A 72,089-nucleotide genomic window follows, 5' to 3' on the forward strand; every position below is an offset into this window, starting at 1 on the left:
CAAAATGGAAAAGATGAACTATTTATGAGACTCAGAACAAAAGTATATTGGATAACTACTAGTAAATAGTGGTAATGTAAAGAGAGTGTAAAATATACGATTACGATGCAGCATGTAAAGAGAGTGTTGGACAAAGTACAAAAGAATTGATGAACCGTTTAAGAATCATGTAAGACTTGCTTGTACTGACTTGTTGAGCATGGCAACAAACAGAAACTACATGTACAAATGTCAATCAAATTAGATGAATCTTGAAAGAGAAAATAGGCATGTGCTGGGACTTACAACTGCTTCCCTAGCCACATCTCTCATACCCTTCTTGCGGCTAGTATGGCAGACCTTGATGGCTTCCACGGCATCAATTTCTTCGTCAACTTCACCAACTTGCTCCTGGGGTTCCTCCTCGTTGAATTCAATGGCATTTATAGAGTTCTCCTTGTTATTGTTATGATGGATGCACCAAAATGGTGGTCAGACAAATAGCAAAACCAGGAATAGCTAATAATAGGACTTGCTTCGAGAGACATCTGAGGTGCATCTGTGTACTCATTTAAGGAACCAGAAGAGTGGAGAGATTACATCACAAGAGTGTTGACACTTACATATGAATGCAACTGAGCAATGTAGCAGCGAGATTTTGTTGCTGCAGGCCACTTGACTCTAGCACGGTTTCACTTGTTCTGGTCTGAAACCCCCTGCAAGAGATGCAAGTGTTGGTATACATCATAAGTATATATTTGAAAGCACACTAAGAGAAAATACCTTGTTCTATGGAGATGACCACATGTGAACAAGTTGACGCCACTGTCCATCATTCATGGTGGGGAGAGGAGAGGTTGCAGGGATCTCATTAGCAGGGACGCCAACAAAGTAATCTTGCTTCAACCTATACCGGTTCTGCCATATGGCTGCCTTGAATACGCTAGCACAAGCATCTACTGTTGCCTTGTCACTCGTGTCCATTGCTATTCTCCCCGGGTGACCAGAAATAAAATCCGAGTTGCACAACTGCCATAGGAGAAAGAGTTGAATGTAAAAGAACTAGTATGTAGGCACTCACAGATAGCCTTCCCATGAAGCCATCAAAATGCTCAGTCTGTTTCATGTATTGATTCCAATGGGTCAAGGTAGGAACTTGAGACCTAACGATAACACTAGCCTCTGATGCAAACTTGGCAGCTTGCACTGGTTCATGCGGCCTTAGGTTCCCCTCAGCAACAGAGATGGGCATCCTTCTCCCCATAGCTTTGGTCATCTTGTCAAGAAAAACTCCCCTAGTTGCCTTCCTCCGGCCACCTCTTTGTGGAGGTACTGCAGTGATTTCATTCAAATTCCCATTATTCATCAAATTAAAAACCAACAGCTCTAAAACACTTGAGTGAAACACAACAACAAACCTTCAGAGCGGGAACCACTCTGCCTAGAGTCGGTGTTCTGTCCAGTCTCTGTTTCATTGATGCCATTAGCACCATCTGGATTGTTCAAGTTCTCATGACAGCTAGTGTTGTCCGCAGCTGTTGCCAATTCTTCCTGCACAACATTTTCACCTCCACTTTTGTTTTCTACACTGGCTGAAAACTGTACAGGCAAAGGGTGTTGACGTGCTGATGATGACCGCAGTACCCGTGTTGAAGCTGTAGGAACGATTGACCTCTTCCTCTTCGATTGCCTACCTCCTGGCGCCATGGCAGCACCACTTGTCCTCCTTCCACAGACCTTACTAGGAATCTGTACACTTCAAAAGCAACAATTCACAAGCATTCGATAAATCAAGAGGGAAATAGTGCGGCTTCTAATAAGCATTGCAAACATATTAGCCGATAAGAATCCACTAATGTCAATATCGTTCATTATTCGTACTTGTATCAGATCCGATGAGAAGGTACTGGCCGACGAGAGTGTAGCAGATTCGGTGCTACAGGATTCGTCAAAGGGGTGGCAGATCCGGTGAGCGGGGCATCGTCGATGTTGTAGCAGATCTGGTGGGACGGGATTCGTCGAAGGGGTAGCAGATCCGGTGCACCACCCGTCATCAACATTGTAGTAGATCCGGTGTGACAAGCATCATTGAAGGAAAAGCAGCTCCGATGCGCTCAGTGTCATCGATGAGGTGGCAGCTTTGGGTTAGTGGCCTTTGGTGGAGATGAGGGGCAGAGAGGAAAGGTGAGAGGTGCACTGGAGGAGAAATGCGCAACTGTTCCAAGCGCTAGAGAAGGGGCCATGGATATGGGGAGCTGGGGGAGATTCTCACAAATACCCTAGAGAGATGGGGTAGCGGGTGCCAGTGGGCCTTTGTAACATCCCGAAAATTTACCAAATCAACTCACGTGCTAAATAATTTCAAAATCTCTTTTCAATCGTTGAGCTCAGTCCATTCAAAATCATTCCCCACCCGATCTCCCGAAAACCTGGTCCCGATATCCAACCGCTCCCGGCTGACCCCACGCGCGCACGCCCCAGCACGCCGAGCCCCTCACCGCCTTGACACGTGCCCGGCCCACGCGTGCGCAAGCGCACCACGTGGCCGCGCCGCCCGCCGCGCCGCCCGCCCCCGAAGACGTTGAGTAGAGGTTCCGTCCTGCACCCAATCTTGCCTGTGGATAGGGTCACCCGCAGGAAGTTCCGTATGGTGCAAGACTCTGATGACCCCCTCTTCGTAGTTAATATTGTTGTGTGGGTGTTAGTTGTTATCCTCGCGATAGTGGCGCTTCACTGCCCACTTCCGCATAGAGTTGTACGGTGATGTACCATCTCATGTAATAAAAGTGTTATCAGCCACCTGGGACTGATATTGTATCACTTTTACGTCTTCTCTCATGAGGGGACGCTTCAGCCTTTTGCCCGAGGGATAGGAAGGACATTTCACGCAATTGCTTTCGGCTTCAGCAGCAGAATTGGCGCCCGGTAAAATTCGAAACCGCGGCGCGGGGTGTCGCACTGACCAATGGACCCAACACATCGGTGATAGTGGAATCCCTTTATGAATGCTGCGACCATTTGTTGGGAACATGACTATTTCTCTTTATTATATCCAATTTGAAATTTGGTTTATCCTTTCTCCCTCGTAAAACCTCAAAATTACTTGATTCTTTTTGTAAACGGCATACAAAATCAAAGTCTTTTACTATGGAAACAGACTTTTTTTTTGAAATTGACATTGTTCTTCTATTCAAGCAAAAGTTGATGCTAAGAATGTGGAAACCCACACCTATCGTTACATTCTACTTCAACAAATAACCAACTCCCATGGCAACAAGGGCTATAGCAAACACACCGCACAAAACCATAGCTTGGGTTAATCTCTCAACCTTTGCTTCCAATTCGTGGCTCTTCACGAAACCGTCACCGAGGGGTCCCATGGCAACAGAGCTCCCAGCAGCATGGATCTGCTCCACGGACTGGACTTTTTGAATCCCGTCTTTATCATCTAAAAGTAGTTGGACCCTCTTTGCTTTAATCAAATCATCTAAGTAAAGCCTCTGCCATTTGAAGTCACCACATGACTGCATGAACAAGAAACCCTTCCCTATCAGAGATCCGAAAGCACAAAACCAAATCAAAGCTCAATTCACTGACCGGGCATTTCATATACACCTGACCGATGTTCAAATTCTACTTCTACGACCGGGCCTCACGCACCCTTGCCCTCGAGCACTTTAGGCAAATCACCATGGGCAACCCAGTTTCCTCTCCATGAAGCTCTGATATCTGCCTCTTTCCAGATGAGGAATCTACAACACGCGACATTATTTTGCGCCAGCGGCAATTGCGGGTGGTGAGCAGGGGCAGATTCCGGTGGCAATGGCTGACAGCAAGCAGAGTAGCGGCAGGGAGGCACATCTAGCTCGGGTCCGGGCTCTCAGGTTGTCCTAAAGGATAAGGTAGTGACAAAAGGGTCCTTTGTCATGGGATGTGGCGAGACGCGTCAACAACCTCATCTTGAACGCATGGTCACGCCTAACCTGAATGGATGGAAATTACTTACATGCCCCTGAGCATCTCCCACTTCTTCCCCTTTTTCCCACACCTCCCTGAATGGATCTGTATCCAACACACGCTCCAGCACCAGCCACCAGCCACCAGCCACCAGCCACCAGCCCGACGAGCGGTATGGTTCTCATCTGACAGCGGCCTTGCAACTGTTGGAGCCGGCCAAGCAGCCCCACGGTCTCGCACCGACGTGGAAGGCTAAGTCGCCATCCTTGGCCTTGCCGGTGGTCAAGCGCCCCCGTGGGCGCCCGCAAAAGGCTGCATCGCCCTCCTCGGTCTCGCAGGCGGACAAGCACTCCCGTGGTCATCCATGGAAGGCTAAGTCGCCATCCTCGGCCTTGCCGGTGGTCAAGCGCCCCCGTGGGCACCCGCGAAAGGCTGCGTCGCCCTCCTCGGCCTCGCTGGCAGACAAGCGCCCCCGTGGGCTCACGTGGAAGGATGCGGCGACCTCCTCGACCTTGGCGCCCTGCACGGCCTCGTCGCCGAAAAAGCGATCTAGCGGAGCTCCGTCGAGGGCCTCGCCGCCGGCTAAACGGACCCGCAGCAGGCCACCGAAGAAGGAGGCATCCGAGGGCTCGAGGCCGGCCTCCTGCGACTACGTCTCCACCTGCGACGATGACTCATCCGACTCCTTCGACGAACTGGAGTTCATGAGGAAGCACATGCATCAAATGGGTGATGAACTGTATGAGAAGAGCAAGATGCTTGCCAAAGCGCAAGCCACGATTGCTGCCCTCGAAGATGAAGTTGAGATTTGGAAATCGAGAGCAAAAAATGGGTGTTGGTGTTAGTGTTTTTTTTGAAATCATTATCGGTGTTGGTGTTAATTTGGTGTCCCTAATGCTAGGGAAGATCGTATGTATGGTGAACATTTCTTAATCCTATGTTTGGTTAATCGTGTGTGTTTGTCCTAATCCGTATGTCTGAATCTATGTTGGACAATTGGAAAGGGGAAAAAAATTGGAGGCAAAAGAGGCAAACATAGGGTTCGAACACAGGTCCACAAGGTTCAGATTAAACATCGCAACCACTGGAACAACAGCTCGGCTTTGAACGTATTGGGCATACAAATTTATACAAATTAATTTTAATGGAGACGTGCCACCCACGCGGTGGGTGGGGCGGGCTTCGCCTGCTAGTCCACGTGGTAGCTCGTGATTGGTTCACATGCATAAGAGGTCGTAAATTGTCCATTTTTTCATTTTAATCCAGACTTAGAACTTGTAACTGGTATTTCTCCCTCATACGAACTCCGATTTTGATGATTCTTTTTCTCGATTCTATCTAAAATCCCTATCTTCTATTTAGCAGTGTTTTTTTTTCAAAATTTCCACACTATTGCATAGATCCTTTACATATCATTTAGTTTTTACACCTTAAAACAATAATTAATAAAAGATTTGCCATAAAATTTGCAAATATAAATTTAGATTATGTAATTGTAAGGTAAATGTTATATTGTGTCCTAATTGGATGTGTATATGAGGTCAAAAGTTTTACTGAGCTATAGAAACTTGATAGCTTGTATTGCATTATAGGAAACTATGCGGGAGATGTATCCATTTGTGAACAATGTATGATCCGACTTTTATAAAACCATTGAAATTTTTTTCACAAACTTATATACCTAACATATGTTTCTGTGTAAGTTTGTACGATTTTCTGACAAACTTATGATTTTATTAATTTTTTTAAAAAACTACCTTAGGCATAGACGTTTGAATTATCCATCTCAAACGGTTGAATTTTGCCTCCATACCTATGACATGGGCTATAACGGTACATATGATTCTGAATATATTTTTTCTCTAATTTTTTGAATCGTTTTGAATGCACACGTAGTTCAATTTGAACATATTTTTCATACCATTTGTAACGATCGATATTATGCTCCGCCCTACATCTCACGGCCTCCTAGCCGTTGATCTGCCAATCGATGACCCACATCCCACGGCAGGTTCTCCCCCGCACGTTCTTGGACGAGCGACGGCGATGCCTTCTCGGGGAAGCCTGTCCGACTATTTATTTAAGGGTTCGTCATTTTCCATCAGGATCCTCGAGAGTTCCACTATCACAATCTTTTCCCCTTTGCAGGCTGTAGCCTCGCAGTCTCGGACGACATGAAGCAATCGGTCTCCCCGTCGTCCCCCGCATCCGCCAGCCGGTCGCGGCGTTTCTCCCCCTCGGCCATGGCGTCCGGCTCCCCGTCGCACTAGGATCGACCCTCCGGCGCCTCTCCTGCACCCTCCCGCATTGATGCCGACGACCTCGGGTGGCCATCATGCTCCGATGCCGGCGAGCTCGACCCGCCGCTCGCGGATTTAGCCCCCAGAGGCACTGGGGGCTCTCTAGCGCCTTCCCAGCCTCCTTCGGCGGTGGCGGCGCCTTCCCATCCTCCTCCGACGGTGGCGGAGCCTTCGTCGTACCCCGCGCCATCGTGGTCGAATCCCCGAAAGTTGAACTTCACGGTCATCCTACCTCTCGGTGCATTCGACCACGACAACGCCGCTGCGTTCGACTCCGACGACTCCTCCGACACCCAGACGGAGATGGACCTGGACGATGACATCTGCCGGCACAACAAGGTTCTAGTCCCCGGCGGCTTCACTCTGCGCGTCTCCCTCCGGGAAGACGGCACCTTCCTGTGCCATGTATGCCCTGGCCTGGCGCACCGGTGGAGGAGGCTGACCAAGGTACGGGATCATGTCGTGGGGCAGGCGAACACTAGCGCCCTTAGGGGCAAGAACAAGAAGAAGTACAGCCGCCACCGTGTCCTGGCTCGGAACATGGGGTGGATGTATGGAGCGACCCACGCCGTGCCCAACCGTTCCTCGCCGGCGCCGACGATCTCATCGTCGTCGTCGGTGCAACTACTGCTCCATGTGTGCTTAGATCACCCAGGAGCTAGCTACTTTCAGTTTCAAGTAGTAGTAGTAGTGTGTCGTCATTGCCGCCGCCATCGCAGTGGGATGCCACTGCTAGCAACAAGGTTGTAAATTAATTTGTGTTTAATTGGAAACTACTATGATGTGTGTATGCTCAAATTAACATACTTGTCGCAATTTGGGGTTCGATTGTTTGTTTTCTGGTGTCAGATTTGGGGATTATTCCCATCCGGAATTTTAACTACAATCCAGGATAGATGCAACTAGATCTTCATTAATCATATATATATATATATATATGTATATACATATATATATATATACACACACACACACACATTGCATCCAATCCTCATGATGAGATGAAGCAAAAGCAACACGCTAAAGGAAGACCTAGTTCATACTAATTCACAAACAACCTAATTTAACATCGCGGCGATCGATCAAGTTCAACACAAGCAACTAGTATCCAAAACGCTTGAAGAGTAGATCGACTTCATGTTGAATCCTACAGTCCTCACTGCAGAACCGCCTCAATCCATCAGGGTCCCACTCACCGATAGGACGGCTACACGGGAAGCTTGCGCAGGGAAGGTCACCGCGCGGCACCGGCGCCGCCGGTTGTGGCACTTGTACCCACCGGTGCCAGTGTGTTCCCATGACACAGGCGAAGGCAAGCTCGCGGCAGTGTAGACAGCCCTCGTTGCTGAACATTGATCCGCCGGCGCTGCCCGCCGCCCCCGTCGCCGCTTCTTCCTCGCCCTCAACTTGGCGCATGTACCGCCTCGCAGCTTGGTCATCGTCAGCGCCGGTATTGGCCTTGAAGAGTAGGATGGCAGCCACATAGGCCGCTACATTGTGCCCGCGTTCGGCGGCGCGGGCGAGCTCGACGATGCATGGCCAGGCCTCCGGCATGCCCTTGGAGAAGACGTTGTTCATCCCGGTCATGTAGCAGGCCTCTGGGTTGCTGATGTCGGTCAGGTGAGCAAGGAGGGCAGCGTAGGCAGTGCGGTCGTTCCATAACATGGCGGCGGCGAACCAACGTACATCGATGCGCTGGCCGACGGCGCGGTAGCTGGTGACACCGCGCAGGAAGCGGCATGTCGCCCGTAGACTGCAAAGGTCATCCATGGGAGAGACCAACATCGCTGCGAGGTGGCCCGCGATCTGAACGGCCACCTCCTTCGGGAGGTCCTGCATCGACGGCGTGTGCCTCCACGCTGCCATGTGATTGCCGGCATGGACGTCTTAGTGTGCGGAAAGAACCCGCTTGTGGATTGTCTCGTTGCTTCAAGTTCAGGCGGTGCCTCGTCTTGGGAAGGAACCGTCTTTGCTCTAGGGACATTTGTGGAACGAGACCTTGTAACATACTCCTAGGCCACTGATGCGTGGGTCCGGCTCAACGAGTCAGTGACTAATGAATCCTATGGGGCAGTATAGTCGTTAGGAACCACTGCCGTGGTGACGTCTGTGCGGCACCCTTTTGTCCATAGGCCGAAGCCCTGCAGACTATGCAGCAGTGCAGCCACACTGTGCAGTGCAGTCAAAGTGGAGGAGGATGAGTTACTCTACACTGCAGCCACACTCCTGCTGGAAGATCTTCCCACAAGATCTTGATTCCTTGAAATACATTGAAATTTCTATCCTTTTTAGGCTTTGGTTGCAAATATTAATGCTAGCGATAAATTACATATATACCCCTATAAAATGTAATCACTACACCGTGGGAGACGAGTATTATAGGTACTCTAGTTTCTTTTATTCATTTATGGTCATTTTTTGTGACAAATTTTAAAGTCTAGGGATCATTTTATATGGAAGACCAACTATCGGGCAACTTCTAACTTTTTCACCAGTTGCGCTTCTTCTCAGTCATTTGTGGGCCCTATCTTGTCGGTCCCATATGCCAGTGCCTTTGGACGAAACAAATGGACCTGCATCTTATGTTGAAACCCAATCGACACACTTGTTCAAAGAGCCGGCGATTCCGTGATTTATTGCAGGCGTCCCGCAGCGGAGACGATTGTGCTTCTTCTCGGCCTCCCTGTAACAAACAAAATCAAGGGCAAGAGGGCCGAGACGGAAGTAAACCATGGACTCGTCATCACGAAGATGAAGTGAACCATGGATCATGCTACTGCTTGAGGATCTGATCATCCTGATCCTATTTCTCGACATTGACCTTCTGCGCCGGATCGGGGCACTACATGGAGTCTGTGGCATGTTCCGATGGATCTTGGACTCCCCCGAGGTGCTCTGCCGCCTGCTGCTCTGGGAGCTTCGCCCCCGCCTGAGCCGGCCCGGGGTCGGGTGGTTGCGCTTCGAGGAGGGCTTGAACTTCGCCGGTAATCGCGAGTCCTTATGCTACACTGGGATAGAGATGTTGATGACGCGGCGGGATCGCGCCGCCGGGCTGGCGCTCGTCGACCAAGCCGCTGTCGCTGGGGACTCCGGCGCGGCATACTTCTTGGTGATGCGGCGGTACCGTTAGAACCCCACGGACCACGAAGCGCTGGCGCTGCTCCATGGAATCAGTGGCGGCTCATCGCTCCATGACGACTGGTGGGAGAACCGCCGCCTGTCGGTCGGTGCAGCGATAATGGGTCCGGCGGGACCTCCACACCATTGCCTACCAGCTCTGGCTTCCGGACCATGACGTCGACCCATTGGGGCTGCTCGTGGAGGATACCTATGTCTACACATGGGCGCAATTCCGGCACTGGGTGGATGCAAGGAGCTACATTGTCCGGTACTACAGCACGGACTGCCGCATTCGTCATGAGTTCAACCACAAGACACGGTACTTCAATGGCCCGGTGAGTTACGCCTTCAGCAAGATGTGAGACGCGCCGCAGCATTGCCGGAGCGTAGAAACAAGAAAGTGATGATGCTTTGTGCAAGTTGTATATATATGTTGTGTGTTTGTGTTTGTTTAATTATATATGATGTTGTGGTGATGTATCGTATATCTAGCTAGCTATCTGGAATGTTCAAATTTGTATTATATTACATACATTGGAAAGTATATATATATATAGCTATATATATATAGCTATCTGGCATGATGAAGCATGCATGCATGGTCCACCGTGCATGTGGTGTCCAGGACCTCATCTCATGTGTGCCTCCTGGTCAGCGCGATGGGCCGTCGCTCCATCATGCGGTGCGGCTGGCTGGCTGGTGCTGATTTCGTGTAAGAGAACAACAATGCTGATTTGATGTGAGTGATGCAACTTGACATAGTGACATATAGTGTGCTCTCTCCGCCTACCACAGCTAATGACGTAGTGACATATACCCCAGTGACGAGAAATGGGATTCTTGAAAATAACCCCAACTTTTTTTAATGGGAAAGGAAGTTCAGGAGGCACCGTGTGTCGGGGGATGGCATCGATCTCGGAGAAAGTTCATGAAGCAAAATGAACAAAATAATTCATGAATCAAAATAACTGAAATTTAAAGCAATATACACACAAAGTACATTAAAACGAGTCATGAAGCAGAAGCAATAATAATACACACACACTACTTTTACTAGCTACTACTATTTCACTACTAATAATATTCCCTTTAGACAAAAATCTCACAGAACATCTCGATTTCACCACGTAGCCGGCAGTCCTCGCTGCAAAAATTGCTTTGTCATCCATGGAACTCGACCAAGGTGGATGTAGGTGCTGCAATTCTCACTTGCGCACGGATGATCATCAGCTCGCGTCGGCAGCACAATCTTCTTCGTGCGCGGCCAATCCCAGTTAATCAATCCCCATATCATTTGTTGGGCTGCATGGCGACAATAAAGATGGTCCAACAACATTGTGTGTCCGCCCCCTTTCGGCGCCGCCACTGAATCTTCCTCGCCCATGGCCGCCTGTCTCATGTACTGCCTAGCAGTTACGTCGATGCCGGTGCCGCCATTGGCCATGTATAGGAGGACGGCGGAAACATAGGTCTAGGGAAGACGGTGTGCATCCCAGTTTCGAAGCATGCTTGCGGATTGCCAATGTTGGTCAGCCTCTGAACTAGGGCCTTGTATGCAATACTGTTCCTCCACCTATTCGTGCTGGACACCCGCCCTAAGTTGATGCGGCGGCCGACTTCGGGGTTCCTGCACATGCAGCGCATGAAGCGGCATGTCCCCCGAAGTGCATGGAGGTCCTCCATTGGAGACCACGAGGTTGTAGCGACGTTGCCCGTGATCTGAACATGCACATCAAAAGGAAGATTCCCCAGCCAGAACCGGCGGCGCCGCTTTGCCTCCATGTGTGATTGCCGGCTCGACGACGAGTCTGAATCAGAAGCAGCGCAAGACGAGGTGTGGATGGAGCTGCGGCGGGAGCGTGAAAGGCGGGGAGGTGGAGTGGTGCAAAAAGCCCTCATTTGGAGCTCCTGAATGCGTCGCCAGGAGGTGCTGTAGTGGGGATGGTGTGCAGCCGCATAGACGTCGGCGAGCCGGAGCCGGTGATCGGAGAGGACACGGTGGATTTTGGTGGGGGGCTGAACTACTCCTGCTCTCCCTTGAAACTAACACGCCGTCGTGGTGGAGAGTTGCCGGTGAGGATGAAGCTTTGTCGTGTGCACGTAGGAGAGCTAGAGATGAGGCGTTCAATTTACTTTAGCTCGAGAGGGGCCTGGCTGAGGGGAGAGTTGTGGATTTCTTGAAAAAAACCACCAGTTATCGACAGGGGAGACGAAGTTCAGCAGGCGCCGCCGACAGCTTTGGCGGGAAGATGCGCGGGAAAAAGACACGACCCCTCTTCTTCGGTTGCCGACATATGAGACCCGTATGTCAATCTCACAAAAGAAAATGGATGGTCCCCTATCCTTAAGTAGTCGGGGGGCCATTCCAAATAGAATGCGAGTATGGTCTTCACATTGGGCCTTTCTTTTTCATGGGCTGGATGGAGTGGATCCTGGTGGGCGGTGGCTCACTCAAACCTCTCTGCCAGCACCATATCAATTTCGTATCGGGCCTGACTTTGAAACAGGCCCAGGCCTTATATCTGTGGGCACTACCTGGCCACAGTGGACGCTGGACAGGCCAAACATGATAGCCATGGCCCATGGGTGACGGGCGATGGCCTGCTGGCCCGCACTCATACAAGTGGACATTGGCTCACTGCTATCCAGTGGAGCCTGTGTTGACATATTTGATCCACAACCCTAACACGTGGACCTTTTGGTTTCAGTCAACACACGTGGCTACTAGCTAGACATACTGGACTAGTTAACCGGGGCCTACAGTTGCACGTGTTACTCCACATCAGCCTGCTCTGCCCGCACCGGTCAAACCCGTCACAACAGACTCGCGTTGATATAGTTGACCAGCAATCGTTCCATGACGAATCACCCCGGTCTGGTTCTATGACGAATTGTCACATGTGGCAGCTGGTCTGGTTCAATGATGAATCGCGTCGATTGCAGGTAAGAGGACTAGATTGCGAATTTTTTTTGTGACGATATGAAATATTGTTTTGTGACGCGCGTTTTACTTTTGTCATAGTTCCACAGGTGCTGAGGGCTGTGCCGATGAACTATGACGGAACCCAATGTGTTCTGTGACGCATGTTTTGCTTTTGTCACGATTGTGTAGTGTCCGAGGGCTGACGACGAAGACCTATACAACCCGTCTCTTTTTGTCGTAGATGTGGTCTGTTCAATGATGAAGCTAAAAACGTCAAGCGGAATAACGTCATGGATGCTACTATTTGTACTAGTGTATTCACAAAGGATGCCCCATTTAACTTTGACGAGAGAAGCCTCGTGGCCTTCTGTACCATCAAGAAGGCACTTGTGACCGCGCCCATCATACAACCTCCCTATTGGAACCTTCCTTTCAAGATCATGTGCGATGCAAGTGACTACATTGTGGGCACAGTGCTGGGTCAGTGCAGAGATAAACAACATTATGCTATATCATATGCTAGTATGATGCTAACCGGACCCCAACTGAACTATGCCACAACGGAGAAGGAACTTCTAGCGGCAGTATTCGCCATGGAAAAATTCAGATCCTACTTGGTTGGTGCTAAGGTGATAGTGTACATTTATCATGTTGCACTAATATATTTAGTTTGTTATTCCTATTCATTTGTTCATCATGCTTAATGTATTCCAATTTTATTTGCATTCTCAGTTGGTATGTAAAAGAATTTACTTTTTTCAGATAGTAATATTTGTTTCATGTCCATGACATAGTTGTTCAAGGAGTATAATTTATTTGTTCGCTTTGTATATTATATTGTTCCGCCATGTTGATTTGTTTGTTCGTGATATTTATTTTTCATTATCTATCCAATACAATCAAATCTTCACGATGTTTACTTTTTGTTCATAGAAAATAATCATCTGTTCATGTTATTAAAATATTTGGAGTCGGCTCTAGTCTTATCTGAACTTGACTTCAACTTTTTCTTCGGTGCCCCTCTACCAGGCACATGCATGGGATCCAGGGCATCTCTAGATTCTTCACAATCAACCTCTGGCGCTTGTGGCAGCACCGGTCCATACATGTTCCCTTCGTTCGCTCCCGCCTTTGGCATGATCACAGCAGCTTCTTGTTCAAGGACACGTTTGATCCGCTCATAACCTTCAGTTGAGCGAGATGCTGTGAAGGATGCAGCGAGACTGAGATTGCATAGCTCACGGTACCTCAGTAGGGTAGGGGAATAGTCATATATAGTGCTCTTCCTTATCGGAGGAAATGCACGCTTCGCACCCATTGTCGACCTTACCAGAACACAGCAGTCTGGAAGCATGCTCTCGTCCCGAATGCCCAATACAAAGAAGATGTGTGAGCAGGGGGTTTCAAGGGATTGCAACTTACGACAAGAACAAGAAATCCCCTTCAGATTGGCCTTTTCAGTTAATTCACATTTCACATAGTTTATCATGTCTCTATCGCTCCTTTCTACAATATACTCAGTTGTATCATCGCCATCTAGAATTTCAACCAGAGAACACTTCTTGGCTGCTTCCACACTGAACTGAACCTTCGTCTTAAAAACATTTGGTGTGAACCTTTTCTTCGCGTTTACTTTGAGAATTAAAGCATCTGGATCTGTGAATGGCTCAGATTGCAGTGCATTAGCATCGTCATTCACCTCAATTCTGCGCACCTTTATAAGGCAGCTCTCATATGTTGTGCCATTTCTAACAAGATCATTTTACCATCCAGTTTCATCTGAAGCCTAGAGTTCATGCTCTCACTCCGTTGGTTGCTCCTCAATCCTAAATAGCGATTACCAGCATGATACGCAGCACACCAGGTTGCTCTCACCTCATACATCTGATATAGCCACGAGTCCTCTATGACATCATACTTTTCGAAAAATGCCTGCCATTTCCTCTTAATCTCTTCTATGGAGCAAAGGTCATACATAAAAATCCTGAACTCAGCCTTCACTGTATCATCGTGAATATTGCGCACAACGTTCTGCTCAATATGCCATCCGCAAAGCCTATACGGTGAATTCGGCCACACCACACTGATTGCTCTCTGCATAGCGAGGTCTCCATCAGTGATCACGGAAATAGGATGATTCTGAACATTAGCTTCAGTAAATGTTTTCAGCATCCACACATATGACTCGATATTCTCGTGAGAAATAATTCCACATCCGAAAATAACTGTGCGGTAATGGTGATTCACTCCAACAAAAGGAACAAGGGGCAGGTTGTCCCGATTTGTTTTCTAGGTGCTATCAAATACAATGACATCACCAAATGCTTCATAATCAAGCAGACATTGAGTATCACACCAGAACAGTCACTGCAGGTGTCCTTCCCCATCAGTCATGTACTTGAAAAAGAAATCAGAATCTCTATTTTGATGTTCCATCAGGTGACTGATTATTGTTTGAGCATCACCAACAGCAATTATCTCCTGCTTATAGAGATGGCGGAAATTATACAAGTCCCTTGATGTATAGCCAACCTTGTCATACCCACCGTACTGCATCTCCATAATTTCAAATATCTAGTGTTTGCGGATCCCAGCAACCACCAACTCGACAATTTCAGCCTTCTGCGCGTCGCTGATTGATCGATGTGAACGCAGCAGACAACCAAGGTCGGCTGGAGCCAGCGGATGGTTGTGTTCATCGATGAAATTCTTCACATATCACTGCCCGCTATTTCGATCTAGTGCAATCACCAATTTTGCAGGGCATCCAACACGAGTTATATCCCGTGGCCTCCGCTTCTTAATCTCCTTCTTCACATACTTCTCTTCACGGTAACCTTGACGACTGCAAACATACCGCCGAAGGGTGGGCTCAGTGTGGTCACTGTTCCACTTAACATAGCTTTTCCTCACACTAAACCCTTTGCCAAGATCGTATGCGTTACAAAACTGATATCCTTCATCTTCGTTAGCGAACATCTTGCTAACGATTTCACTGTACTCCATTAAATTCTCAAGATCCGCCATTTTCTACTGCACCTATCAACAACATTAAACAAATTAAATATACACAAAGTAAATTCGTAGCATTTCTTTCACCTGAGAATGCAAACTACAAACAAACATTTCGCTCCAATCATCTAATACTATCTTGAGCAATTTATCATCTAATCATGAAACAAGGGACCCATCAAGAGGAGGCGGCGTCCAAGTACCTATGGATGGATGCCTAAACACGGGGCAACTGGGAGGGGACGAAGCAGGTGCAGGCGCAGGCGGCAACCTCGCGACTCGAGGGCGTAGGGAACACAACCGGCGGCGTTCAAACCCTACCTAGCGTGCGGAGTAGGGCGATGGCCTATGGCGGTGGGGTCGAGGGCAGGGAGGTCGACACAAAGAGCGAGTGCGGCAGGGAGGTCGACACAAAGAGCGAGTGCGGGGCCGAGTGGAGGGTGTCAGCAGTCATGGTGGAGGGGGCAGAGCAGGGCGGCGCGAAGCCGGCGGCGACTGGGGCAGAGCAAGGCAGCGGCGAACTCGCGGTGATCCAGCGAGGGGCAACCAGGCGAAGGCAGGCGGTAGCACTGTGCGGGCGGATAGTCTAGGAGCATGGGGTTTGGGGGGAGGGAGAGGGAGGGCGAAATTACCACAGTACCCTTCGACACATCAAATTAATTAAATTAATTATTTAGAGGAGGCACGGAGACACCACCAACCATTGTAAAAGACCTCTAAAGCAACTTAATAAAACTTCCATTTTCGAAAACAAAAGAGCGAATGCATCATACCTGTTTGTGCGCCATCGTATTGTTCGCCATTTTTTTTCCAGAACCATTTCAGTTATAGGAAATATTGATTAGAAATCATAAAAATGAGAAAGGGGCGCAGCTTTATTTCGAGATACAGAAGGACGCATGCCGCAAGACGTACATCAATTTTTCGCTATCATAAAATAACCACACAGATCACACTAACATATATTTAACTGTAATTCCAAACGTTTTGTTATTCTTTTGTTAAGTATGCAGATCCTAGACTTCATTTACTAAGGATCTGATTTTGTTTCACAGGAGCTTGTCTTCGGCATAAATGCCAACCTCTATACATTGCTTCAACTGTTGTTTTGCAGATTCCGTTACCCTTAATTGCAGGGATGTTACGAATCATCAAGACATCAAGTACTTTGGTCTAACTTCATTTTTTGCAAGAAGCCGATGGCGGAACTCCCCAAGAGCCCAGATCGGGTAGAGGTTGCCATAATTGAAGTATAGGGAGCTGTTGAAGCACCCAACATGTTCCTGCGATCAAAGGACAGGTACCAGGAAGTAAGTGGAGTTGAACCATCAGGTCTAACTAGAACCTATACGTGTTGAGATGTGTCAGGATGGCATGTGTCAATCACATAAAAAATAAATTATTGGTGTATACATTCTGGGCTCATTATATGCATTCATGCACAAGTCAGTATGGCCCGAACGCAACTCCTTCGTGAATAAACTCACCTATCCATGGTTGTATAGAAAATTGAATATACAACTTGTAAGTATATAGCATACGGATGGTAGAGTGGGATTATTGGTACAATAGTTGGGCAGCTTGCAATTTCAGGCTGCACACAGGCCTTACTGCACTGAGCCTGGATATGTCTTGTTCTGGCCAAACTGGGTTTTGCGCCAGTCTAATTATTGGCTTTGTACCTCAACTTTTGTTACATAGTTACAGTGATGTTCATTAGTTTCACACTACAAAATATGAGCGAACATACAAGGGCTTACCATAGATATGTTTGGAACTGTCTACAACGGATATATCAAAGATTATATATTAGCTTTATCTCTTTAAGTATATAAATAATTTTATAACTTCATTAGAAGATTTTAAAGTACAAAAGGTAATAGTCCAGTTTCTATAGCTTGGAGACCTTATAAAAACAGTAATGATAAAGAAATATTTAGCGGAAAGAGAAAGAAATAACAAAATCATGCATGATGCTAAACTTATAGCTCTTATATAAGCCAAAGATAAATAGAAATTACTTGTTGGGGAAAGTCGCCTGACTCTAGTTGCATGTTGATCAATTCTTTTGCAGCTTGATACAGAGGTGTTGGATCTCGTTCCACCTGTATAGTATGCCCATAATATGAAATAATAAGCTGCCATCATGGCGGTTTTACAAGTAATGTATTTGTGGCGATTGTAATGTGCAAAATATGTACCTGACCACCGTAAATTAAAGCCAACATTGCCCAAGCAGTGTTTACTGCATGAGAACCTCTGGTCCCTACGTATGACTGCCAAATAAATGAGATAAAATTCATTAAGATTTGAAGTAATCAATATTTCCTTCAAACAAAGCATGGCTGAGATATTAGTACAGCTCCGAGCATCAAATTGCATAATGTTATTCTGGACAGTTATTTTTTTTCGAGCAATTCTGGACAGTTATGATGCAGATAAGGAATTATCCAATAAGTTGGTAAATATTAAAGGATTCACAAACCTGACCAATGAATTCTTTCAGATCATCAGTACAAAATATATATAAAAATTAGACATCAACATTTGAATTACTAAGAGTATGTTTAATGCATTATAATACAGGAACTAAAGGTACTTAATGTACACCCATGATGAGGCAACTAAATATGTTAGGAGAACAAGCAGTAATCATCCAGTTGCTTCCATTTTTTTTATCAAAACCAAAACAAGATGCTTGGATCAGAAGTATCTGACAACATGCGTATCATACAGAAGTTGGGATTTCGAAGAAAAAAAAAGCAAAAAAGATAACAAAATAGATGTTCTTTCTCAGTTGCATGGTATCACATATATGCTCATAGAATCTGATATGAATGTATGTTGGTAACGGTTGTATCCAAATGTATGTTGTCCGTTCCGAGAGTCGTGCCCCCGTTCCGAGAGTCGTGTCCAAGGATTATCTGATTCAACATACTTTTGAATACAACCGTTACCAACTTACCACGAGCAGTCAATTGTTATTCAACAGCCAAGATTGAGTCATGGATGTTCTAAATAGTCTGTACTTGAAAGCTGAAGCGGAAGGCCTGCTCCTACCCCTCCACTCTACTGGTCAGCGGTTGTCCTTATACGCAGATGATGTGGCACTCTTTATTAGATCAGAGGAAGAGGATCTTCAGATTACTAAGGAACTCCTGCAAGTATTTGGTGAGGCTTATGGATTGCAGACTAACTTACAGAAAAGCTGCATGATTCCAATTCATTGCGATCGGGAAATCGTGGAGGTCGTGAACAGCACCCTGCAGTGCACAACTAATTTTCCCACCACTTATTTGGGACTACCAATCTCGGACAGAAAGCTGCGACGCAGTGACTTGATGTCTTGGATTGAGAAGATTGCCAACAAACTTCCTGGTTGGAAGGCTTCTCTGATGAGCTTGGCAGGCCGAGCTATTTTAGTGAGATTTGTCCTAACTGCCATTCCTATTTACCTGCTGGTCGCTATCAAAGTCCCTAATGGTTCATCCGAGCAGTAGACAAAATCAGGAGTTTCTTGTGGAAGGGAAGGAAGAAGATCAATGGTGGCAGCTGCTTAGTGGCATGGGAAAAGGTCATGAGACCTATCGATCTTGGGGGGCTAGGAATCCATAACCTGGAAATTATGGCTTGGGCCCTACAAATGCGATGGCTTTGGAAAACCGGACCGTCCATGGGCTGGTTTGGAAATTCTAATATACCCCAACACCGCTGCTATGTTTGCCGTGTCAGTTGTGACTACGGTTGGCAATGGTAGGAACACTTTGTTTTGGACTGATCGTTGGTTACACGGCTGCAGTATTGAGAATCTGGCACCTAATGTCTTCAAGACCGTACCACCAAGATTAAGAAAATCAAGAATTGTGAGTGATGCTATGATTGAGCATTCCTGGGTGTCAGACATAAGAGGAGCTCTCAGTTGGCAGGGCCTTGCTGAATATTTAGAACTTTGGAATGCCCTCGCTGAGTTTGCTGTAAATGACACGGAAGACCTTCATCACTGGAAGTTTGAAGCCTCAGGAACATTCTCTACTAGATCTGCATACAGAGCTTTTTTTGAAGGAGCCATTGGCTTTGAACCTTGGAAGAGGCTCTGGAAATCCTGGGCACTCAGTAAGTGCAAAACCTTTGTTTGGTTGGCCATTCGCAATCGATGTTGGACTGCTGATCGTTTGCAGAAAACAGGACTACCTCACCCTGCTCGCTGCCCGCTGTGTGACCAAGAAGAAGAGACGGTCCAACATCTACTCACTACTTGTGTGTTCGCACGGCAATTTTGGTTCAGCGTTCTCCAGCCACTGAACCTAACTCGTTTGGTGCCTAGTCGCACATCTAGCTCTCTTGCAGATTGGTGGAAGAAATTACAGAAGCAACTATGGAAGGGATTTAATTCTCTTGTAATCCTTGGAGCCTGGATCATCTGGAAGCACAGGAATGTCTGCATATTCGATGGAGCTGCACCAAACTTGCAGGGAGCTCTTCAGGCCTTTAAGGATGAGTTTCACTTATGGCAAATCTCTGGTGCCAAAGGGCTTACTACCCTGAGCCTAGAGGGAGTTGCAGTTCCTAGTTAGAGAAGGTCTAGCTGTGGTCAGGTCCCAAATTCTTCTTTGCATGTAATATTTTGTTTGTCTAAAACAGTTGCATCCCTTACTGTAGTCCAAGGTATGGTGATGTGTTTGTAATTGGATTGTTTCCTCTCTTAATACAAAGATACGCAGCTCTCCTGCGTGTTCGAGAAAAAAAAGAGATATAAGATACTACTCATGCCAAATTACTTTTCAACCACTGATTCAAATTTCTTCAGTCTTCCTAGAGGCAACTAAACACGTTATTACTGGAAACAAAGACTAATGAAAACAAGCACCTTAGAATTGGATCTTATTGGTGGCTGTCACTCATACTCAGAGTAATACATTGCTAAGAGGCAATACCATGCATGTAAAGTTAACAAATATAGAAATATACCATAACCTGACCAAGCCCTCCACATGCTTATAGTTAAATAATGAATAGTTACCTCGGTCTCACTAGAAAGATAAGTTTCACCCCATCCACCTGTGCATAGCTGCTTTGACAACAGAAAGCTGCATGCTTTCCTGATGGAGGAACTATTTTCATAAGTTCTTCCAGCAGCAGCTAATCCTTTTACAGCAAAGAATGATCCGTAAGTGAAACATACACCCCAACTGCCAAACCTGTTAGGTCATAATTAATCTAATTATTTATTTCATAATTTAAAAGTATGAATAAATTAAAGATAACAAACAAGATCCATCTTTTCCTTGTTCCTTCTCAATAAACTTGGATGTGCTTTTAATGCAATTTCCTATTTCTTCTTTGCGGTACCCTGGATCCAGCTCGCTGAACATAATCAGAGCTTGGAGCACTGATGACGTGCATTCAACAGGTCTATCAGTTGGTTAAAGACAATGAATCAAATCCCATGTATAAAAAAATAATTGGAATCAAATGTATTTTTTAAAATTATGCGGATATTTCATTTCTTACGGATAGTCAACAACAATGTTGATAAAGCTCTCTGAAGGGTTGAGAATCTATTGCCAAGAAATTCCAAGTTAGCACAGTCAGGCATGAATTTTTTATTGAGAATAACATTTGGGTAATTACGAAAAAAGTTACAAAAAATGCACACCCATGCACAACCCTGAAAGCCAAACTTCATTTTGCAGTTTATATTTGTCTGCCCTAACAAATAATTTGTATATACAATCAGCTAGGAGTGGGCTGTCTTATTTATGGAAAGATCTAGAAGATATATATGAGGTCTAGAAAGAGAGTAGTAATCTTCCAATTTCAAACGCTTCAGTGAGGTAATTAAGAATGGTTCGAATTCTATATTTGACTCAACTCGAACATGGAGGTTACACAACTTGTTTGTCCAGGAAACAAAAGAGCAGTTTAAAATACTCACCTCTAACAAAGGTGTGGTTCTTTTACGCTCATATGTAGAAAAGGTACCATCATCATTCTTCAATAGACAAAAAAGCATGCTCAATTACTTTAGATGTCAAGTACAACACTAAATTGTTCATAAACTGGGTCCAAGAATTATGCAATGAGAAAACAACAATTTCGTTAAATCTTAGAACATATAAAAAACAAGAAATTGTGTTGTGTAGCAGACAACGCAGTAGCATTTTTCTTTTACTGTATGAGTGATAATGAAATAGCCACACGCTCTTCACGAGAAATCAGTTAATGCAGTATTACTTGTGAGTCAGATGTAAGAATTATCCAAGTACTTATTCCTTGGGTTGTTTCAATATCGAAGAATCATCCATGTACTTATTCCTTGGGATTGTTTCAGTACTGATGTTTTCCATTGTTGGAGATAACCTGTGTTACTTGTCTATTCTTTCTCGTGAGTTTTATCATGTTGAACTAATGAAAGGGGAAGCTTCATAATCAATCAAGCAAGAATGACATGTTAGTCTCCACTCAGGCCGAAAATTATCCCCTGTCATGATACAACACAGTAAGCCTTTCCAATGCTCAAATTACCTTGTGGACAGGCTTAAATCATTGTCTAAGTTATCTCTTTAATACACAAGTTATTAAAATATAACGCTAAATTTAAAAGACGCTGATATTATTCTGACACCGCCACCTTTTAGTCCACAAGATGTTCAGCAGGAAACCAATAATATACATGGAAGAATATGATCCGGTTCGGACGAAAGATTTTAGAACTTCTAAATCAGCACACATCATAACATTCACCATCAAATTCGTGCACCTTTCACAAAATTGCCAAGTTATGTGTAAATTTATCTAGAATGCGCCATAGCTCTCTTTTTTGTTTGTTTTTTATTTTCATTTTTCTTTTCGGATGGCAGGATGATTTTAATCCATGCTCAGGGATCACACCAAGTGGGATCAAGTCCCCGTCCACAGTGGGTTGGTATTTGTGGATGAAATTTTGTCAATTTTAAAAAGTATAAATAGTGATACTGACTCAATTCAAACTGTTTCAACGAGTGCAGACCCCACCCACAGTGTGGTGGCATTTGTGGATGAAATCTTCTCAATTTTAAAATGTAGAAATAGTGATACTGAAACAATTAAAACTGTTTCAACGAGTTCAGATGGGAGAAGAGGTTGCAAATATGGAGCTAGTAGCGAGCCAGACTATGTTGTTCGACAAATAGATTGTCTGTCTTGCGTGTACTGGGCCTGGGCTGTGTCACGCCTAGGCCCATGGGCGGCTCATCCGAGCCTGCTAGATGATAGGGAGGGCAATCTCGTGGGATCCTGTTTCTATAAACCCTAACTGAGATTGCCCTATATATGTACACCCTTGTATACCCTAATCATCAATCAATATACGCAATTATCATTGCCTACATGGTATCAAGAGACCGGGCGCTTCCCGATCTCGCTTCCGCTCCCTAGCGTGCGCCGCCGCCGGCGCCGCGATTCGCATGCGATTCCCTCGCGTTGCGTCCACCAGCCCCATCTTGCACAGGCTTCTTGCCGTCGCTGCCCGATGGTTGGCACCCTCCCTGCTGCGGAGGCCTCCCAGCACGGCGCCAGCGACGCCGCTGCAGAGTAGGCACGCGCCGCCCGCCGTGCGGCCCGCTAGGCAGCGCTCACCCGCGCCCTCGAGGCTGAGCAGGAGGCCACCGCCGCCGCTCAGGAACAGGAGGCCGCAGCCGCCCGCGCGCGCGATGCCCTAGCCCGCGCGGCTGCGGAGCGCAAGGCGGCTGCTCCCTCGAATGATGAAGATGGCGACGATTCCTCCGCCGTCGACTCCGAGCCCCCTGCTGTTCCCGATCCGCTCCTTCTTCATGAAGCTGCGGCCCTCCTGAACCTCCACGCTCAGGCCGTCGCCGTCCAGAGCATCCGGAGCCTCGTCCCCGTCGTCCTCGACGTCAACTCCGGCAGCTACTCCCGTTGGCGTGAACAGTTCCTCCTCACCCTCGGCAAGTACTCCCTCCAGACGCACGTCTTCGACGACCGCCCCGCCGCTCCTTCCGCTGACTAGACCCGCATGGATTGCGTGGTTCGGTCATGGCTCTACGGGACCCTCTCCGGCGACCTCGTCGACATCGTCATCGAGGCCCAATTCTTGGGTAACCGCGAGGCTCGCGCCCTCATCCTCGACGCCAAGTTCCGAACTTTTGTGCAGGGTGATCTCTCCATCACCGATTACTGCAAACAGTTCAAGCGCATGGCCGGCGACCTCGCCGACCTCAGTGAAACCGTTCAAGACCGCACCCTCGTCCTCAACGTCATCCGCGGCCTCAACAAACGGTTTGCATCTATTGGGCGTCACCTTCAGCGTGGCCGTCCGTTCCCCTCCTTCATCGAGGTCTGCGACGAGCTGATCCTTGAGGAGCTCACCATGGCGTCCCCGGCATCCGCTTCTTCCACCGTGCTCTTGGCCGGCTCCACCTCTGGCGCCCCCTCTGGGCGCGCCTCTGGCCAGAGCCCCCCAGCGCACTTCTGGGCGCAACTCCGGCTCTAGGGGTGGCAAGGGCGCTGGTGGCGGGGGCTCCGACGGCGGGAAGGGCGGCCGCGGCAAGCGTCGCGCCAACAACACCAAGGGCGGCTCCAACAACACCGACTCCGCAGGCGGCGGCAAGAACTCGAGCTCTACGGGCGCCACCTCGTCCTCTGCTCCTCGCCAGGGCTCCGGCGCGCCCTGGCCCTCGTTCTTCAACCTGTGGACCGGGATTATCGCCATGTATCCCAGTCCGCGGCCGTCCGTCGCCCCTGCTCCAGCCGCCAGCCCTGCTGGAGCTGCTGCACCCCACGAGCAGGCGCTGGTCGCCCAGCAGCTCGCCATGTAGGCTCAGCAGCAGGCCATGCAGGCGCCCTTCCCCTTGGTCGCACAGCACCCCTACTACGGCGTCGTCCCGCAGCAGTTCTACTACGGGTCGGCCCCTCCACCGCAGGTCCCAGCACCTGGATCGGCCAACCCCACCACCGGCCTTCCATCGTCCTGGGATCAGCAGTCTCTCGCGTCGACTTTTAGCACCATGACGCTGCAGCAGCAACCTCAGACCGATTGGTTCTTCGACTCAGGTGCTACCTCGCATATGACCTCTCACCCCTCCACTCTTTCTCATATTTCATCCATGCGGTAAACTTTTCCTTCATCAATTGTCGTCGGCGACGGTTCCTTACTACTCGTCACTGCTACTGGCTCCACGTCTCTTTCTGGACCTTTGACTCTTAATAATGTTCTTGTTTCTCCTAGACTTATTAAGAATCTTATCTCTGTGCGCCAGTTTACCACCGATAACAATTGTTCTGTTGAATTTGACCCCGCTGGTTGTTCTGTGAAGGACCTGGAGTCTCAGAGGGTGATCATCAGGTGCAATAGCTCCGGTCTGCTCTACCCCTTGCGCCTTCCTGCTGCGCAAGCATTTGCTGCTTCGTCTTCTGCTACTGCACTTTGGCATCGTCGTCTCGGTCACCCTAGTCGTGAGGTCTTAGCCAAAGTAGCGTCGGTCATTCCTTTTTGTAATAAAGGACCCAGCACTATATGTCATGCTTGTCAGCTTGGGCGCCACACGTTTACCTTTTCAGTCATCGTCTTCTCGTGCTACTAGTATTTTTGATCTAGTTCATTGTGACCTATGGACCTCGCCTGTTCCTAGTGTTTCTGGATACAAATACTATTTACTTGTCCTCGATGACTGCTCTCATTATTTGTGGACTTTTCCTTTGCGCCAGAAGTCTGACACTTTCGCCACTTTGGAGAACTTCTTCGTCCATGTCCGTACTCAGTTCGGCGTCGTCATCAAGGCCGTCCAATGCGACAACGGCCGCGAGTTCGACAACCTCAGCATGCGCACGTTTCTCCTCACTCGTGGCGTCCATCTCCGCATGTCGTGCCCCTACACTTCGCCCCAGAACGGTAAAGCCGAGCGTATCATTCGCACCATTAATAATGCTGCCCACTCATTGCTGTTCTAGGCTAGCATGCCTCCCTCCTACTGGGTCGAAGCTCTTCATGTTGCAACGCATTTGCTGAATATTCTCCCTACTAAGACTCTGAAGTCCTCCACGCCACACCTCAGTCTGTTTGGGGTGCAGCCCTCTTATGAGCATCTTCGAGTCTTTGGTTGTGCCTGCTACCCTAATATTTCAGCAACTGCGTCCCATAAACTCGCTCCTCGCTCCACTCTGTGCGTCTTCCTTGGCTATTCTCCTAATCACAAAGGGTACCGCTATCTTGACCTCCAGTCTAATCGTGTCATCATCTCTCGACATGTTGTCTTTGATGAAGACTCCTTTCCTATGTCTCGACAGTCCTCCACGCCTTGTGCCGAGGAGTTTGAGTTCTTTGATCACACTAATTTTGTACCGGCCCCTATTGGTCCCGTACAAGTGCCTACTGATGCAGGTCATGGCGCTCCCGCATAGCCACGTGCGGCCCCCGGCGTTCCCGCACAGCCATGTGCGGCCCTTGGCGTTCCCGCACAGCCACGTGCGGCTCCGTCCTCCTCTCCGGTGCGCCCAGGGACCACGCCCGTGCGTCCCGGGCCTGCGCCTGCTGCAGCTCGGCCGACTCCCAGTCCGGCTGCCGGCCACTCGCCTGCAGGCCGCACTGCCGGTGCGCCCAGCCCTGCTGGTGCTCGGCCTGCGCCCCTGCAGGTCTACTCGCTCCGTCCCCGACCTGCGCGAGTCCTTCCTCCTGGTGTTGTCCCGGTGCCGCCCGTGTCTAACCAACACACCATGGTGACACGCGGGAAGGCTGGTTTTCAACTGCCGGCCATCTAACACGCGGCTCCTCTTTTGCCCGTGCCTCTCATCTATTGTGGGGGTCTTGCTGATCCCAATTGGCACCAGGCAATGCAGGAGGAGTTCGACGCCCTGCTGGCCAATCACACGTGGGACTTGGTTCCACGTCCGTCTCAGGCCAACATTGTCACCGGCAAGTGGGTATTCAAGCACAAATATCAGGCAGATGGTTCTTTGGAGAGGTATAAGGCTCGTTGGGTGCTCTGTGGCTTTACTCAGCGTCCAGGGATCGATTATGATGAGACTTTCAGCCCTGTTGTGAAGCCGGCTACCGTGCGCACAATTCCCTCCTTGGCACTCTCTCGTTCCTGACCGGTTCATCAGTTGGATGTGAAGAACGCATTTCTTCACGGCACTTTGTCTGAGACTGTTTATTGCTCCCAGCCCACAGGTTTTGATGATCCAGCTCACCCTGATTATGTTTGTCGGCTTAATCGCTCTCTTTATGGTCTTAAGCAGGCTCCACATGCTTGGTATAGTCGCTTCGCCTCTTACCTCGTTCAGCTTGGGTTCGTGGAGGCTAAGACGGACACTTCTCTGTTCGTGTACCACCAGGGCGCAGATACTGCTTACCTTATGCTTTATGTCGATGACATTGTCTTGACTGCCTCCTCAACTCCTCTTCTACGCCGCACCATTGCAGCACTGCAGCGAGAGTTCTCTATGAAGGACCTGGGCGCCCTTCATCACTTTCTGGGTATGCATGTGCAGCGTTCTGGCAGTGGTTTTCTTCTGTCTCAGAGGCAGTATATGATGGATATTCTGGCTCGTGCTGGTATGGCTGATTGCAAGTCTTGTTCTACACCGGTTGACACCAACAGGAAGATGTCTGCTGATGATGGTCCCCCCGTGGCTGATCCTACAGATTATCGCAGTCTTGCTGGTGCCCTACAGTACTTGACCTTCACTCGACCTGATATTGCATATGCTGTTCAGCAGGTGTGTCTCTATATGCACGATCCTCCCGAGTCTCATCTTGCCGCTCTGAAGCGCATCCTGCGCTACATACGCAGTACACTGCACTTGGGGCTTCTCATTCGGCCTTCTGTTCAGTCTGATCTTGTTGTCTATTCAGATGCTGATTGGGCAGGCTGTCCTGACACTCGGCGCTCTACTTCTGGCTATGCAGTCTTCTTGGGAGATAACCTGGTTTCCTGGTCTTCCAAACGTCAGAATGTTGTGTCTCGATCTAGTGCAGAAGCTGAATACCGAGCTGTTGCCAATGCGGTGGCTGAGGTGTCCTGGTTGCGCCAACTCCTGGCAGAGTTGCATGCGCCCGTCAGTCGCGCCGCTCTGGTTTATTGTGATAATATCAGCACAGTTTATATGTCTTCCAACCCTGTCCAGCATCAACGCACCAAACATGTGGAAATTGATCTTCACTTCGTTCGGGAGCGTGTTGCCACTAGAGCTGTTCGTGTTACACATGTTCCTACCAGCTCTCAGTACGCCGATATCTTCACCAAGGGCTTGCCATCGTCGGTCTTTGCTGATTTTTGGTCCAGCCTCAACGTCCAGGCTGCCGACGTTTCGACTGCGGGGGGGGGGGGGGGGGGGGGTGTTTAACAAATAGATTGTCTGTCTTGCGTGTACTGGGCCTGGGCTGTGTCACGCCTAGGCCCATGGGCGGCTCATCCGAGCCTGCTAGATGATAGGGAGGGCAATCTCGTGGGATCCTGTTTCTATAAACCCTAACCGAGATTGCCCTATATATGTACACCCTTGTATACCCTAATCATCAATTAATATACGCAATTATCATTGCCTACATATGTCAGTTTTAGACGTGACAGTCAAAATGTTAGAAGGATATTTGGGTCCTGTTCGGTTGGCCCTTTCAGGCATGGTTGACCTGCAGCACCAAGCCTTGTGGCCGTGCGTGGTTTTATAAAAGGGTCTCCACTGATTGGTTCTACTTCATAAACCAAAATCCACAACATCCTTGCATATATATGTGTGTATGCTGCACCCCATAATCAATCTACTATTTTCCCGTGCCATATTCTTGCTTACACAGATTCTATAACAAAATAAATGATCTAAAGCAGAGTCATACCACATAAGAAAGAATGCAATCCACAGCATCGTACAAACTTTCTCCTTTTATGGGATCCCCCACGAGACCTGGAGAGATCTTTGACAACAACAAAAGAGCCTAAAGAAATGAAAAGCTGAGTGTTAATGGAAGAAAATTTAAATGAGTACTGAGTGACATGACACCAATACTTGCACAAGGACACTTAAAAAGATTCCATGTGATCATGAATAATTATAAACCTGCATATGTGTGTGCATCCTTTCCTGGGGAGTGTGTTGTCCCTCAGCGCAAACTTGTGGTGGCGGATTTTCGTTTTCGAGTACGTATCCACCGGGACAAACGTGCCAAGATTGCGAGAACGAAGTGGTGGAAGCTTAGAGGGGAAGCGGCACAAACGTTTAAGGAGAGGATGCTAGGTGAGGGGCCTTGGGAAGAAAGAGAAGATGCAGACGACATGTGGCTAAAGATGGCCACATTTGTTTGGAAGGTGGCCTCAGAGGTGTTTGGCATGAGTAGGGGAGACAAACAGGGAGGGAAAGACACCTTGTAGTGGAATGGAAGGTGGCCTCAGAGGTGTTTGGCATGAGTAAGGGAGACAAACAGGGAGGGAAAGACACCTTGTAGTGGAATGACGAGGTGCAAAGGGCTATTAAGGAGAAGAAGGAATGTTTCAAACGCCTCCACCTTGACAAGAGTATAGCCAACATCGAGGGCTATAAATTAGCGAAGAGGACTGCAAAACGAGCTGTGAGTGTAGCAAAGGGTAAGGCGTATGATGACTTGTATCAACGGCTAGGCACGAAGGAAGGGGAGAAGGACATTTATAGGATGGCTAAAATCCATGAGCGGAAGACAAGGGACATCAACCAAATCAAATGCATCAAAGATGGGACAGATCGACTTCTAGTGAAGGATGAGGAGATCAAAGGCAGATGGCGAGAGTACTTCGACAAGTTGTTTAATGGGGAGAATGAGGGGCCTACCCTTGAGTTAGAGGACTGTTTTGACGATACCAACAGACGCTTTGTGAGGAGAATTCAGGAAGCAGAGATCGGAGAGGTTTTGAAGAGGATGAAGGGAGGTAAAGCGATGGGCCCTGATGGTATCCCCATTGAGGTGTGGAGATGCCTAGGTGACAGAGTGATAGTATGGTTAACTAACCTTTTTAACCTCATTTTTCGGTCAAACAAGATGCCTGAAGAATGGAGAAGTATATTAGTACCGATCTTCAAAAACAAGGGAGATGTTTAGAGTTGTACTAACAACCGTGGAATTAAGCTGATGAGTCATACGATGAAGCTATGGGAGAGGATTATCGAGCACCGCCTAAAAAGAATGACAAGTGTGACCCAAAATCAGTTTGGGTTCATGCCTGGTAGGTCGACCATGGAGGTGATTTTCTTAATACGACAATTGATGGAGAGTTATAGGGAGCAGAAGAAGGACTTGCACATAGTCTTTATTACCTCGAGAAGGCGTATAACAAAGTACCGAGAAATGTCATGTGGTGGGCCTTGGAGAAGCACAAAGTCCCAACTAAGTACATTACCCTCATCAAGGATATGTATAAGGATGCGATGATGTTTGTCCGGACATGTGATGGCGACACCACTGACTTTCCTATTAACATAGGCCTACATCAGAGGTCAGCATTGAGCCCTTATTTATTTGCTTTGGTGGTAGATGAGGTCACAAGGGACATACAAAGTGATATCCCTTGGTGTATACTCTTTGCTAATGATGTAGTGCTAGTTGACGAGAGTAGGGTAGGGGTTAATAGGAAGTTAGAGCTGTGGAGACGTACGTTAGAGTCGAAAGGGTTCAGGTTTAGTAGGACCAAGACCGAGTACATGATGTGCAATTTCAGCGCGACTATGCATGATGGTGGAGATGTTAGTCTCGATGGGCAAGTGGTGGCCCAAAAGGATACTTTTTGGTATTTAGGATCGATGCTACAAAAGGATGGCGACATTGATGAAGATATTAGGCATAGAATCTCAGCTGGCTGGTTGAAATGCTGTCAACCTTCTGGCATCCTCTGTGACAGGAGGGTGCCACAAAAGCTAAAAGGCAAGTTCTATAGGACAGCGATTCGCCCGGCGATGTTATATGGTGCTGAATGATGGACCACAAAAAGGCGACATGTCCAACAACTGAGTGTAGCAGAGATGCGGATGCTACGGTGGTTTTGCGGGTACACAAGAAGGGATAGAGTCCGGAATAAAATTATTCGGGAAAGGGTAGGGGTGGCACCAATTGAGGAGAAACTTACTCAACATCGGTTGAGATGGTTTGGACATATCCAACGGAGGCCTCCTGAGGCGCCGGTGCGTAGTGGGGTTCTAAAGCGTGTCGATAAGGTAAAGAGGGGTAGAGGTAGACCTAGACTGACTTGGGATGAGTCAATTAAGAGAGACCTTAAGAATTGGAATATCTCTAAAGAGATAGCTTTGGATAGGAGCGCTTGGAGACTAGCTATCAGTGTGCCTGAACTGTGACCTTTGTGTCTCTTTGGTTTCATCTCTAGCCTACACCAACTCGCTTGGGACGAAAGGCTATGTTATTGTTGTTGTATATGTGTGTGCATCCGTAAATTTGATTGAAAGAAGCAATTACAGTATATACAGTATGAAGAAGACATGTGTCTTATTTATCCAACAGTAGTTTACTACTACCTCCGTCCAAAAAATATAACAACTTCTAGACTTGGTCAAAGTCAAACATTTTCATCTTTGACCCGTAATATTTCCTAAAATAATTACTTTTAAATAGAAAAGGTTAAATGTTATGATAGTTGGTTTCATTAGGATAAACTAATATCACTTTTATGTTGACAATCTTTATGTTTTTTACCATCTATGGTCAAAATTTAAAAGGTTTGACTAGGAGAAAACCTGAAACTAGCTATATTCTGGGACAGAGGTAGTGCTTTAGAATCACTAGAGTATGTAAACAGTAACAAAACTACTTTTTTCTGATAATGGTTCAAAAAGTACTATATTATTATGTCATAGTAGATACTTTTACCAGGAAAGAATGTAGTCAAAGTTTTTAGCAAATGAGAAATATCATAAGTAACTTGTCTTGACCTTGAGTGCTTCCGCAGTACAATCAGATACACTCCACCCATTATCTGCTGTCGAAAGTGTCCATGAACCTTTCGGTCTATGTCGGTAGTAAGCTTCGTAGTCAGGATGGTTTTCACGGATCTGTATAAAGATATGCACATCAAGATCTCCTTTGCAAACATTGCTTAATTTACAATAATATAAAAGTATTTGATGGACAGATGGAGTAACTTGAACCTGTGAACTTTTAATGAATTCATGAGCTTTACGGAGTGTTGGACCAAACTCATTAACAAGATCTGTCGAGCCATAGGCTTGGACAATGAAAGCGGTCTCCCATGCTGGACAGCCATCGTACACCTATTATAGAGATAAAAAAGTTTGTACAATGAATATTAAGTCTTAAACAGAACATGTTGCTCTGCAGAAATAGAACGAACATGTAAGTGGCCATCGGACATAATCTTTCCTGTAAATCATTGTGATTGGAAATAGCCATGGTAATTTAATGATTTAACAAATTAGACTGCCCAATTAGGATTTTGTGTAAAAAAAAAGTTGACTACTGTCCAAACATTCCATAGACTTGAAGAATTTTGCTGATCAACATTATGAATTCTTAGGTAGTCAATTAGTCAATTAGCTAGGTTTATATTGATAAATTCTTAACCAGAAGGGTATCTAATTTTGGTAACAAAAACTTTTCAATAGTAATTATAAGTGATTGTCAACAATGAGAAAATGGCGAATAGTACAACTGCTGCCCGAAGCATGACAAGGTAGTACCTGTGCCTTCATACCGCCTTAAGGTTGTTAGCCTGAGTGGTGCGAAGCAACCGGCGGCACTCCACAGGTGGTGGGTTCGAACCCCCACCGGGGCGAATTTCCCTGCCTGTGGGAACCCCCCCCCCCCCCTCGCTGTGCTCCTGATAGCTTGGGCTGCGTAGTCAGCCTGGCCCGGCCTGGCGTCACGGTTTCCCGGCCCAGTGGGTAACGGTCCCGGCCTGGGTAACGGTTCTAGGAAATGGCACCAGACCCAAGGTCAGAAAGAGCCGGGGTTCGGGGGGGTTTCTCGGCCTGCGTTAGAAGGCCTCCTTCTTATAAGAATGCTCGGGGGGCGGCTAGCCCCTCGCAGGTCGAGTTTTTTTTTTTTTGCCTTCATACCATCCTCCGCAATCCATAAAAAATCATATATCCTTAGAAAATGCTGCTTAAATGCATCTGAATTTGGATTTTCTGCCCAACAACAAATCATATCTAGTGCCTACAAGCAAAGAGTTGAGAAGTAGCTACAAATTAAAATGAATATTCTTGTTCAAATCATTTCAGTCATGGGCAAGAATTGGTTCTCTTTTGACCATTTAAACTTTGAAAGAAGTCCAGTTGAGCATGTGTAATATTAAGCTAACCAAATTACATTTGGCCATTACAGATATATTTCGTAGAACTCCAAAATTTTAAGAACCAATGCATCATTCTGCTAGCTAGTCAAAGATTATGGTTGATATTATACTATTTACCAAATCTGGCAAATTCAGCATATGTCTAGGTCCAAACAAAAAGTTTTGCATTTGCCAAAATGAAGGTCTTGTCAAATAGTAGCAAAAGGTGCCCCTTTTTTTGTAAGATCAGCCACTCAGAACACTCCAATATTTCATGAATATACCTTGTTTATCGGACATACACAGATGTATTTACTAATTTCATCTTCATAGTGGATATGCTTCATGATTGATGGACTATGGATAAAAGCTCCCACCCCTCCCACTAACACCTGGGTTTTATGGTAGGGTTGGCTAGGTGGGGCGCGCTAACATGGTATCAGAGCCAAAGGTCCCGGGTTCGAACCCGCCTGGCCACGCATTTCCGCTGCGCGATTTCCCCTGCGCCTCTCGTGTGCTGAGACCTGCTGCCGGCTACGCCGGGCACTAGACCTGCTGCAGGCTACGCCAGGCTCGCACACCGTAGGGGGAATGATGGACTATGGATAAAAGCCCCCACCCCTCCCACTATAACACTTGGGTTTTATGGTAGAGTTGGCTAGGTGGGCCTCTATACACATGGGCTCAATATACTCCAACACCCCCCCCCCCCCCCCGCAGTCTGAACTACCGGCGCAGCGGTGTTCAAGACTGGACAACAAGAAAGCTAACACCCCCCGCAGTCTGAACAACCGACGCAGCGGTGTTCAAGACTGGACAAGATGAGAGTACAAATAGAGAACAAAGGGCTAATACCTCCCCGCAGCCACAACTAGCCACCGGCTACTTTGAGGCTGGATCGAAACTCCGAGAAGGTCGAGGAGAGCAGCCCCTTGGTGAAGATGTCAGCAAACTGGGAGGTAGTTGAGGCGGAGTACTGGGCTATCGCTAACGGCGTGGCGGAGGCGTCCTGGCTACGACAGCTCTTGGCGGAGCTCCACAGCCCGCTCGCCAAGAGCACGCTCGTCTACTGCGACAACGTCAGCGCCGTGTATCTCTCCACCAATCCCGTCCAGCATCAGCGGACGAAGCACGTGGAGATCGACCTACACATTTCCGCTGCGTGATTTCCCCTGCGCCTCTCGTATGCTGAGACCTGCTGCGGGCTACGCCGGGCACTAGACCTGCTGTGGGCTACGCTAGGCTCGCACACCGTAGGGGGAATGATGGACTATGGATAAAAGCCCCCACCCCTCCCACTATAACACCTGAGTTTTATAGTAGGGTTGGCTAGGTAGGGCACGCTAACAATGATGTTTTTCAATGCTATATCTCTTAACTTGTTTACTGGCCAGAAATTCAGCATTGGCTCCACAACTTTATTAAGGCAAGTCCATACAAGATTTTGTGCCGTTGTCCGTGGAGAGATAAGGTCCACCTGCATGTACAAAAAGGAAATAACAGAGAATCAGGCAGTTGAAACTGTATGAATCAAAAGTTTTATCGTTAAGCATACTAGACAAGTAGACATGACACTATATATCTAGCATTCTAGCTTCCTATATATAGTCAAGATAAAGAAGCTAAGTCTTGAACATAATCACTCGACAAAAGAAGGATATGAACATAACTTTTTTTTTATCAAAATGATCAACATTTTATGGTGGAATATAGAACTGAAGCTAAGATATAAACATTGTTTTCAAGTGTTGATATGTTGCAGCAAATATCTTCGGATTAACATTTTTGAGTGTTCATATGATCCGAACCAATTAACAACAGCAGCCTACCAAATAAGCTAAACCAAATAGGCTGAAATTTCTAATTTTTACTGCCCCAATGTATTATTTTCTTCAGTACCATATATGAAATTTATTTGAACATATTACTCAAAAAAGTTTCCATACCAACCTATAGCTGAGATTGTGTTTGGAGAAGTTTTGAACCATCTATCAATGATTACTACACTGTTGAACCATTTCCAATAAGATTGCTTTCAGTGATTCAAGATCGAACAGCTTATCCAATATGTTCTGTTTCAATAACTAAAAAGTTGTATGTGGATGTAACAAAAACATAATAAAAACAAACCTTGGCACAAGTATCACGAGCTTTGTTCCAATCAATCTCATTGTATGGTACACTATAGAGCTCATCTCTCAATGCCAATATAGTTGGTGTAATTGGTCCAACAAACTTCTTCCCAAAGAGATAAGCCATAGGCAGATAAACCATACAGGTAAAGACCCAATATCGTCCTGTGGTATCAAAAATTTACTTTTTAATCAGAAAAATAGAGGATTCTTTTTTTCTCGAATGCGCAGGAGAACTGCGCATCAATATATTAAGAAGAAAATGAAGGGGGTAAAGAGCCCCAAAAAACTGTTACAGAAATGGGAGGGCCTGTAACATGCCCACAACACAAAACCTAAGGTGTTTCTTAAGAACAAAAACTAGGTAGGACCAGACCACAAGACTAGGATGTAGAAGCCAGGGCAAGGAGATGAGATACTCCTCTAGCCCCTGCAGCTGCCCAAAGATGTGCTTCCTCTTTAAAGGTTGAGATGACATAGGCCAAGTTAGGACTTCCTCCATCAAAGACACACGAATTCCGGTGCTCCCAAATCAGCCAAGCTCCCAGGATAATGATGGAGTTGAAACCTTTCTTTTCTTGACTAGAGAGTCTGCTGCTTGCTTTCACCCACCAATCCACGAAGGTCAGATCATCTAGCTGTGGAGCAGCGGCTTCTAGCCCAAAAAGTTGCAAGATGCTGAACCATAATTGTATTTATTATTGCTCTTGTGGATTCTGAGAGCAAGAAATAAATAGAGGATCACAATGTCCAAGTTGAGCAAGATTATTTAAAGTGGCACATTTTATTCTGTGAGCAATTAGGTATCTGTTTTCCCGCATTTGCAACAAAAAAAATTTGGTGTTTCCTCCAATGCAATGCAAATAGTTCAAATTCATTTCCCTCCTCACCACTACTTTAAAATAGCTGACAACTGAGACACTAAAAGACATATGTAGACATGTCCACTTTCTTGTTCCTCTTAAATCTCAATGTGTCAAAAATCCCTTCTAGAAGTCAAGTTAAAATCCCAATAGCAGCAGAACACATTGCTTCCAATCATCCTTGAGCTCCAACAAGGTATGCCGAGCAGGATGGAGAGGCCACAACACAGCTCAGGATGGCCTTAAGGTTAGCACGATGCGCCAAAGCACTAGAGACTGCGGCTCTAGCAGTCTAGCTGGCATAGTTTACCCTTCACTCACAGCAAGCTTCAAAGCCACGGCAACCGCACCAGGTCTGCGTGGATAACAGGTGGCCAGCAACATTCAAGAACAAGCATCCTATGTGCTAGGAGGTGCAATCGAGCCAGTGGACGACTTCAGCCCAGCTCATAGTGCACACAGAAAGGCAGCTGCAGTGCAGGAGCTGACAAGCTCCATGAGAGGTGTATTGCAGCACTCAAACAGGGGTGAAGGTGAAAGATAGAATGTTATCATATCAGATCTCTTTATTCGATTAATTTCTGTATTTGGGTTCGCAGTGAAAGATGGACTGAAACCAATAAGAAAGCAATTAACAAATCTCTCTCTTAGAGTGAAAAACAATGTATTTGTTAGAGTATATTTGGTAGTTGTAGATATACGTATCGTAAACTGACAATATGTATCCCGGGGAGCCTTGCCCCCCAAGTCATGTACTCTCATATATACCGGCCGAGGCCTCAATGCAATACATCCACAACATTATACACATCTCCTACTTTCCTACATGGTATCAGAGATTAGGGTTTCAGATCCTGACCTAAACCTTTCCGTTGCCTCTCCTTGCGCCCCTGCCTTCTACACGCCGCCGGTCGTCGCCCACAGCACCCATCAAGGGCGCCCCCTCGACAGCCTCCTAGCGCGCCCCCGGGGAGGTCGCCCATGACCTCCGCCGGGGGCAGCGCCCTCCTCCGCAGTGGACCCATCTAGTCCGCTGCCGTACCGCGTCAAGCAGCAGCAGATCGAGCGTACCTCGCCATCCGCCACGGAACCCATCGATGATGACCCATCTCGCACTGCCGTGGTGGCAATCGCAGCCTGCCCGCGATCTTCCCCGTGCTGCCGTGGTGGTGGCAAGGGCCTTCGCATGGTGCGCCCAATCATCTCCGACGTATTACCTGGCGGCGACGCCACTCCACCCCGTCGCCTCTCCTCCATGGTTGGATCGCCGCCCGGCAACCCACGTCTGCGCAGGGAGGTGCTTTGCCCCTACCGCTCGGCGGGATCCGCTCCGGTGGGATCCGCCGTTCCCGGGAGCCGCGCCGCCTGTCAGGCAGATCGCCTTGCCGCCGCCGGTCCGAGCTCACCCTCGACCCGGTGGGATTCGCGGCTCCGCCCCTTCACCTCCCTCCTCCGAGGCGGGGTCCGCCACTCCGTGCGCCCGGAGTCGGCCTGCTGGGGGTGGGCTCGCACCTCCTGCACCACGCGCCGCAGCCGTACCGGCTGTTCGCACCTACGCTGGCCCGCGCCCCTGCCTCACGCCGTGCCGTCGCCTCCCCATCGACTTCGGCGGAGTGGCGGACCCGTGCTGGAAGCTGCCCTGTTTGGGAGCTGCAGCCCATGCGCCGTCCGCCCGTCCGCATTGCCATCTGCCGGGCTACCTGAGCTCTTGTCTCTTTCTCTCTCGCATAGCTTTACCATGGATAGAGCAGCAAAGAGATAAGGATGAGGGGTTGTGCTACACGCACCCAAAGGTATTACACGAGATGCTGTTGTGTCTCTTTTCTTTTGCCCGATCAGAGATCGGGATTGCGTCGCCCGCTGCCCGTCGACCTCGCGCCTCAACTTCGACGTCGGCGTCGACTTCACCGGCCTCTTCTTCCTCTCCGACCCTGCGGCATGGCAAGATGGTGGCACCCTAGGGGGTGCTCTTTGCGCCGCCGCCTACATCGCCGCCTCGTCCGCACGTTGACCTTCGCCGGCTCGTCATAGCCTTCACCGATCGGGACGCCTTCACCGACTTCGCCCACCGACGTCTCGCCTCACGCTACTCGATCTGATATGCCGATGTGCATGATCCACCCGGCTCCCGTGACGTCCGTCCTCGTCGAGCGCGCCTCTTCACCGAGCATGGAGGGCTGCCGCTGCGTCGCCTCTTCGGGCAGCAGTGGCGTCACCCCGTGGTCTTCTCCGCCGTTGCTTCCTCACCGCCGCCGACCACGTCCACAACCTCATCATCGACTCGTCGCTGCGCGCTTCGCGCATGGTCTTCGACAAGCTGTACGAGTTCTTCGTCGTCCCTTTCGAGTATCGCCGCCGCGTCGCCTAGATCGTCCGGCCTTGCGCTGGAACATCCGGGCTCTCCTCCTCGCTTCGTCCAGCACAACCGTCGCCAACGTCGCCGGCACCTCTACTCCCAGCAACAGGCGTCGGCATCTTCTGCCCCGCCATTCTTCTGCGCATGCGACCGCCATGAAGGCCTTCTCTGCTGGTCCCCCCGGCGACGGCGTCTAGTTGTGCATCCTCCCTTGCACGTCCGGTATTGGCAACACCGGTGCCTGTCCATCGTCCCTGACGCATTCCTGAGCCTGGCAAACCCGGGCATGTGTCGCCCGATGACCTGACTACATCGATTTCGGCATCGCTCTCTCTACGACTGCCTCGACGTGTCGCCATCTTCCTCTCCGCATCTTCTCCATTACGCCACCACCATGGCGCCTTCTCGTGCGCCCGTGGCTTACTGTGCGGCTACCTCGTCTTCGGCAACCTCGACAGCTTTACGTCGACCACGGCTATCCTATGCACGGCATCTTCGACCATGGTTCCTCGCCCTCCAGCTCGGCTACCTCGACATCGGCACAAAGGGCTACCATCCGTATGAGTTACTCGCCGATTTTCTCTCCAGTCACAACATCCGCACCACACCGACGTTATGACTGCGTGGGGATGTTAGTTCGTTAGCTCTTGCTTTCGGCTTCTTCTCCAGTCTCACCGTCTGCGGTGCTCCCGCTGTGACTATGGGGGAGTGTTAGAGTATATTTGGTAGCTGTAGATATACGTATCGTAAACTGCCATATGTATCTCGGGGAGCCTTGCCCCCCAAGTCATGTGCTCTCATATATACCGGACGAGGCCTCAATGCAATACATCCACAACATTATACGCATCTCCTACTTTCCTACAGTATTGACCGATGATATGATTAATTTAGCAAGTAAGTGAAATGCTGCAACAGCCAAATGAAGTTCTGCCTTAAAACTTGACCAATAGTTTCTCAGTACCAAAGCATCATGTTGCAAAAACATAAGAAATACTTCAGGAAGTATAGGACAAAGGAGGAATAAGGTTGTGACCATGGCTACAGATGCAACCAACTCCACAGCCTGAGATGAATTACTCGAGTTCTTTTACTTTTTATTTATTTGGTTGAGAACTTGAGATAGGATTCAGCTGATAGCGGGTTGCTAGCTGCCTAGCTTGAGATTGTTAACCATGTTTATTAGGGCCAGACCTATTTATGCAGACAACGTTCATTTGAGATCAAGCAAAGAATAATCTCTAAACCACATATTTGGCAGCTCATAGCCTCTTTGAGAGGGTAAATTCGCCTTCACCTCTTTTGTACCTTTCCATCTACTAAACCATATCAATTCCAAACTATTAGGCATTGTATAGGCCTGTGTATTTGTATAGGCCCATATTGGGCATGTACATCTTGTACTCCAACACATTGGCGCTATATAATGAAAGGTCAACCCCCCCCCCCCCATTAGGGTGTGCGGTGTTTCCCATCTCTCTCTAACTTTCTACACAAACAGCACATCTAATAACACCATATTGGTGACAGCAGCCACAAGAGCAATAATAAATACAAAAAAAAACAGGCATTCAACATGCATTTTTTAGTTTCTTATGGTCAGTGACCCCTATAAGCCCAGGAGTGGAGTGGAAACTATTGGACCAGGACATAGAGCCTATAGCGAGGGTTCCTGTCAATTAAATTAGATCCATAATTCTTCCTTGCAGGATTCAGTGTTATGCTGGACAATACATATAACAAAGCACCAACAATAGTTATCATGAGACGAGATACGTACCTGGATGTCTTGGAAGAAAATGAGGGACAAGCCATAATTCAGGAATTATAGGATTATTTCCAGACCAATCATACAGACCTATCATCTTCATTAGAAGAAATGAGTACCACGAATTAGTCACTTCTAAGTCAACAAATTATAATTTACATAGAAACATAACTACAGTTGGCATTGCACACACACACACACACACACAAAAAAGGAAGCAGTAAATGGTAAAAGTTTAATGTTTATGATAATTTAAAAAAATATGTGTACTCCAATAATAACTAAATAGCTGTAGAATTCCATTTGTATTAATTCAGAATACCTTAGGTAATACAAAATTTGGGGATCAGGGTGCACAAGCCCCATCATGTCAAAATGGACACATTAAGTTCTAACTCAAGTTACCTTTTTCTACAAAATGGAAGTTTAAAGTACTCTTGCATGATAATTGAAATTGACAGCAATGAGGTAAGTTAATATCCAACATCAATTTAATAAAAACTTTAGGATTGTTTGCTGATATAAATTCACAAGCTATAACACTCATACATCCGTGTATCTTAACGAGCATTTCATAATTTGGATTTTATCTACTATTTCATCAAACCTGTCTGAATTTTTCTTAGAGAAAATAGTGCATGATACATATGGGAAAATTTTATATATGGAACCCAGGCAACATGGAACCCCAGTGGCTTCTACATGCACATATAACAAATATTTCGTTTTAAAAAAAAACTTAGATAGCATACCGAGAGCCATATCTTTCCCCATTGTGGTATTGCAGCTGCGCTTCCATGAGACAAAATCCATTCACGTCCTTTGCTCAACGCATCATGTGTCTTCTCCTCACCAAGAAGTCTTAAAGTAACATAGTTTAAGCACGAGCCAAACATGGTGCTTGGTCCCAGCATTTGTTTACCCCAACCACCATCTTCATTCTACAAGGATCCCATTACATACAAACTTTCTTATAATATGCTACCTTCAGAAAAGTAACTGGCAGCTGAACAGATGATATTACTGGAAAGTAGCTGGAATGCCATCTACATGCCTGTTGGTTATAAATATAGCGACATATCTCACGTCGATGTTCTTCCGATAGGACAGTATTGAGTGATCCAGTGATGTATAGAGCAAATACCTACAAGAATATAGAAAGCTCATAATGCTGTGCGCAGTTCAACTAAAATACTACTGTCACTGTTTATTGAAGCTTGCAAACCATGACACGATCAATAAAAATTTATTTATCAGATTTCATGGTGGCTCTAGATGGCATTTGCCATAAGTTAATCTATAATGCTAAACTGGTAGGCATGCCATAAAACATGAATAATTTGAAACAAATGTTGTCTATGATATATATTACGTTGAGCAAGCAGGTCAACTGATGGTGTCAATTCAAAATAGAATGCATACCAAGAGAGGCATGATGAACAAAATGCCACTGAAATCTACAGGCCAGTGCCCGTCATCTGCTTGCAGACTAGAATGTTGAGCAAGGGCTCGCCTCAATGATGTTAGTATGTTCTCTTCTGTGACTTGTACATTCTCTGCAAGCTTGGCGGGTAGAGGATCCAACTGAAGATGTTTTTGTTTTGCATACTGCAATAGAGTATAGTACAGTGCAAAGAATTTTATGGTAAATTCAAGAAATATTAAAATGAAGTGCACACACTATACAACATAAACATAGGAAAACAAACTAGTATATTTAGAACCTTTAGCGACTATTATGCCACATTGACAATCATTTATATAGTAATGGTGCTTGCTATTTGAAAGGAAGCAGCATTTCCGCCATAAGAATTTCAGTTAAGGATTTCATCTGAAATTCATACGATTCAAAACAATGCTAACTGAGTGAGTTCCTTTAGGCTTTAATTAATCTCTGAACGCAGCAAACTCCTGATATCAGAGCATGATTGAAAGGGTTGCATTGAGAAATTTTCTATCGTTCACAACAGCACCTAATGCTAGTTTCACACTTTCAGTTCGCCTTCCTGCTCCTTGCCCGTGAGAAATCAGGAGTGCCCATTAAACACCAGCACTGATTTCTGCATGTGCACGATTAGCCTCTCCTGACTGATACAGATTACTGCTCAACAAGACGTAGCAGGAATGTACAGGAAACAACAAACCATATCTGAAGATCCGGTATCGAAACTCATGGTAAAATTGAGCACTTATTCGCTCATATTCACTAGTTCATGCCAGGGTCCTAACTTCGCTCACATTAGGAGCGAAAGGGGGTAGGAGAGAGAAGGGGTCCAGGACCAACTCACGGAATCACAGCAAGTGGCGGCGTCTTCTCCGCATCGGAAAGGCGTCGCGTCCAACCTGAATACTCCATGGCGCGGATGGCGACCATGAGGACCCCGCCAGCGCGGGGGCCGGCATTGGAGTGCGCGGCAGGGAACACGAGTGAAATGACGGCGGCGGCGTCGAGGAAACAAAAGGAAGTGATTGACCAATTGGCCCGTGGCTACCACACGAATCCACGACACTGTTTGTTTGGGCACTACTCACGCTTCGTATTTGGGCCTCTCTTTTTATTTTGCCATGGTCTTTTTTAAAAAATTTGTTTTGGGTTAAGTCCACTTTTAAACAAAAACTCATTCTCAAATGTGGCTATTTCGGATACAAACTCTAGGGTTTTCTATCAGACTATTAAGTTTATATATGATTCTGCTCCGCTCATTTTAACTTGTAGATAATGAATTTTTGCTTGCAAATGCTTGATCTACGAGTTCGAGTAGTAATGATCTAGCCTCAATCATCGATTTTCTTTGTGTTTGGCGAGAATTTAATCTGTGTTCTCTAAACTTATTACGAATTCTCATCAAGCTCAGTAAATTTAATTTTTCGCTACGAACCTATAGATCCATACCCGTTCATATCGGCCTCAAGTGACGAACCCGCACTTGGCTCAATGAAGAAGTTTAGGGTTTTATTTATTTCTGAAAATAGATTTTTATTGGAGAAATAATCTAAAAAACTTGTCAAAATGCCGAGAAGCCTCTAAGTTTTCTTAAAAAGACCAAAAATCGGGTTAAGATGCAAAAGGAACTCAAACAAATAGCTAACCTTGAGAAAAATCTAAACTCCTACATACAAGTAAAAAAGAGTTGGCCTCCTTTTTTCCCTTGCTACAGTCGACATAGGGCAAAAAGGGTGAGCTGAGGGCGATCCGAAATCCCCGCGGAGATTCCACCGGTTCCTTCCTGTCCAGCGGCCAGTCTAGTTTCGGCAGGGAAGGAGAACTAGGGGATTGACGCGCGGCATGTATTGGCTAGGTTTGTTTAGATCTAGGCTTAGGTTTTGCTCAGCATTGGGTTTGGCGGTGGAGCTTCTGCGTCCGGGTGGGGTTGCTGCATTGATGCCCTTTCTCTAGCGGATAAGAGGTACTTCTTCGGTGTGCCGAGATGTCGGCGGTGGCACTATCCTCTTGTCTCGGATGGTGGCGGTGGTGCTGGACTTTCTGCTACTGTTGTTTCTCCTGCGGGCTATGGTTGTCCACTGCAAGGCGGTAAGGATTTTGCTCCTCCAATGCGGACATGTTGTCGTCTCCGGCTGCATTGTGAGGTTAGTGGTCTCCTTGTCTTTTGCGAAATGGAGGATAATCTGGACGTCCCCATGGGATGTTCTTTCTGGGCCATCACCGTCGGTGGCGCCGGATCTGTGGTGGTGGGCGATGAGATCAGAGGAAGGTGGGGTTTTGGGCATTTCTTTGTCTTCTCCTGTGAGGAAGCTACTGATGTGCCACAACGGAAGTAGATGGTCATGGATGTTGCTCTGTGGAGTTGGCTCTTGCAGCGAAACCAAGCTTTGGAGCTCCTCAGCGGTGAGATGAACTATAGTTCTTCTACTGTAAAACTCTCATCCCAAAAGATTTTTGCAACCTATAACCAATCCTAACAAGATACTACACTAAGAATATAAAGGCACACGAGTTCAATATGAAATGTGGAAACACAAATAGGTAATGAGAGGAAGCAAACTCTTGACGCGAGATTTATCCCGTGGTTCGGTTAGGTAAAGCCACCCCTACTCCATGTTGTTGAAGCAATCAATCAAAATTATCATTTCTTGGCCACCAAGTCTCTTCTGGTGACTCCTTGACTTGCCACCGAGGCAAAGTCGCCAAGTCTTACCCAAGTTCACGGTCACCTTGGCCCCGTTTTCCACTATGGAGCTTCTCCATGAAGGATGGGGGTCTCCACGTCCCCCGCACAAAGTCGTTGATGCCGCTCCACACCAAGACGGAGGTTTGAAGATGTGCCGGTGAGCCACCAAGACTCCAAGGATGGCCGGCGCACCGAGATACAAGAGTGGTTCACTCTAGAACCAGCACACAAGGCTCAACACCTTGCTCTCTCACTCTCTCAAGAGCTAATCCTAGCACTAGCACTCACAAAGCTCGTGCTAAGTCTAAGGATTTGATTACTAAGCATTTTGGTTGGCTTGGAGGTGTTTTTTTAATGTGTATGGGGTCTCCCTCAACCCCAGCAACTGCAAAATGCATGAGGGTGCCATATATATAGGCTACTAAGTCGAATTAGCCGTTTGTGGTCGTTGTCCAATTTTTTGCGTAGGCGTCGCTTCATCTGGTGGTAAAGCATCGGTTCAACCAGTCACACACACAGTTCAAACTAGTCGTTGGCCTTCTGACGTTGTCTGCAGCCGGGATTGCAACAATCGGTTAAACCGATGCTAGGGTATCGGTTTAACCGGTCACTTCAGACCATCACATAGCCATTGCACTTGATCTTCTTCTACTGACGTCATTGCACCGACGCTATACTCCGATGACCGTCGGTTCAACTGGTGCTGAAAGCTTCGCCCTTAACCGCTTGACATGCTCTATGAGTAATAGTACGGTGATGCACCGACGATTGTATTGACCCTATCAGTTTAACCGGTGCTTCATGATTTTCTTTAGCTGGCCTTCATATGCACTCTCCAATGCATCGATGTCTATGCATCGGTTTATCCTGAGACCACCGGTTAGACCGATGGCTAGGCATCGGTTAAACTGGTGCTGATATTTTATGCAGAACTCGTCCAATTCAGCATTTATATGAGTTCTTTCTTCGTGTTTTGCTTTGCTGAGCCTTTTTACTTCATCCCTAGAATCTAGAAATGTTAACTTGACAAACTCGTTAGTCCCATTAATTGCGTTGTCTATCGATCACCAAAATCACTCGAAATGACATAAATGGGGTCATGTTCGTTACAACCAGCAATAAATTTTAAAAAATAAAATGTAATATAATATGAAATTAGTTATAGTGATGAATAAATTAAAGGCAAGTGATTATGACGGAAGTACGACCATCGCTTCAAGGACCTAACTTAAAAAGTACATGCTCTATCGGTGCCCAAATATCAGATTAATAACATTTAAAATTTGTCCATAAATAGAAGATTTTATAGGTATCCACCAAGCTTAATCCCCACGCATTTGCTTCTCTTTTCACATACCACAAAAAGCTGGCGGCCTTAATTCCTTAAATAGCACCGACCAAAAGCTTTTCGGTTGTAAAAATGCATTATTATCTATATACAATCGAAAACAATTCATTCAAAATTGGCCTGCTATATCCCTGACCTCTCACGCTGGATCCACCTGTCGGGTTGGAGGGAGGTGGAAGGGAGGGTAAACCCATAGAAACCTGTCGGGTTGGAGGGGGGTGGAAGGGAGGATAAACCCATAGAAATCGCTAGTTATGAAATATTTTTGCCAAAAGCTCTTTACTTTTTTCACCCCGACCTGCTGCATACCCGCGACCATACCCATATCTCCGAAACGCTTCCTTCTCCCATCATTTTCCTTTTCTGTCGTGCCTCTCCCCTCCCGAGCGATTTGTTTTGATGCCGCGATGAGTGGCCCGTTGACACATCGGACTGGATGAAATCGGAGCAGCAGTGGCTAGATGGCTACGCCGTGGCTGCGGCTGCCGACATCGGCCTGCATGTCTCTCCAGTGGGCACCGCCATGATTGATAGCCCCAACTCTATGAGTTGCGAAGGGAAGTACCCTCTCATAATACCATCACATTGCTTTTGTTCAATCGAAAGATTTGTGGTCGTTGTTTGAGAGCAAGATTGATAAACTCTGAGGTCCTGCTTGTGCACTCTGCGGTGGAGGCTCCTGGAGGGGAGCTCGCTCCCTTCGCACCCTGCTGCGCCCGTTATGATGGCTCTGCTGCAACAGGGTGCTCACCTCATCGCTTTCCACATTGTGTTTTTTTAGTTATAGTATATAGATTATAAATGAACCGTTGCATTTGTTTGCTCCAAAGATGCTTAATGTAAAGCAGCTTCTGGATCCAATAAACTTCCCCTGTGTGGGTTGACTATTTCCTGTCAGAATTATTTGATATTTCCTCAATGTACATAGTGGCACATTTTAGATGGACTTGACCGGTTGTTTCTCCTAGATGCAGATAGATATTTGAAGTAGATAGAGTTGTTGTATTAATTGTACAAGGAGAAACTTGTGTTACTTTTACATGGAGCCTTCGGAGTACGATCAGACAATTTATTTTAGTCGTCAAGTTGAGTGTTAAATTTTGAATTAAATTACTATCATGTAGAAGTTTAAGAGATTAAAAGTATCGGTGTCAAACTGTAGTTTCACACCCATAAACATGATAAAAAATGGCAAATGTTATGAGATAGTAGTGACGTTAATAATGATACACGTTTTTTGAATTCATTTTAAATATTAATTTAATATACTTTTGAATTAAAATCTAATTAGATTTTTTAAATCACGTGCGTGTCGCACGTGCGTTGTTGACGCTCACTAACGACCATTTTCAGATGTCAACTTGATCAGAAAATTATGAGAGTTTGCATTTTTTACACGCATCTTTATCCAATAAAGTCCCTAAACCACACTTCACCTTCTAGAAAATGCAAGTTCTGTTTTTGAGCTAAAATGCAGGTTGCAAGCATATTTTGGCCCGACATAAAATCACAGAAAATATCAGAGCGCAGATTCAGGCTCAAATGGACCAAGTGTAGCCCAAGAATCAAGTTCAAACCACTCAAGACGAGCCAAAACCAACGGGATTCGGACAAGGCAGCCCAGAACAGCCCACCAGAGGAAGTTGGGGGTGGTTGGAGCCCCTGGGCCATCGGCCGACCAGGCCCGTGGGCCCCACCGCCTCAGCTTTGCCACGTCGCCTCCTCAATGGTTCCTCAAGTCGGTTCCAGGGGTCTCAGCTCGTGGCTCCCTTCTATAAATACAAGGGGGTAGAGAATGACACACACACACACCACACTCACCACTTCTCAAGTTCATCTTGCATAGTCTTTAGGCTTAGTGGAGTTTAGGAGAAGTCTAGGAGTCATCGAGTTGCCGGAGTTGCTCGAGAGTTCTGGTATGGGTTCATCTCTAGCTATCTCTTGTAATATTCGGTCGTTTATAATATAATTAGACTATGGTTACCGATATCTGCTCGAAGTATGTTCTGAGTTATCGGATATATACTTCTTGATCTGGTTACGTTATTGTTCAATGCTTGCATTGCATGATCTCCCTGTGCTTGCGATGGTTAACATATCGGCCTTAGAACTCTATTAACTGCTCCAGTATTCGTATGTTTGCTCTAGTGTGATGTCTGTCCATCCGGAAGGTGGGGGCTCCGCGCGGGATGCTAGAGTATCGCTTACTAGTGTAGACATGGTGTCTAAATTAGCTAAGAGTTGCTGGATGTGAACTATACCCACGGTTTATAGAGGTAGCTAGCAGGTGGTGACAGCCATGTTCGAGCCCTAGTAATCCTCCACGTTCGGTATGGGGGGTAGGAGGTGTATAAAGCCGCCGGGGTGTACGGGCTTCTCTCGTTACTTCGATAGCGGTCTCTCTGTTGTGTAGTTTAATCTCTGACGATCTAACCATAATATAGCATAGATATAGATAGCCTAGCATAGTTGACTCGAGCTCCAGTTTCTACCTTGCTCCCGGCCTTTAGCATCTTTTCTTTATTTATTTACCTTGAGGGTAGTTGTGTGTGTGTCACACTACCTTCTACCATGTTATATATCTTACCCTTATTTATGCAAGAGAATATCCAATCTAGATAAAGTTCATCAACTAGTCTATATCTCTTCATTCACCGCCTTCCCTGCAGAAATATAAATGACACCCCGGTATACTCCCGGGTAAAATGGTACAGCGGTATTCCGTGCGCTTGCGGATTTATTCGTGGTTCATGAAATACCTGCCACTTCAATTGGCGTCTGCGGGCGTCATCGCTGTTTCCCGGTGATGACGCTAGTAGGCGCCAACAAGCATTTTTGGCACCGTTGCCGGGAAAGGCACAGATTGAAGTATATAGACAAAGTTATGAACAAAATCAAAATTGGTATTTGCTTGCTGAACAGGCTAACTTGGCTTTGTTTTCTTGTCTTTATTGATATGAAAACAGGGTAGTGTATGACCGGTTTCGACTTGCCGCAAAACTTTCATTCCGATCCGGAGTCACTTTTGAGGAGGACGCAAGCTCGTCTTGTACCACCTCGAAGACCACTCTCGGAAGCCAAACCAGTCATCGCATCATCGTCGGCTTCACAAGCTATGGCCCAGAAGACACTCCGTGATTACTCTGCTCCGTCTGCTAACCAGGTCCCTACCGGGCCCGAGGTTAACACCGGAGGGGGAAATTTCGAGATCAAGACGGGTCTCATTAAGATGGTGCAGGCCAACCCTTTTTGTGGCAAGGCCAATGAGGATGCCAGCGCTCATCTCCAGTAGTTCCTGGAGCTCTGCAGTACTTTTGTTATCAAGGGTGTATCTCAAGATGCAATCCGGCTCCGTCCGTTTCTGTTCTCTCTTTTGGGGAGAGCGAAGCAATGATTTTATGCTAACAAGGCTGATATGGACACTTGAGACAAATGTGCCAAGGCGTTCCTCGCAAAGTTCTTCCCGACAGGCAAAACCAATGCTCTTCGTGGACGGATTTCGAACTTTCAGCAGGCATCAAATGAGTCAATTCATGAAGCTTGGGAGAGACTTCAGGAGTACATTCTGGCGTGTCTGTACCATGGAATGGACAATTGGCTCATTCTTCAGAACTTCTACAATGGGTTTACTCAATCATCCCGTGATCATGTGGATGCCGCTGCGAGTGGAGCTTTCTTCTCCCTGACTATTGAAAAGAGCTAAATCATTAATTGAGAAATAGGAGTTATGGGCAGAACCTGATTGGGATGATCAAGATCATCACCCCCCTTCCAAGCCAGCTTGGAAAGATTGGGATATCCATACTCCTCCAACTGAGCCAGTGGAAGACGACCACATGCGTCTATGCTAGTTAGTAGAAAAAGTTATTTGTTTTAACTTCCTCCTTCCATCCCATCCCAACAAAGGTTGTATAGGAAATTTCAAACATATCTCTACAACATAAAAAGAAGAAAGTAGGACAAAACCTTGGTGTGGCCTTTGACCCCTGTTGATGACCAAAATTGGCACGGCTGTGCAGACCGGTCTGACCGGTATGCATAGACCGATCGGACCGGTCAAGATGACTTTGTCAAAATAGAAATTTGACTTCATCATTGCGTAGATCTTGTCAAGACTATCAAAATGCATATACGAAATGTCTTATTTGGGCTTCGGATGAGAGAGTTACCACTTCGGGAAGACTTGACCTAGACCTAGACTGGTCAGACCAGTTGTCTAGGGCGGTCAGACCGGTCCTGACAACCTTTTTCGAGTTAGGAATTGTATTTTGATACGAAATTAATTAGGGTTTCAACTCATAATGGGATCAGACCATCCCTCCCTATGGGCCATGGCCGATCGAGGGCATACAACCCAATCGAATCTATCAAATATATTATCTTTCATTGTCTTTACCTTTTATCTTTATCCTATCTTTTTCAACCTCGACATGATATTCTTCCTTTGTCTCCATGACGTTTGAGGACGCCCTACCTAGCCTGCCGAGCCTACGACAACCCAAGGTGCGCCTGCCCCGACGGGGTCCCTTCCGAGCGGGCGTTCGTTGGATCCTCGTCAGGTTGTCCGACGAGACCGGTCCGACCGGTCCACCATACCGGTCTGACCGGTTGGTGCCATGACGCTGCAAGGTGCGTCGCTGCTCGCCACACGTTTGCGTGCGTTTGTGTGTTGGCCTTAAATCGGCGCCAACAACTCCCGGTCAATTTCATCTCGTGCAACTCAAATCATTACCATTCGTGCAGGTCCGACGATGCACTACACCTCCCACATCCCCAACCCCCACTCCCCACAGCCATGTTCACAAGTCACACCTTGCCCAGCCGAATTATGACATTGTCTAGTCCAGCCATCTTCCTCAAGTCCAGCCATCCCCTCCGTCTCTAACTTGCCCGCCGCTGCAAGAGGTTGTCCCTACCTCTTAGCCGCCAGCCTGCTGTGCCGCTGATGATGATCAGTTGCTTGACGATGACTTTAGGTCGGGATGAGCGCCCGCCCAAGGCTAGAGGAAGCTCTCCGGTGCCCAACGCAATACCAAGACGTTGCAGTCCTGCAACAGCCTTATCTGTCCAAAAGCTCGTCGAATTCAGAGGCTGTTTGGGAGCACTCCACTTAAAAAAAAGGTGCTCTAGTCCAAAAAATCCACTCCACCTTTCAGCTCCACTCCATCATTTTTTCTCATTCTGTTTGGCTCACTCCACTCCACCAACCCTTTTGGGCCCATACTGTCATAGATAGACTGGCAGCCTTCTTCCTCCCCCTCCCTTGTGCGTGAGGGCATCAGGGCTCCTCCCGCGCGCCGTTGAAGCAGCTCCCTGTGCCACCACCGGAGCGGCTCCCCCGGGCCGTTGGCTGGAGCCCTCCGCGCTGCCGCCTGGTGCGCCCTCTTCTCACGCGGCGGCGGCAGAGGCTGCACCGCCCGAGCACTCCACGGCGGCGGTGGAGGCTGCCCCTCTAGGGCACCTGCCGCGGCGGCGGAGGCCGCACCGCTAGGGCACCCGTGGCGGTAACGAGACCTGGTCGGCGCGGAGGAGGTTGAGACTAGGTTCGGTGCGGCCCGCAGCAGAATAGCAGCCCGCGGCGCGGAGGAGAGGGGTGTCGCCGTGCGTGGAGGGGAGAGGAGGTCTGCGGGGGCGGCGCCAAGCGAGGAGCTCGGGACTGGCAGTGGAGATGCAGCCCGAGGTGAAGGAGAGGGGCGGCGCCGCACGCGGAAGGGAGGGGCAGCGCCGCGCGCGGAAGGGATGGCCGGCCGGCGATGGCCACGGAGGAGGAGCTCGGCGGCGGCGAAGGTGCGGCCTACGCGTGGGGGGGGGAGGAAGAAACAGGAACAACTTTTCCTTTTTTTCACGAAGGGGTACGAGAGATGTGTAACCAGTGGCATGGTGGATAATTTTACCCAACTCCACCAACTCCAGTTTTTGGTGGAGCACATCTTGAGGAGCTCCAAAAAATGGTGGAGTGGAGCTAGTTTTTGGTGGAGTGGAGTAGAGCTAAAAATATGAAGTGGAGTGCTCCCAAACACCCCCTCAAACTCTGCAATGATTCCATTGATTAATCCTAAGCACTACGGACCAAGCTGCTTAATGGATCTATTTCATTTCACATAGACCCTCATCGTATGCCGGCAAGTCCGCGGGCAGCAGCGCTGCGGTCTGGCCGTCCTCTTGCTCGTCTGTTCTCTCCCGTCACCATGTTCACGCGTCCTCACCACATGGAGCTTTGCGAGGCATCATCGCCAACAGACGAGAGGAAGCTTGGGTCGGCTGTGCTTGACGCCGTCACGATCAGCAGCCGCCACCAGCAAGCTGACGGGTAGATGAAGACAAGAGGATATAAGGGAAGGGTAAATGTTAGATAATTACCCTTGCTCTCGCTTGTCATCATGCTTGAACAGTAGTGGGAGCTCCTGCTCCTGTGCTTGCCATGCCTGGTCTTTTGGCTTGGGCGGCAGATGGCTGTAGCATATAGTAGTGGCTGCAAGTTACTATATGGCAGCATGGTAGCAATAGTTGTAGCAGTAGCAAGTAATAGTAGAGGCTGCATTACACTGTAGCCATACCATGTACATTGACTGGCTGTGTCTATAAAAAGGAGAGCAGCTGCAGCTCACAAGATTAAGCGGCTCCACTTCGGGTGCTCTTCCTGAGTCCTTCTTCTTCCTCTCATCTTCTTCCTCCACCTGCAAGCAAGAGGGTGTTGTGTGGGTGAGGGAGTGCCAACAAGTGGTATTCAGAGCTTGAGTGTTCGAGCTTGGTGGCCATGGCTTCCCTGAATCGTGAGATGGGCGCGGGCGTTCTCAGGAGTGTGCCCGTGGGCGCCAGACGACGTACGTCGTGAAGAAGGCGGTGCGGGACGTCGGCGGCACGCAGTACCCCATGCTCACTCGCACGAACTACGCCGAGTGGGTGGTTCTGATGAAGGTGATGCTCAAGGCGAGGCGCCTTTGGGCGGCGGTGACCGTGGGCACCGCTGATGAAGAAGATGACCAATCGGCCATGGAGGTCATTCTCAAGTTGGTGCCGACCGAGTACGTCGTCCCGCTCGGCACCAAGGACTCCGCCAAGGAGGCGTGGGAGATCCTGGAGACGATGCGGCTCGGCGGCAACTGCATGCGCAAGGCGAAGGCGCAGCAGCTCTGGCGGGAGTACGAGGCTATCGCGTTCCACGATGGCGAGGCCATTGAGGACTTCGCGCTGCGGCTCACATCTCTGGTGAGCCAGCTAGCGTAGGTTGACGTCGACATCAGTGAAGAGGAAGTGGTGGAGAAGTATCTACGCGTCGTGCCGCCGCGATTCGCGCAGATTGCACTCTCGATCGAGACGCTGCTTGACATGAGCACGCTCTCGATCGAGGAAGTCACTGGGCGGCTCAAGGCGGTCGAGGACTGCGCGGAGGCCCCCGCCCACACGACCGCCTGCGGCCAGCTACTGCTCACGGAGGAGCAGTGGGCAACGCGGCTGCGTGATAGGAAGCAGGAGGAGGGCTCCTCTGTTTCGCGCAGCGGCGGCGGAGGCGGTGTGACGGAACCGCCAAATTAAAATTCTAATTAAGCGTAATGGCCGTCATTTGAACACATTGGGCGCATTAGCTTAATGGCTTAATTTGGCGATCCTTTCTAAACCCACGGCCCGATCGAAACATCACCGGTAGTCTCACGCGAAGGTGGGCGCATATGGTACAAGCACGGTATATTACTTGAAAATATAAACTCCATGAAGACGAAACAATAAGTTTTACAAACCGAGTTCAATTATATGCAATTAATTTACAAAACATTACAATAGGTGGTCTGAAGTTCGAAAATCAAAAGGTCCTACATCTATTCTAACTATCACCAGTTCTGATCCTTCTCGATCGGTCGGACTGGTTCACCCAACAGGTCGGACCGGTCGGCACCATTATGCCTTCTCCACCGGTCAGACCGGTCCCACGGGCCGGTCAGACCGGTCTGTGCAAAACAGAGAGGCTGAACACTCTGCCCTCGAGTGTACAACCTGACAATCCCCCAACCTAAGGGTCTCGCTCAACCACCTCCCACCCCTCTGCATTTCGGCGGATGAACTTGACACAGCAGGGGCAGAAGTCGACGTCCGGGTGCCCTGAAATAATAATTGTGGCAACAAACCCTGAGTATACTAATACTCAGCAAGGCTTACCCGACCAGTGGGTATAACCTAGCCCACATACCTAGACATGCACGGCATTTGGCTGGTGGTTTGTTTTGCAGAAATAGCATCTAGAGGTGTATCCTTACTTTCAATGTTTTAGCCGCATATTTTTTATAGATAGACTCTCACTAATGTTTGCCTATCTACACACGCATGTTGGAGCATCCAATTAAGATTCAGAATAGTATCCATTTTTATATCTCTAATATCCTAACTCATTCGCTACGAGGTGACAAAGAGATCAAGGCCCTTATATCCGCGAGACACGGCGAATCGATCCGATTTAACCTTGCAAGGTGGACCTAACCAACACGGCACGCAAAAGCCCTGTTGGACTCCACGCACCAACCTTTCCCCTCCCCGCCTCGAACTACAGTAACCAGCACAACGACATATGGTCAACCGAGCTCAACGTGGGACCACCAAAAGTAAACATATGCATCCCAATTCTCCGCGACTACTTGACTCGCCCCAGGAGTTGGGTGCGGGTTCCTGTACTTTCGAAGCAAAGCAGTACTCGGCTTACCGGTTTCGACTAGCTCCTACTCCCGGCATGCGGTTAGTACAATTCAATCCCCGATCAGCACTGCCACAACGACCGGTCCTTAATTGACACGGACGGGGCTAAGACACCCAGGAACCCTGTCCTGCTGCCAAACCTAATACCATCATCCCCGCCCGGTCTCACATCTCCATATCCATTTCAATCCATTTCTCAAATACTGAAGTACAAAGATAATAATGTATCTCGCGAGTAACTGGCAATTACTCGGCTTCTAAAGTTTCCTGTGTCTCGCGAGTGACACGAAGTCACCCGACTTCTATCGGACTTATTTAGCCTGGCACCGCTATCGACCTAGACATACTAGTAAAAACTCAAGGAAACCTAGGGATCATGCAGCTAGGGTTCCAATCAATTCCTACTACGTAATGCACAAGTAATAGATAAAACATATACATAGTGAATCATAATTTAAAATAATAGGACATGCACCGGGGCTTGCCTTGCGTCTGCTGCTCAGTACTAGGGTGAGATGGGCCTTGGGCCGACTCTTTGCGACCCTCCTGCTGTGGGGCTTGCCCCTGGGGCTCCTGTGGCTCCGCAACCACCTCGTACACGACCTCCTCTGCCACGGCTGCTACACGTATGCAGATGCATATGATATGAGAATGCATGCATGATTCATAAAAATTACCACTAACAATTAACCAAACAAATTTCCAACTAACCACACCAACAAACCCCAATTTACCCCTCTCAGCCACCGCTATACCGGTTAGACCGGTCCACCCGACCGGTCAGACCGGTCCTACTTAACCTACCGTGACACCGGTCAGACCGGTCCTAACCAGACCACGGCGAAAATCGCCCACCAACTCCAAATATCTTCTAGGATCTAGTTCAGGGGTTCATGTGGATGCTTTTGACCATAGGAAACCACCTAAAACCTTCTAGAATTAGAGATCGATCCAAACTCCTAAATTACCTTGAATGAGTACCTTTCACGTGAAGAACTTGAATCTCCTGCTCCCCAAGGATGGAATCGAGGAGAAGATGATCCCCCACACTGATTTGATCCTTCCCCGGCCTTGGAATCCGATGGAGAGGAAGGATTTGGGTTCTAGGGTTTGGTGAGAGGTGAGGGAGAGAGAGCTCGGGAGGGCGAGCTGAGAGAGGTGGGGAGGGTGAATGGGTCGTTGGGAGAGAGAAGAGTGATTTAAATGCTGTGGGGCCAAAAACCGCCAACTCGGTTTAGACCGGTCAGACCAGTCGCCCATACCAGTCAGACTGGTCCGGGCCAGACTGACAAAGAGATTGCTAACATATGGTTTCCAATTTAGGTCCAAAACTAATGACCTTAATTATCTTAACTGCAGTGAATTAATAGCTGAGTGTTACAATCCTACCCCCTAAAAGAAATCTCGTCCCGAGATTTAACGGATGTGTTAAATTGCAAAGAAACATGGAAATGCATGGAAGGTTAGGTGCCTTGGTGAGTTTGGAGCAAATCCGGACATTTTGATTTAAGAAACTCTTCGGTTTCCCATGTGGCTTCTCGCTCGGAGTGGTTTGCTTCCGAGTAACCCGAGTCTTGAAATCAACAATTTTTATTGGTTGCTCCGGATAGATAAGATCGGGCTCCAATTGTAATTTCTCGATGTCAATCACCTTTTCTGGAACACGGAGGCACTTCCGGAGCTGGGAGACATGGAAAATATTATGAACCGCGGATAATTGAGCAAGAAGTTCTAGGCGATATGCTACCGGCCCACATTGCTCAATGATATGAAAAGGCCCAACGTAGCGAGGTGCAAGTTTTCCTTTTACGCCGAATCGCTGAACCCATTTTATTGGAGAGACCCGTAAGTAAACATGATCTCCCACTTGAAACGGGACAGATCGATGTGTCTTATCCGCATAACTCTTTTGTCGGGATTTTGCAATCTTTAAATTTTCCTGAATAACTCGAACTTGTTCTTCAGCTTCACAAACAATATCGGGTCCGAAAAAGTTCCTTTCCCCGGCTTCTGACCAGTTCACCGGAGTTCTACACCTTCATCCATACAATGCCTCAAAGGGAGCCATTCTGATGCTCTCCTGATAGCTATTGTTATAAGCGAACTCGGCTAAAGGTAAGCATTCATCCCATTTCTGACTGTAGGTGAGTGCACACGCTCTGAGCATATCCTCCAGAATCTGATTGATTCTCTCTGTCTGGCCATCTGTCTGAGGATGATTGGCTGAACTGCAGATCAGTTGTGTACCAAGAGCGGCATGAAAATGTTCCCAAAACCGGGCTATGAATTGAGTACCCCGGTCCGAAATGATTGTCTTTGGAATTCCATGGAGACTCACAATACGGTCCATATACAATTGTGTATATTGTTTTGCCGTATGTGTTGTCTTTTCCGGTAGAAAATGAGCCAACTTGGTAAGGCGATCCACAATAACCCATATGTAATCATATCCCTTGGAAGTTTTGGGTAAGCCGACAATGAAATCCATACTGATGTCTTCCCACTTCCAGGATGGAATACTTAAGGGTTGTAAAGGGCCGGCTGATCTCAAATGGCTCGCTTTAACCCTCTGATAAGTGTCACATTCTGACACATATCTGGCAATTTCCCGCTTCATCCTCATCCACCAAAATCGCTGTTTCAGATCTTGATACATTTTGTTGCTGCCCGGGTGAATAGAATATCGGGAAAGATGAGCCTCATCAAGGATTTGTTTCCGAAGCTCAAAATTTTTAGGCACTACTAACCGATCTTGAAACCAAAGAACCCCCTCACTATCTCGATGGAAGCACTACACCTGAGGATCATTCTCACTGAGCCGTTGCCTGATCTTATCCATGCCCGCATCATTTTTCTGAGCCTCCACAATTTGATCTCTGAGTGTAGGTGTGAGGGTAAGATTAGTAAGTGTGCCTTCAGATACAATAGCCAGATTTAATTTTTCCATTTCTTGGCACAAGGTTTCATGCACCACTGAAGCTGAGGTGCAACTGCAACTTGCCTTGCGACTCAGTGCATCCGCACCGACATTCGCCTTACCCGGGTGATAATGAATCTCCAAATCATAATCCTTTATCAACTCTAACCACCGCCTCTGGCGCAAATTGAGCTCACTCTGGGTAAAAATATACTTAAGACTCTTGTGGTCCGAGTATATGTGAACAGGATTTCCCAGAAGATAATGGCGCCAGATCTTTAATGCATGTACTACTGCTGCCAGCTCCAGATCATGAGTGGCATAATTCTCCTCATGTCGTCTGAGGGCTCTGGAGGCATAAGCAATCACCCGCTGGTCCTGCATAAGGACGTAGCCTAGGCCCATACCTGATGCATTACAACAAGTATTAATGGCCAAATAATATCTGGCGAAAACAAACAGGGATGAGAACGTAGTCGGGACCCGTACCTGATGCATCACAGTACACATCAAAAGGCCGGGTAATATCTGGCTGAGCGAGGACAGGGGCAGACGTCAGAAGCTTTCTCAAAGTCTGGAAGGCCTGCTCGCATTTGTCGTCCCAACTAAATCTCACCCCTTTCTTGAGTAACTCAATCGTGGGCCTAGCAATTTTTTAGAACTCCGGTACAAACCGGCGATATTAGCCTGCTAGCCTAAGGAAACTCCGGATCTCTGAAACAGACTCTGGAGTCTTCCAATTCAGGACATTTTGAATCTTGCTAGGATCAACAGAAATCCCCTTGTCTGAGATGATGTGGCCCAAGAACTGGACTTCCTTGAGCCAGAAATCACATTTACTGTATTTGGCGTACAGCTTGTGCTCCCGCAGGCGCTGAAGCACAATGCGGAGATGCTCTGCATGTTCTTCATTCTTGGAAAATATCAGGATGTCATCAATGAAAATCACGACGAATTTATCTAGCTCGGGCATGAACACTGAGTTCATGAGATACATGAAATGAGCAGGGGCATTCGTTAGCCCGAAAGACATGACCAGATATTGAAAAAGTCTGTATCTGGTGGAAAAAGCCGTCTTGGGAATATCCTCAGCTCTAATCTTTATCTGATAATAGCCAGAGCGGAGATCAACCTTGGAAAATACTTTGGCCCCGAATAGCTGATCAAACAGAATATCAATCCGGGGAAGGGGATATTTATTTTTGATTGTGACGGCATTCAGAAGTCAATAGTCCACACACAACCTGAGACTTTCATCCTTCTTTTTCACAAATAGTGCAGGACAGCCTCAAGGTGACGTGCTAGGATGGATATAGCCCTTATCAAGCAATTCCTGCAATTGTTTCTTTAACTCCGCCAGCTCATTGGGTGGCATCCGGTAAGGCCTCCTAGAAATCGGTGCCGTACCCGGTTGCAATTCAATGGTAAACTCCACGTCATGATCAGGCGGCATTCCATGCAAATCATCCGGAAAAACGTCCGGATATTCACACACCACTAGTATATCTGCTAGCTTCTTGCCCTCGGCGTGGTTCACCGTTTGAGCCAAAGACACGTGATCCCTCAAATTCAAAGTCATACTACCATGAATAGAGGATTTGATGTGCACAGATTGTGAGGTCGTGTCCAGAGTAACTCCCTGACCCTCCATCCAGTTCATACCCAATATAATATCTATCCTTTGGGTTGGTAACATTATCAAGGCCGTAGGAAAAAATTTTCCTTGCAACTGTAGGGGTACTTTCTTAATAAACTGATTGGTGATTAACTTTCCCCCAGGCGAATGAATATGGTATGGCTTGGGCATGCTTTCAATTTTTAACCCCAGTCTAACAACACACCCCTTGCTAATAAAGGTATGAGACGCCCCTGAATCAAATAATATTGTAACGGGTTGTTCATTTACTGAAAACGTACCCGCCATCACTGGAGCTCCCTCAGGAATACCCTCGAGGGTGGTGTAGTGCACTTGCCCCGGCTTGAAGTGGGCCACACTCTGCTTCTGACCCTGCTGGCTCGATTACTGGCCTTGCTTGGGTGGCATTGGGCAGTTCCGTGCAAAGTGACTCGGCTGCCCGCAGTTGTAACACGGAAACAGATTGGGGTGCACCCCCGGCTGCTGCACCCAGACCTTCTGCTCATTCTGCTGAGAAGCAGGAGGCCTGACTGTCCGCAGTGGCTGAGTGTACTGAGGGGGCCTGTATCCCCACTGCTGCTGTGGCTGGTGTTGAAAGGGGGCTCGTTGCGGGCCCGACTGCACCAGACGGAACCTCTGAGGGGTACTGCTAGAAGATCCCGCTGCCGGCGCCTTTCTCTTCTTTTTTGCCTTGTGAGCTAAGTGGGCGTCCTCCTGTATGATAGCCCCATTGACCAACTCACTGAAACTGCCAAACTTGACCATTGCCAAGCGATCCTGTAGCTTACTACTAAGCCCCTCTGCCTGAAGCACGCCTGTTTCTTCTCATCAGTGTCTACGTGATATCCCGCGTACTGCGATAAATTATTGAAGGCCTAGGAGTACTATAGAACACTGTTGTTACCCTGTTTTAGGGCCAAGAACTCGGTGAGCTTCCTGCGAATGACCCCTGCAGGAATATGATGCGCTCTGAAGGCGTTCTTGAACTCTGCCCAGGTGAACCGAGTGCCCGCAGGGAACATGGCCACGTGATTGTCCCACCACATGCGTGCAGGACCCCTGAGCTGCTGGGCTGCAAATCCCGCCTTGTCCCCATCCTGGTACAGGTGCAGGGTGAACTTGGACTCTATGGTCCGGAGCCAACTATCTGCCTCCAATGGCTCATCCGCTTTATGAAAAAGCGGTGGTTGAGTACTCAGAAATTGCTCATATCCAGGGATACGTGGTTGGTGGTGATGCTCAGGCTGCGGCGCTCTGCCCTGCGCCACAAGCTCACGGAGGAGTGTTGTCTGCTCATCGCGCCCAGTGAGCATGGCCGCGATGGCCTGGGCCAACTCAGGACGGTTCGGTGGTTCTCCCATTCTGCATTCAACCATGATCGGGTTAGTCACATTTTTTCTGATTACTGAAGAAAAATCTTGACTGCAACTAATATCCGAATCATGGAAGAAATCGCCGAAAATCAATTATTTGAACACAACTTAGGGGTCTCTATCTGCGCTCAACCGGTCAGGCCGGTGCAACCGACCGGTCAGACCGGTCTGCATGGCTCTGCATGGGCTCTACATAGATCAACCGGTCAGACCGGTGGTCAATACCGGTCAGACCGGTCCGTAACAGAAACAAACTTCTAAGCCCTAACTATGTACCAACCCTTAAACCAAAATATTAACTGAAATTTGAAAACCATAATGCCATGATGCATGATACAATGCATGAACTCCTATACCAACTTTCAAATGCTACCAAAAATCTTAAAAGCCATGATGCATGAACGTCCAACGTAATTCTCTCAATCAAAACTAAACATCTATTACTACTCGAACATAGACCATATACATAGGGCTTAGTACGAACACCCCCCCCCCCCCATGTTAGTATGCCGATCCCATCCTAAGTCAGAATCCAAATTTTTAGTTTGTAATATTCAAAAATTAGTCATGCTCGTACCACCCCCAGTGCGTTTCGGCTCTGATACCAGCTGTGACGGAACCGCCAAATTAAAACTCTAATTAAGCATAATGGCCGTCATTTAAACACATCGGGCGCATTAGCTGAACGGCTTAATTCGGCGATCCTTTCTCAACCCATGGCCCGATCGAAACATCACCGGTAGTCCCACGCGAAGGTGGGCGCAAATGGTACAAGCACGGCATATTACTTGAAAATATAAACTCCATGAAGACGAAACAATAAGTTTTACAAACCGAGTTCAATTATATGCAATTAATTTACAAAACTTTACAATAGATGGTCTGAAGTTCGAAAATCAAAAGGTCCTACATCTATTCTAACTATCACCAGTTCTGATCCTTCTCGACCGGTCGGACCGGTTCACCCAACCGGTCGGACCGGTCGGCACCATTCTGCCGCCTCCACCGGTCAGACCGGTCTGTGCAAACAGAGAGGCTGAACACTCTGCCCTCAAGTGTACAACCTGACAATCCCCCAACCTAAGGGTCTCGCTCCACCACCTCCCACCCCTCTGCATCCCGGCGGATGAACTTGACACAGCAGGGGCAGAAGTCGACGTCCGGGTGCCCTGAAATAATAATTGTGGCAACAAACCCTGAGTATACTAATACTTAGCAAGGCTTACCCGACCAGTGGGTATAACCTAGCCCACATACCTAGACATGCATGGCATTTGGCTGGTGGTTTGTTTTGCGGAAATAGCATCTAGAGGTGTATCCTTACTTTCAATGTTTTAGCCGCATATTTTTTATAGATAGACTCTCACTAATGTTTGCCTATCTACACACGCATGTTGAAGCATCCAATTAAGATTCAGAATAGTATCCATTTTTATATCTCTAATATCCTAACTCATTCGCTACGAGGTGACAAAGAGATCAAGGCCCTCATATCCGCGAGACACGGCGAATCGATCCGATTTAACCTTGCAAGGTGGACCTAACCAACAGGGCACGCAAAAGCCCCGTCGGACTCCACGCACCAATCTTTCCCCTCCCCGCCTCGAACTACAGGAACCAGCCCAACGACATATGGTCAGCCGAGCTCAACGTGAGACCACCAAAAGTAAACATATGCATCCCAATTCTCCGCGACTACTCGACTCGCCCCAGGAGTTGGGTGCGGGTTCCTGTACTTTCGAAGCAAAGCAGTACTTGGCTTACCGGTTTCGACTACCTCCTTCTCCCGGTATGCGGTTAGTACAATTCAATCTCCGATCAGCACTGCCACAACGACCGGTCCTTAATCGACACGGATGGGGCTAAGACACCCAGGAACCCTGTCCTGCTGCCAAACCTAATACCATCATCCCCGCCCGGTCTCACATCTCCATATCCATTTCAATCCATTTCTCAAATACTGAAGTACAAAGATAATAATGTATCTCGTGAGTAACCGGCAATTACTCGGCTTCTAAAGTTTCATGTGTCTCGCGAGTGACACGAAGTCACCCGACTTCTACCGGACTTATTTAGCCTGGCACCGCTATCGACCTAGACATACTAGTAAAAACTCAAGGAAACCTAGGGATCATGCAGCTAGGGTTCCAATCAATTCCTAATACGTAATGCACAAGTAATAGATAAAACATATACATAGTGAATCATAATTTAAAATAATAGGACATGCACCGGGGCTTGCCTTGCATCTGCTGCTCAGTACTAGGGTGAGATGGGCCTTGGGCCGACTCTTCGCGACCCTCCTGCTATGGGGCTTGGCCCTGGGGCTCCTGTGGCTCCGCAACCACCTCGTACACGACCTCCTCTGCCGTGGCTGCTACATGTATGCATATGCATATGATATGAGAATGCACGCATGATTCATAAAAATTACCACTAACAATTAACCAAACAAATTTCCAACTAACCACACCAACAAACCCTAATTTACCCCTCTCAGCCACCGCTATACCAGTCAGACCGGTCCACCCGACCAGTCAGACCAGTCCTACTTAACCTACCGTGACACCGGTCAGACCGGTCCCTTAGACCGGTCAGACCGGTCCTAACCAGACCACGGTGAAAATCGCCCACCAACTCCAAATACCTTCTAGGATCTAGTTCAGGGGTTCATGTGGATGCTTTTGACCAGAGGAAACCACCCAAAACCTTCTAGAACAAGAGATCGATCCAAACTCCTAAATTACCTTGAATGAGTACCTTTCACGTGAAGAACTTGAATCTCCTGCTCCCCAAGGATGGAATCGAGGAGAAGATGATCCCCCACACTGATTTGATCCTTCCCCGGCCTTGGAATCCGATGGAGAGGAAGGATTTGGGTTCTAGGGTTTGGTGAGAGGTGAGGGAGAGAGAGCTCGGGAGGGCGAGCTGAGAGAGCTGGGGAGGGTGAATGGGTCGTTGGGAGAGAGAGAAGAGTGATTTAAATGCTGTGGGGCCCAAAACCGCCAACTCGGTTTAGACCGGTCAGACCGGTCCGGGCCAGACTGACAAAGAGATTGCTAACTTATGGTTTCCTATTTAGGTCCGAAACTAATGACCTTAATTAGCTTGACTACAGTGAATTAATAGCTGAGTGTTACAGGCGGCGTGCGCGGCAGGCGGCGCGGCAAGCCATGGCGGAAGGCGGAGGGCGCCGGTATGCACGGCGGAGATCGTGCCGCCGACAAGGATCGTTGCCGCAATTGCGGTAAGATCGGGCACTGGGCCCGCGACTGCAAGGAGCCGCGGCGCCAGGAGCAGGCGCACCTCACCCAGGATGACGAGGAAGAGCCTGCGCTGCTCATGGCGCAAGTTTGCGCCATTAACACCGAGGCAGAGGACCGCAGTGGGCGCGTCAAGCTTGGCGAGCCGCGTGCGTGGGTCAACCCCGGGCGGGCGGAGGAGGAGGCAGAGGAGTAGTGGTACGTCGACTCCGGCACGAGCAACCACTTGACCGGGAACCGCGCGGCCTTCTCCGAGCTCAACACCGGAGTCGTCGGCACCGTGAAGTTCGGGGACAACTCCGGCGTCGACATCCAGGGGCGCTGCACGGTCATGTTCCAGTGCAAGAATGGCGAGCACAAGGCGCTGACAGATGTGTACTACATCCCCAATCTCCGGAGCAACATCGTCAGCATTGGCCAGCTTGACGAGCGAGGCTGCCAGGTGCTGATCGACGGTGGCGTGCTCCGGATCAGGGACCGCGAGCGGAAGCTGCTCGCCAAGGTCGAGCGCGGCAGGAATCGGCTCTACACCTTAGCACTGCGCATTGCGCGCTCGGTGTGCTTGGCACGCGCGCTTCGGCCATTTGAGCTTCGATGCTCTGGCCAGGATGGCGCGGCAAGGCATGGTGCGAGGGCTGCCACTGATCGAGCATGCCGGCGAGCTGTGCGACAGCTGCCTTGCCGGGAAGCAAAGGAGGCTGCCGTTCCCCAAGAAGGCGAGCTACCGCACTGGCGATACCCTCGAGCTCGTCCATGGCGACCTCTGCGGGCCAATCACGCCGGCAACGCACGGCGGGCGGCGCTACTTCCTGCTCCTGGTGGACGATTGCAGCCGCTTCATGTGGCTGCACCTCCTGTCGAGCAAGGATGAGGCGCCGGCGGCGATCTAGGAGTTCCAGACATAGGTGGAGACGGAGACGGGGAAGAAGCTGCGCGTGCTGCGGACGGATCGCGGTGGCAAGTTCACCTCGATCGAATTCGGCCTCTACTGCACGGGACAGGGCGTTGAACACCACCTCACGACGCCGTACTCGCCTCAGCAGAACGGCGTCGTCGAGAGGAGGAACAAGACGGTGGTCGGCATGGCGAGGAGCATGCTCAAGACCAAGAGGATGCCGGCGGTGTTCTGGGGCAAGGCGGTGAAGCACGGCAGTGTTCATCCTGAACCGCGTGCCCACCAAGAGCCTGGAGGGCACGACGCCATTCGAGGCTTGGCACGGGAGGAAGCCGGACGTGTCCTTCCTTAGGACATTCGGCTGCGTCGGGCACGTGAAGAAGATGAAGCCCAACCTCGCCTAGCTGGAAGACAGGAGCACTCCCATGGTGTTCCTAGGGTACGAGCGCGGGAGCAAGGCTTATCGGCTCTACGACCCGGACAGCAGCAAGGTGGTCGTGTCCCGTGACGTCGTCTTCGACGAGGTGGCGTGCTGGGGCTGGGAGTCCGGCGATGGGGAAGCTACGCCAGGCGGCCTGAGCAGCTCTTTCACCGTCGAGTACATGGTGTACTCCGGTGCAGGGGAGCTGGCTCACGACGAAGGGGAAGCAACACCCTCGAGCGAGTCGCAGGGGACACCCTCGAGTGCGACACAGGGGGCACCCTCGAGCGAGTTGCAGGGGGCACCCTCGAGAGCGGCACAGGTGACACCCTCGAGCGAGGCAGAAGGGACACCCTCGAGCGAGGCGGAAGGGACACCCTCGAGCGAAGCGGAAGGGACACCCTCGAGCAAGGCGCAGGGGGCACCCTCGAGCAAGGCGCAATGGGCACCCTCGAGCGTGGCGCAGGGGACACCCTCGACCGCGGGGCAGGGGACTCCGATCTCCTCCGCAACGAGCACCGTTTCGTCGATTCGCATCGTCACGCCTCCGCCGAGCGCCTCCCTGAACATCGACGCCGATTACTCCGGCGAGCCACTCCGATTCCGTCTGGTGGATGACATTGTTGGCATGGGGAGTCTGCCCGGGCAGGCGGCCCATGTGATGGACGACCTCGAGCTGCATCTGGGCAGCGCAGAGGAGCCACCAAACTTCACCGCAGCAGAACTGGAGGCACGCTGGTGTGCGGCGATACTGGAGGAGATGGCGGCGGTGGAGGAGAACTGCACGTGGGAGCTGGTGGATCCGCCGGCCGGTTGCCGGCCAATTGGGCTCAAGTGGGTGTTCATGGTGAAGCGGAACGAGAGCGGCGAGGTGGTGCGGCACAAGGCGCGGCTCGTCGCCAAGGGATTCATGCAGCGCGAGGGCATCGACTTCGAGGAAGTCTTTGCGCCGGTGGCGCGCATGGAGTCCGTGCGCTTGCTGTTGGCGCTGGCGGCGGTGAGGTGCTGGAAGGTCCATCACCAGGACGTGAAATCGGCATTCCTCAACGGAGAGCTCGCCGAGGAGGTGTACGTGCAGCAGCCGCCGGGATTTGTCATCGCCGGCGAGGAGCAAAGGGTGCTTCGCCTGCGCAAGGCCCTGTACGGGCTTCATCAGGCACCGCGCGCGTGGAACATCAAGCTCGACGCCAGCCTCGCGTCGCTCGGCTTCACCAAGTGCGCCACCGAGCACGCCCTCTACACACGGCGGTCGAAGGGAGGCCTGGTGATCATCGGCGTGTACGTCGACGACCTCATCATCACCGGAGCTGAGCAGCGGGACATCGACACGTTCAAGGAGAAGATGAAGTCGATGTTCAGCATGTCTGACCTCGGTCTGCTCACCTACTACCTCGGCATTGAGGTGGAGCAGACCGGGAATGCCATCACGCTCCGCCAGAGCACCTATGCGAGGAAGCTGCTGGAGCGGAGCGGATTGGGCGAGTGCAGGGCATGCCAGACGCCCATGGAGGAGAAGGTGAAGTTGTCAAAGGACAGCACTGCCCCCTTGGTGGATGCCACGAGCTACCGGAGCATCGTCGGTGCACTGCGTTACCTCACGCACACGCGGCCGGATATTGGGTTCGCCGTGGGGTACGTGAGCCGGTTCATGGCGGAGCCACGGGAGGATCACCTCGCCGCGGTCAAGCATCTGCTCCGCTATGTGGCAAGGACGCGCGACTACGGGCTCGTCTACCCAAGGAGGAGCAGAGGAGAGCTGGAGTTGATTGGGTTCAGCGACAGCGACATGGCGGGCGATGTTGATGGACGAAGGAGCACGACTGGTGTGCTCTTCTTCCTTGGAGCGTGCCCGATCTCCTGGCAATCGATGAAACAGAAGGTCATTGCGCTGAGCACTAGCGAGGCAGAGAACATTGCGGCGGCGACGGCATGTTGCCAGGGAGTTTGGCTGGGGCGGCTGCTGGCAGAGCTCACCGGAGAAGAAGCTCGGGCACCCGTCCTGATGGTGGACAACCAGTCCGCCATCGCCTTAGCAAAGAACCCCATCCACCACGACCGGAGCAAGCACATCAACACCAAGTATCACTTCATCCGTGATTGCATCGATGATGGACAGATCAGGCTCGAGTACGTCGAGACAGCTCGACAGCTCGGGGACATCCTCACCAAACCACTTGGACACGTTCGACTCACAGAGTTGAGGACCAAGATTGGAGTTGAGGAAATCAAGCAAGAGCAGTGCAATTAGGGGAAGGATTGTTAGATAATTACCCTTGCTCTCGCTTGTCATCGTGCTTGAACAGTAGTGGGAGCTCCTGCTCCTATGCTTGCCATGTCTGGTCTTTTGACTTGGGCGGCAGATGGCTGTAGCATATAGTAGTGGCTGCAAGTTACTATATGGCAGTATGGTAGCAATAGTTGTAGCAGTAGCAAGTAATAGTAGATGCTGCATTACACTGTAGCCATACCCTGTACATTAACTGGCTGTGTCTATAAAAAGGAGAGCAGCTGCAGCTCACAAGATTAAGCAGCTCCACTTCGGGTGCTCTTCCTGAGTCCTTCCTTTCTTCTTCTTCCTCCACCTGCAAGTAAGAGGGTGTTGTGTGTGTGAGGGAGTGCCAACAGTAAAGTTGTCTGTTCGAGTAAGAAAAGAAAAGAAGAGGAGGAGAAATAGGAAGAAACATTTGAGAAATTCGCAGTCCACGGTATTAAATCCCGGAAGAAGTACTTATTAGGTGTCAAATAATGAAAACTGTGAATTAGGTGTCCACGGCAGAGGAGGCAGTTCGCTGCGGTGCCACTCCACCTCCACGCGCGTTCCTGCCTTCTCTGCCACCGCGCCTCGATCTGCTCTGCCTCGATCTGCTCCGCCCGAACCTGCACGGCCGCCAGCAATTTCGACTGCCGCAAACTGCCCTGGTCCTGTTTGGTTCTTTGGTGAGTGCTAGAAAACTTTGACTGCTAATTACGATGCTAAATAAAATCAGTTTACAAAACTAATTTTAAAATATTTACGCTAGGAACCAGAAGAATCTAATGAGACTTTTGACCGTGTGATTAGAGAATTGTTACTGTAGCATCACTATAGCCAATAATCGATTAATTACTATCATTAGATTCGTCGCGAAAAGTTATATCCATCCCTAAAAAGATTTTACAAATAGACTTCATTTAACACTTTATACATGCGAGATTCCTTTCTCGATTTGTGTGCGATAGAAGAATCAAACAAAGCCTCTGTCTCACGATGCAAGCGGCGCGGACTTTGCCGTGAACCCGCTGGGCCAGCCAGCACCATGAACCCACCTATAAAACCTGCATCTCAAACCCGCATTGCTGAAGCGATCCTCTCGTGGTATGCCCGCCTTGCCCAGCGGATTTCCAATTTTGCTGAGTTCCTTGAGTTTATTCCCACGAAGCAAGGTTCGATGATTGCGTCCCAAAATCCCATCGAAGCAAGCGATCCCATCGTGGTCGCACGCCGCCGACTTGATGATCGGTTTGAACGACAACCTGCTCTCGACGTTCTCCGCTTCCTGCCCGCAAGGAGCGACTGCCCCAACCTGGTTCATTTTGTGTGCGCGCTCTCCAGCACTGGCGCCACCTCTAGAAGCGCATCCCGGTGCTCCGCTTCACGTCAGGGAAGGATGTCGCGCCGCGGGACGGCAGGCGGTTCAACGCCTTAGTCGGCGAGGTCCTCGCCCGGAGCGTCGACGGCAGCGGCGCCCACATCGACGCGTTGGAGATCAGCACCGCCCACTGGCTGGGGTGGGCCCTTGTCGAGCTCGTCGGTGAGCTGCCGAGCTGCCGCCGCGGCGACCATGCACTACTAGAAAAATAGACTTTCGTCCCTTCAATTAGTACGGTTAAATTTTGCTTCGATGCTAAAGTTACTCCGGAGCTATTTTAATACCGATTTCAAATTTGAAAGTCTCCAGAGTCATTTTAGTATCGGGTCAGGACACCGGCCGGTACTAAATATCGTATTTTAATATTGGTCGTTATCTTGATCCGGTACTAAAATGATGCAACCATTTAATAGGGATAGTATGTGGCCATGTGGGTTGCCACAAAGTCCGCAGAAATTAGCCGACCCGTGAGGGCCGCCGCTGGAGGCCGCATATGCGTTTGCGGTAGTTGCAGACACGCGGCGGATAGCTCGCAACCCGCCCCGCCTACATTATTAGCTCCGTCCCAATCTGCTCCGCTCGAGCCCGCCCGGTCACCTGCAACTCCAAAAAGCTGGAGGAAACTGTCAAGCGCGAGTCTCGCGAGCTTGTAGCTCAGGTACTTGTCAAAACTTGCACAGTTTTACCTTTCAGACTTTCTAAGGACAGATATATTGCTCCATGTCAGCAATCTAATAAGTTGTCTCATGCATAGTCACATATGATTTTTGCTGAGGTTGAGGAGAGAGAAAGAGGAGAGAGAGAAAAGCTGTTGTCTCCTCAAACAACTGGCTCGTCAATGATTTTTTCGCTCTATGAGACGACTTGGCACGGTTGAACACCTATCGTTGTTTCGGCAGGCAATTTTTTCCACTCCGTGGATCCGCTGCACCAACTCGTCTTCCCTCTCCTTCCCGCATGAAATCGATTCTAGCGCGAAGCTAAACTAATTTTTCCGTGGTTCCATGATTCCTCCTCCTGTGTTCCCTCCAGATGTACATGAATCAGGAACATATCAGGGTCATCCATCTCAATTCACAGCATCCCTCCCCCACCACCCAGCTCAAGGCGGCAGAGCACATGGCTCCCCTGGCCACTGCCCCAAACGGCGCCCGTCCTGGTCGCCCCTGCCCACCACGCCCCTCCCCGCCGCCCCAGCCTGCGAGCATGGCTCCTCAATCAAAGATAACAGCAGCGCAGCAGGCGTCTCCTCCGCCGCCGATGCCGGAATTACAGGCTGCTCTAGGTTCAATTGCTGCTACCCCGACATGGTTGTCAGTGCCTCCCTGCTTTTATGCCTAGCTGTTCTCCTCCTATGGTCCATAGATCAAATCTGAACTCAACTGACGATGCAATCCTAATTGGCTTCAACGTTTGGTCCAGAGTTTTTGCGCCCCACTACAGTTGAAGAAACATAGCGCATACTCAATTCAATGAGTCTCGAGGTTTTCTTGGCATGCTAGGAAGTATTAATTGTATGTATTGGATGTGGAAAAATTATCATGTTGCATGGAGAGAATAATACACCTGTGGTGACAAGGGTGCTCCTGATTCTTGAGGATGTGGCTACACATATCTTCGGATATGGCATGGTTATTTTGGCGTTGCTGGGCTAACAATGACATCAATGTATTAACCCACTCACCTTTGTTCATACAAGCACTCAAGGGTGAAACGCCTCGGAATTTATCCAGAGTGGAGTGTCTTTGTTAAATGGATAACTGCGTCTCAAAATGAAAAGAACAAGTTGTTCGCACAAGCGCAAGAAAGTGCAATAAAAAATATCGAGTCGTGCATTCGGAGTATTGCAATCTCGATTTAATATTGTTAATCGTCCGGCAAGTAAGTGGAAAAGGGTAGATATTGAAAAAATCATGCAGGCTTGCATTATTCTTCACAATATGATTATTGAAGACCAAAGATAATCTGGCACAACATTTGTTAAACTCAACTCCAGGGTTATCATTTGCTCTACCAGTAGAAGTTAGAATAGGAAGTAACATAGGCTTTTCTGAAATATTACAAAGAAATGCTGCAATGCGCTCACGAGAGACACATACCCAGCTTAAGAATGATTCAGTCGAACATATCTGGAATCGTTCTCGGAATAGGTAGACCATATGGACCTTGTTCCAGCGACATGTGATCCTTTTTTTGTACCAAGTAGTATACAGTAAATTTCATTTGATCTATATATATGTATGATAATTTCCGTGTCCAATTTGCCTATGATTATTGGAAGCGAAAATATTTCATTGCTAAAACACACCACGGTAACATAAAAAGCTACAAAGTCAAAATATGTAAAAGATCACAATATTGATTTAGCTCATGCATAAATTTAGGACTCATGGATTATGATGAGACAACTAAACAGACAATTTATTGTAGGGATTGTCTATTAGATCACCTCAAGATTACGTGGCAATGCATGAGACCGCCTATTAGACAGCACCAATGTACTTGCCCTTAGGTGGAGGCCTGTGTAGCTAACTAGCTATTGGCTAACCATCGAATCTACCTTCCCACTACTAAAAAACATTTTTAGGGGAGGGTAAAAATTTATTTTCAGGAACGGCTGCGCTACCCGCCCCTAGTTAGCTAAAAATCAGATTCGTAGGAAAAGGTAACATGACCAACTCTACAAATGATTTGTAGCAACGGGTAAGCTCATGACCTGTTGCTACAAATGAATTTGTAGCAATGGGTGAACCCATGACCCGCCTCTACAAATCATTTTCTAGAATATGAAACGCTAAAACAGCAAAATAAAAAAAATTCCTACTAACCGGCCACCACCACAAGCCCCTCTCCTATCAAGTTTTTTTTTGACGAGATATACACACACTTGCGTAAATTGGAATTCGAACCGCCTACCTCAAGTCTCGCGCATATCTTTCTTACCACCATGCTACACAGTCACTCGTGACTCTATGTGGTATGCTATTATTTTATATTAATTCTAAAATTAATTTGTAGGGGTGAGGGACACCATCACCCGCCCCTAAAAACTATTTGTAGGGGCGAGTGACACCACCACCCGCCTCTAAAAATAGTTTTCTATTTTGTCTGAAAATTTATTTAATCGTTTACATATAGCAAAACAAATTAAAAAATGTGAAACTTTTACACTATAGTTACTATGAACTATAGAAATAAAAAATATGCCAAATTTATTTCAGTGCATATAAAGGTTAAGATCGTGAAAACCTCAAAGTATGATTTGAGTTATATGTAATATTATATAGTTATAGCTATTAGAGAGTTTATAATAATTCTTTAGACCATTAGATGACCTCAAATGAAAAAGTTATTAACTACAAAGATTTAGATCTCGTCATTCTCTACAATTTTGATATAAAGTTTGACTTTATCCGAGATCATATGAAAAGTTATAAATTTTTTGTGTGGAACCATTTGTAGGGCAGGCCATGCCATCACCCGCCCTAAAAATGCATTTGTAGGAACGGGTGAGGCTATGACCCGCCCCTACAAATGCCACCATTTTTAGGGGCGGTTCGTGGCGTCCACCCTTAGAAATGCTCCTTTTAGAGGCAGGTGACGCCATGAACTACCCCTAAAAATGATGCCCATTTTTAGGGGTGGGTGAGGAGTGACCCGTCCCTAAAAATGTTTTTCTAGGAACGAGTCAGATGCTACAGTAATCCCGCTCTATTTGTAGCAACAGGTGATATTTTAGTCCACTCCTAAAAAAATGGGGGTGTTCCTATAAATTGTTTTTGTAGTAGTGTCAGACATTAGTTTGAGGGATGATATGCGATTTGGTGTGTCGAATTTTCCATGCATGTTATTGGATTCATGTTATCTCCCGAGGGTAAAAAAACATATCGAGGGTACAATTTTGAGCTAAAAGTATATTAGGATCAAGTTAGATTGTGAAAAAATTCACTACAACCATGATCCGTTACCACCATTAGATGGGTGCTCGGTAGCCCGATGGATGTGCGGATCTCTCTAAACTCTAGCGGCCACACTTCCATTGGTGGAGATTATTAGCAAATTTATTAGGAGTGCGCATGATATACCCACGAGTCAGTGCCACTACTACAGAATAGGCT

The 72,089-nt window shown here is 48.2% G+C and overlaps 1 protein-coding gene and 1 long non-coding RNA gene across 2 annotated transcripts; one reads left to right on the forward strand and one right to left on the reverse strand.

Moving 5' to 3' along the window:
* Positions 1-16,217: 16,217 nt before the first annotated feature.
* Positions 16,218-49,606, reverse strand: LOC120702021 (achilleol B synthase-like). Its single transcript, XM_039985799.1, has 18 exons — positions 49,549-49,606; positions 41,963-42,183; positions 41,097-41,282; positions 40,729-40,818; positions 40,427-40,615; positions 39,687-39,771; positions 34,686-34,852; positions 33,898-34,032; positions 32,840-32,896; positions 32,330-32,437; positions 31,411-31,533; positions 31,195-31,314; positions 28,124-28,222; positions 21,227-21,283; positions 20,803-20,849; positions 17,493-20,703; positions 17,313-17,396; positions 16,218-16,574 (listed from the first exon to the last, which is right to left on the reverse strand). Exons 1-16 carry the CDS (start codon positions 49,604-49,606, stop codon positions 20,529-20,531), a joined length of 1,917 nt encoding a protein of 638 aa, XP_039841733.1. The 3' UTR covers positions 16,218-16,574; positions 17,313-17,396; positions 17,493-20,528.
* Positions 49,607-68,449: 18,843 nt separating this feature from the next.
* Positions 68,450-69,394, forward strand: LOC120703487. The gene is made up of 2 exons (XR_005687005.1): positions 68,450-68,629; positions 68,726-69,394. It is a non-coding gene; the product is annotated as an uncharacterized LOC120703487 (long non-coding RNA).
* Positions 69,395-72,089: the final 2,695 nt, after the last annotated feature.

This window comes from Panicum virgatum, chromosome 4K (assembly GCF_016808335.1).
Source record: "Panicum virgatum strain AP13 chromosome 4K, P.virgatum_v5, whole genome shotgun sequence".
NCBI classification, from domain to species: domain Eukaryota; kingdom Viridiplantae; phylum Streptophyta; class Magnoliopsida; order Poales; family Poaceae; genus Panicum; species Panicum virgatum.

Coding starts and splice junctions, on each gene's coding strand:
- LOC120702021 (XM_039985799.1), bottom strand. CDS start 49,606: ATGGAGACAAAGGAAGAATATCATGTCGAGGTTGAAAAAGATAGGATA. Junction 32,438..32,839: donor GTGTATGTCCGATAAACAAG/GTATATTCATGA, acceptor CTTTGCTTGTAG/GCACTAGATATGATTTGTTG. Junction 28,223..31,194: donor GTACTGCGGAAGCACTCAAG/GTCAAGACAAGT, acceptor TCATTTCTTTAG/GCTCTTTTGTTGTTGTCAAA.